At 32.4% G+C, this 71,937-nt stretch overlaps 5 protein-coding genes across 13 annotated transcripts in view; 4 read left to right on the top strand and 1 right to left on the bottom strand.

Annotated features, from left to right (window-relative positions):
- Nucleotides 1–9,326, top strand: part of LOC124842430 (ubiquitin-protein ligase) — a 13,808-nt gene extending 4,482 nt beyond the window's left edge. Inside the window, exons 8-20 of one of the 8 annotated variants that reach the window (XM_088115526.1) lie at nt 1,714–1,750; nt 1,853–2,004; nt 3,611–4,172; nt 4,272–4,379; nt 4,494–4,553; nt 5,122–5,267; nt 5,852–6,199; nt 6,602–6,845; nt 7,217–7,272; nt 7,836–7,916; nt 8,378–8,422; nt 8,520–8,588; nt 8,866–9,326. In XM_088115526.1, the coding sequence (XP_087971652.1) occupies nt 1,714–1,750; nt 1,853–2,004; nt 3,611–4,172; nt 4,272–4,379; nt 4,494–4,553; nt 5,122–5,267; nt 5,852–6,199; nt 6,602–6,845; nt 7,217–7,272; nt 7,836–7,916; nt 8,378–8,422; nt 8,520–8,588; nt 8,866–9,045 (2,088 nt within the window). In that variant the 3' untranslated portion in view covers nt 9,046–9,326. Of the gene's footprint in view, nt 1–1,713; nt 1,751–1,852; nt 2,005–3,610; nt 4,173–4,271; nt 4,554–5,121; nt 5,268–5,851; nt 6,200–6,601; nt 6,846–7,025; nt 7,102–7,216; nt 7,273–7,835; nt 7,918–8,377; nt 8,423–8,519; nt 8,589–8,802 lie in introns of those variants that run through there. The other 7 variants (XM_047318904.2, XM_088115527.1, XR_015786739.1 and 4 more) reach the window with 7 other exon arrangements.
- Nucleotides 9,327–17,787: 8,461 nt separating this feature from the next.
- Nucleotides 17,788–25,253, top strand: LOC124842428 (ABC transporter G family member 39-like). 2 transcript variants are annotated; one of them, XM_047318901.2, is made up of 20 exons: nt 17,788–18,300; nt 18,393–18,513; nt 18,652–18,740; nt 19,161–19,245; nt 19,352–19,642; nt 19,733–19,823; nt 19,994–20,894; nt 21,013–21,173; nt 21,314–21,417; nt 21,550–21,715; nt 21,799–21,882; nt 22,011–22,147; nt 22,474–22,806; nt 22,914–23,204; nt 23,290–23,373; nt 23,512–23,645; nt 23,750–23,977; nt 24,059–24,230; nt 24,380–24,634; nt 24,742–25,253. In XM_047318901.2, the coding sequence occupies exons 1-20, from the start codon at nt 17,936–17,938 to the stop codon at nt 25,009–25,011; spliced, it is 4,362 nt and encodes a 1,453-aa protein (XP_047174857.2). In that variant the 5' UTR covers nt 17,788–17,935; the 3' UTR covers nt 25,012–25,253. The 2 variants fall into 2 exon arrangements, with proteins under 2 accessions (XP_047174857.2, XP_047174856.2); XM_047318900.2 differs by having other exon boundaries at nt 22,008–22,147.
- Nucleotides 25,254–27,102: 1,849 nt separating this feature from the next.
- On the top strand, nt 27,103–35,166 carry LOC124842451 (ABC transporter G family member 39-like). Its single transcript, XM_047318936.2, has 20 exons — nt 27,103–27,461; nt 27,626–27,746; nt 28,044–28,132; nt 28,336–28,420; nt 28,552–28,842; nt 29,734–29,824; nt 29,991–30,891; nt 30,987–31,147; nt 31,256–31,359; nt 31,480–31,645; nt 31,733–31,786; nt 32,041–32,168; nt 32,263–32,595; nt 32,702–32,992; nt 33,104–33,187; nt 33,324–33,457; nt 33,545–33,772; nt 33,894–34,065; nt 34,221–34,475; nt 34,573–35,166. The coding sequence occupies exons 1-20, from the start codon at nt 27,103–27,105 to the stop codon at nt 34,840–34,842; spliced, it is 4,317 nt and encodes a 1,438-aa protein (XP_047174892.2). The 3' UTR covers nt 34,843–35,166.
- Nucleotides 35,167–38,600: 3,434 nt separating this feature from the next.
- On the top strand, nt 38,601–51,846 carry SBE2.1 (starch branching enzyme 2.1). Its single transcript, XM_088114963.1, has 22 exons — nt 38,601–38,847; nt 40,070–40,224; nt 40,951–41,180; nt 41,539–41,637; nt 42,386–42,428; nt 43,295–43,354; nt 43,608–43,688; nt 44,179–44,295; nt 44,675–44,758; nt 46,340–46,461; nt 46,678–46,797; nt 46,966–47,095; nt 47,207–47,317; nt 48,033–48,161; nt 48,397–48,500; nt 48,624–48,768; nt 49,078–49,225; nt 49,339–49,439; nt 50,414–50,491; nt 50,671–50,826; nt 50,954–51,028; nt 51,175–51,846. Exons 1-22 carry the CDS (start codon nt 38,727–38,729, stop codon nt 51,340–51,342), a joined length of 2,577 nt encoding a protein of 858 aa, XP_087971089.1. The 5' UTR covers nt 38,601–38,726; the 3' UTR covers nt 51,343–51,846.
- Nucleotides 51,847–53,093: 1,247 nt separating this feature from the next.
- GRF3 (growth-regulating factor 3) lies at nt 53,094–56,416 on the bottom strand. Its single transcript, XM_047320886.2, has 4 exons — nt 56,005–56,416; nt 55,610–55,789; nt 54,678–54,990; nt 53,094–53,774 (listed from the first exon to the last, which is right to left on the bottom strand). Exons 1-4 carry the CDS (start codon nt 56,207–56,209, stop codon nt 53,330–53,332), a joined length of 1,143 nt encoding a protein of 380 aa, XP_047176842.2. The 5' UTR covers nt 56,210–56,416; the 3' UTR covers nt 53,094–53,329.
- Nucleotides 56,417–71,937: the final 15,521 nt, after the last annotated feature.

The raw sequence follows: 71,937 nt of genomic DNA, 5'->3' as shown, positions 1-71,937 counted from the left end.
TAAACAATGCATGATTTGAGCAAAGAGGAAAAACCCTAACAATTAATGAAAGAAAGCATGTATCTTATAAAAGATCTTGAAGAACAAATTCAATACATGAGAGTTTAAGAAGGTTACATCTTTCCCAACAACAATAAGGTTTAGCCCTCCATCGTCATGGAAGAACTAGATGAATAATGGATGAAAGAATGAAAGAGATAGAAAAACCCGATAAAAAGCAGAGGAGAGCCGTCACCATCCCCAAATCTACTCCCAAAGGGTGAAAAGTGTGTTTTTGTGCTCAAGCCATCAAAAGATACAAACTCTAAGACATCTGGGTCTTTAAATAGGACATAAAAGTAATAGAAAACGGGTCCAGGCCCAAAACAGATCATAAAATCGCAGAAAACTAGCCCAAAACTCGCTCTGGTTGACTTTTTCAGCATTCTGGTTGACTGGTTGACTTTTCTGCATTTTGGTTGATTTTCTGCATTCTGGTTGACTTTTCTGCACTGCAACTCCTTGATACTTCAACCCTTCTTTCAAATCATTCCAAAAACCTACAAAATCAAGGGAATTTAATGATAAAATCATAAAGCATATCCTCAACTCTCTTATTCACAAAACTAAAGCAAAATCATGAGTCCAAGCAAGCTTCTAAGTCAAAAAGGGTGCATTAAGTATCAAAATTAAGTATAAAAATAACGGTTTTTGAACCGTTATCAGCTTTAGAATGGTAAGTTGAGCTAAATTTCAATTTAGTCCTGACCAATTTGAACAACTCTGTCCAGAAAGAATTCATGAAGACCATGTCCTTGTCTGAAACAATTGACTATAGAAATCCATGAAGTTTTACCATTTCCTTCAAGAACAATTCAGCCACTTCTGTAGCACTATAAGGGTATTGGGTGTGTGCAGGTGGACCCCACGAAATAGGTTTCCACTTCTTCCATTCATACACATTATTGAACTTCCCACTTTGCCCTTTTTCCATTAGACTTATATTCATATCAAGTGATAACAGCCATATTTTACTATGAAGGAATACTCATAAAATATGATTGGTACACAATTGTTCAATTCAACTTTCAAAGATATATAGGCTTTGAGTAAATTACACTAGCACTCCCTGTAGTTTCTTGAGATTGCACACAGCTCCCTACTACACTGTGCATTCCTTATACAATATAGTATTTAAAATAATTAAGGGTTATCATTATAATGTTTTTCAAACAATTAAGGGAATTGGTTTAGGGATCCAAAACTGAGGGGTTTCAAATGGTGCAATTGACTCCTTTAACCGCCTCTCACCTTGAATATCAAGCTTTGGCAGAAACTGGGGTTTCAAATGCTGCAACAGACTCCTTCCTCTGCTTCTCACCTCCAGTGCTTACTCTAAAATTATGCTCTAATGTCTCCATACTCCACTTCTAATACCACTTTCATATACGTAGTCATCCCACAATATATATAAATTTATGCTGATTTTTTTATAACATGCTGATTAATTTTTACATTGATCCACATGTAATTATATTCTCATTAGTATGCTTCAAATTTAAGTACTTTATCATCTAATTTATTTTGAGAAATAATTATGAATCAATCAAGGTCTATTTTGTTTGACGTTTTTGCCCCTGAAATCTGGCTTTTCCATTGGTGACAATTTTGGCACATGCTTCCATGTCATCTATGCTTAAATGTCATATAACTTTTTGATCTTGGTTCCTACAGATTCGTGTGGGCCTTTTGCCTTTGTGGTTTGCTCTAGGTATTCCATTTTCTTGAGCTTTTTCATGAAGCACTGAACAATCTTTACTCTTCATGCAGAAATTCCTTGATGTTGTAAGGTAATTTTTTATTTGTTTAACAGGAAAAAGAAACTCTTTTTATTTTAGACAGCTGGCTGAGGAAAACCTTGATTCAATTTTCAGAATACTAAATATTGTTCCTATGGGTTCACTAGATACTTTCAAGTATAGTGACTCGTATCAACTCAGGATTAGGTTGACAGAATATTCAAAGGTACTCCAAATACTTAAAAGCCCTCAATTATTTTGGCTTTGTTAATTATGTTTCTTAGCTTAAGATTATGGGCCTTTAATGCTATGCATTTATGGGGCCAGAAAAAAAGAAAAAAGTAAAGAGAACGCCCTACCATCTTCTTGTATGAATTTTGTTTTATTGATTATTGGCTAATAATTAAGATTGCCTCTATATGATCATGTTTAAGTAGAATTAGAAAAAGAAAAGGTAATTTCCCTCCATAGCCTATACCAAAAGGATATATGCGTAAGATGTTCAATCCAAGATCATCAACATGCAAATTGAGGGGCATGTTGCATGTCGTACACCTCACTCACTAATACGGCACACGCCATTGACATGTGTTGGGCAGAACCTGCACAATGTCTAAATAAAAAAAAAAAACCTAGTTATTTTTTTAGCTTATTTGTCACTTGAACCATGTCACCAACTCTAGACTACATCTTTTACTTTAAAACAACTTAAAGATGCCTCCTATCATAGCATTTTTTTAGGCTCATTATTGTAGGACCTAACTAGTTGTTTTAAGAAATATGTTTCATCTTCTTATCTGGAGATTTTTTTAAATATTACATGGAAAAATGACTTCTCACTCCCTCCTATCTTAGTATTCTTTTTGTGAAGGTTATTTTCGTAAGAAAATTATGAATCTTAATTTTATTTTTATAAGGTGAATTATAATTTTTAATTCAATTCTCAACATGTGTATATATGTGTGTGTGGTGTCACAATGTCCTATATTTTGAAAATTTGTTGTGTCTGTGTTAGTGACATGTTTGGTGTCAGTGTTAAAATAGAAACTATCATTTATTTCTTTTGATGATATGCAAAAAAGTACAAATTGAACATGTTGAGGTCATTATTTGACAAGATAGGCATTTCTTTGACTTAAGTTACCTTTTCCTTTTATCTAGTGTTAAGAGATCCATAAAACATTGTACTGACCAGATAGGCATTTAAGCATTATTGTTGTGTAATTTTTATGTATTTCATGATAGGGATGACGGTATTTGAACCTGCACAATTTGTACCCAAAACAAACGCGCTACCAAGCTGCGCTACATCCCTTTTCCAGTTGTTTATAGTGTTATTGTAAAGAATCTTTGTCTTGTTTTCCACATTTTTCTCTTTTGACTTTGCAAATCCATGTTTTGTTAATTATGATTGGTTCCTTGTGATTTATGGTTTTAGTATTTGCAAGTGTATCCAAATGCATCGTGTTGTCTTGTGCCTGTCTGGATGACTTCTCCATAAGAATTTTAGGAGAGAAAAATATGAAGAAAAAAGAGTTGACATCTTCATAAGTTAAAATTAACTTGTGTATAAGCTAATTTACAGAGGCTCTCTCGTGTAACTTCTCTTGATTTGTATTTTAACTTTTGCATAAGCTAATTTTAGCTTATGGACAAGTCAATTTCATTTTTTTCTTAATATTTTTCTGTTCCAGATGTTCTTATATAAAAGCTTGTCCAAACAGACCTTTAATATCTTAGCCATTTTGTCTTATAGTTGTTTCCCAGGAGTCTGTGATGTTATATTAGGAATGCTATCATACTTTTGTAACATAAGTTTTCATTGCATGCAGAAAGTGAACCTTTCTGGTTGCCCGCAAATAACATCTACAATACTTCGTCTGTCACTCATCCCTCAATCATATTTAACAGATCCCATGCAAAAGAAGATTATAGAAAAGTTATTTATTAGTTGTAAACATCCTGTAAGAGATAGATGGGTGTTTCCACAAAATCTGTCAGAAGAAACCTTGACCTTTGAAGCAGTTCAGGAGGTGGATATCTCTAAGTGTCAAAATTTGCATGTTGAACTTGCTGTTGATTGCTTCCGCAAGTCCTTTCCTTCTTTAAGAACATTGAAAGCAGGTTATCTTTTGAACATTGGGACAACCAGCTTCCTTCAGTTATTGGAGAAATGTCCGCTGGTTTGTGAAATTGACTTGACTGTTGATATTACCCCACTGATTCCAGCATCAGTTACAGTTTTATCCTCTAGTCCCGCTGAGATACAGCCAGTGCCAGAGAAGACCTCTAGTGTTAAATATCAAGCAGTGCAAATCATGTCATTTAATGAATTTGGACCTCCTCTTTCTAATGTTACAAAACTCACATTGGAAGGAAGAACTGATGTCAGTGGTAGGAGGTTTTTCTGGTGAAAAGATTCATTTTGAATCTATTTTTTTTTCTAGTTTATGTTTGTATCCATGTTAACATAATAATTCTTTTTCCTGCCAGATTTGGGTCTCCATTACATCTCCAAATTATGTGTTTCTTTGTGTCACCTGAATATTAAAGGATGCATTTCTGTTACTGATATTGGCATATCAGATCTCATATCAACGAGTAAAAAACTTAATTCAATTGTGGTTTGTGATACTTCGTTTGGGATAAATGGTGTTCAAGCTCTTTGCTCAGCTATTTCTGATAGTGGCAACACCTCCTCTCTACATTCTACAGATAAACGTTTGAATTCTGTGGTTTCTAATTTTGAAACATTGCATATGGGTGGCTGCCAGGGTAAGTTGTATTCCTTTTTCTTAGTTTATTTGAGTAAACGTCCAGAATGAATCTTTGAATGCTTGGCTTGTATAAAATTTCAAGAAGTACCATTTGCTTAATTCTGGCAGCAGATGTTTTTTACATTCGAAAGAAGCTAGGGCATTGTGTGACTTGAATAAAGTTTTATGCGAACAGAACGATGGAGTGATAAATGATAGTGGTTTAACATACCTATATTTGCATGAAAACTTTTGATACAGGCATACATTAGTTAGGTTACAAATATGTTACTATTGCTTTGGTTTGGGTCACCCTTATGACCTCTTCACATACTAGGCGTTCTGTTCATCAAATTTTTGCTTTATTTTCAAGCTTTTGTCTATTTTTTGTGGTAAAAGAAGCCCCTTTAGTGATAACCTCATGAATCGTTTATTGTTTAAATCAAATGTAACAAGGGACCAAATCATGCTTTATAATTGAAAACAGCTTGTACAGCACTTAGTACTGTTGCTTTGAGAGGAGTGTTTTATTTTTTTATAAATTTCAGTTTTACATTAAATTTTTTTGATAAATCATCATTTTGTAGGTGTTTCTAAGTCATCTCTAATGGAGCTTATGTCTCAAACACAAGTTTTGAAGAGTTTATGCCTGAGAGGAACTGACCTGATTGATCAGGCGCTGTATAATTTTGCAGGTTCTTCCTTGGAGATGCTTGATATTTCAAATACCAAGGTTTGTTGTCAATTTTATGGACTTGCGTGTTTTTTCTTTATCTTTGCAGAGTTGGCAATAGAAGTTGTTGATGTTATTTTACTGAAACTTTAATGCTAGTTCAAGTTTAAGGTTGCGTGGTTTGAATGCTTGCTCCGTTATAAGTACAACAGCAAGTTTATTTTGGCTGTAGATGGTAGTTAAGACTTACAGGGCCAGTTTCTACCTAAAATAACTAAGCATGATTTATATGTATACGCCTCCTTTAATTGTATAAGCATTGGCTAATAAACAAGTTATATCCTTCTCATGTTGAATTCTAACTGTTGTTTTGGATGCTTTTATTACATACACATTATAAACCTTTATGCTTGCTTCAAGTGTATAAGTTATTCAAAGTTTCTTGTCTCTTGTTCAGTTTCATCGCCTCTAGTTTAATTATCCTTGTGTTGAAATATTGTGTTCTTATTCTTAACTAATATTTTATGCATGTCATTGTAGAATAAGCTACCATTATGTCATACAACATCCCCAAGAAAATTTAATTGATAGATGCTGGGACATTTTGGGTTGCTGTGACAATTTCTTATTTTGCAAAATTGCAGATCTCTATTGCTGCATTAACTTATGTTATTCAAGGAAATCCAAGTTTAAAGTGTCTGAAAGCAAGAGACTGTCGAAATTTGTTTCCTGTAGACAATTGTACTGAAATAAGAGAATCTGATTTTCCCTCCTTGCATGAAAAACTACATGCTGAGTTAGGAAAAATGAATAGATTGGAAGAGATCGAGTTTGGATGGGGTTTTTCTTCCTTCTCTTTTAATTCTCTGGAACCTGCACTAATGTCATTAAAGGCCATCAATATTGGTTTAGGTGGAATGGTCGGTGAAGATGCTTTGAAACGGTTACCTGCAATCTGTCCCTTGCTAGAAACAATAATCCTTCATTTTCAGGTGATGATCATCTTCCTTGTGATTTGAGGTTCTTTATTTCTCCTTAAAGAATATAGAAAAATTATTTTAATTGATCAAAGTTCTGGAAAACAATGAAGAAACTTTTTCCTTTGGCTAATTTAGTGGTTAAAATTTTCCACTTGGCATTTACACTCCATGAAGTTCCATCATTATTGCCTCCTTCAAGCATTCCACCATACGAGTCCAGGTTTTCACCTTGAATTAGTTTCATCAGTTATAGCTAAAATGTTGTCTTTGTGATTCTTCTTGTATCAATGTGTAGGAGATGCATGTTTCTTACATTAACTACTATATTTTACTCTATTTATAGTCGTGCTTTCAGTTCTTAGATGCTGTATCACATTTCTAAAACTGTTTCCCTTTTTTCTGGTTTTTTCACAGGTAATATCTGATATAATTGTGATGAACTTTGCTGCATCCTTGAAAAACTTGCAAGTATTAGCTATGTGCTATTGTTTTGGTGATATATCCATGTCAAGCTTCAAATTCCCGATGCAAAGTCTTAGAAAGTTGAGGCTTGAAAGAGTAACCCCATGGATGACAAATGATGATTTGATTGTTCTAACTCAAAACTGCAGAAATTTGGCTGAGCTTTCATTGCTAGGGTGTTCTCTTCTTGACTCAGGTTAGAATTAATTAGCCTTTTTATTATTAGGGGGCATGTGACTTAATTCATAGCACATGATTTTGTATCATTATCATATGCCTCTAATTTGATGAAATCGAACCCTCTAGATAATCTTGCAAACAGGAACAGCCTCTGTTTGCCATTTTGCTGATTGTTCTGTTGTCTATTGCTACTTAGAATTCTCTGATGGTCGGTAACAAGAAGAAAAAAAGAATAAGAAAGATTAAAGAAGGGAGGGGACAATAACAATTTGGTGAATTTTGTCTTGTACAACTTAAGTTATAACAGAGTGTTTGGCTACTGCTAATTTAGTCAGCCGGTACTCACTTGTATGTTTGTCAATGACTCAATGCTATTTCTCATTGCAGACTCTCTACCAATAATTTCATGTGGATGGTCAGGTTTGGTCTCTATCCATTTAGAGGTTTGTTAATTTCCCCACTTTAGAAACACTTAGAGTTATCTTTGACATAACTATAACATGTTTATACACAACTTTTTTACGTAATGTGAATATTTTGGCTTAATTAGTGTCTTAGAAACCAAGCAGCTGTCATCTCCTGAGCTAGAGAAATTTTGTAAGAGTGAATAGGTTTTTTTTCTGCTGGGAAGTGAAAGAATAAATCAGTCTCCCTTTATTGGGAACTCATGTTCTGCTGAATTTGGTATAGAGACTAAGTACCAATCCTGTGATTATGGCAATTGTTACTCTTTAATTTGTTTTTATACATCAAATACTTATTGTTTAGAGGATGGATATGATCATAGTTCCCACATTGTTCATGAGCACGAAGAAGAGAGAATTGGCATGGAGAGTCCTTACCTTTGTATTGCATTTAACATGGATGTAGGAAAGAATAACAATAATAGTACAACTGTAGTACAGCTAATCTCTCAACAATGAGATTCTTTGGTTCTAAAACTTTATCACACTACCCTCTAGGTTTGTGTAAGTAAATTTTAATTGCAAGTATGCATGCTTTTTAGGAGTGCGGAGAAGTAACAGCTAATGGAGCGTCCGCTCTTCTTGACTGCAAAGCTCTTGAAGATATCCTGCTGCGTCATAATGTGAGCTTTCTATACATTCAATTTTTGTTTTTTACTAAAATGAAATGGGGCATTTTATACTCCAAGACAAGGGTATTTGAGCCGTCTTGTCAATTTTTTGATTGGTGTGCACATTATTCTTCCAGCAGTATTCTTTATTTATTTCTATTTTGAAGGCCTAAACATTCCGATTGGTGATTATGTGAATCTTGAATCTTTCTGACGATCAAATAAGGACTGCACATATGAGATTATCAGTAAAATTGGAAATAGACGTGCCATTCTTTCTGCTCTTTGAGAAACCTTTTGTTACGCTTCTTAAGTATGAAACGATATACCTATGCGTCTTTCACTGCTAAGATAATACTAAATTATGTTAAAAATTAATTCTCAGCATTTCATCCAGCTTTCTGAAAAGAAGAAGCTAACATTTGCTTTATGAATCCCTATGGAGATCATTGAAATTGTAATCTACTTTGTAGGGCCCTGGGCTATGCAGAAACTTCATTTTTTATGCTGCTTCAGAGGTTGCACTTTGCTTATACTTGTTTATTTATTATTTTGTAGTTTGTAAATGTGGGGAAATTAATATTTAGATGTTATATATTCTTTCATAACTAACAGATGCCAATGCTTCGAAAATTGTCACTGGATATATGCGATGCCAGGGAAGGTGATTTTGACATTCCAAATGTAAGTCATTGCAGCACCGTTCGTATTGTATAATTAGTTGTTTTACCAGTTCTTGAGTTGTCATCACAATCTATGGAGAATTATTATAGATGGGCAAGTCTAGCGGCTGTAATTCATCTTCTCATTTCTCATCCATTCATACTTCCATTGAGATACAATTTATATTGAGTGGTAAATTTGAGGCAGTCATTTTAAGAGTCGGTACATCTTTCAGGGCACCATGGACTAAAGAATATGTTTTAACCAAGGGATATTCCAATTTTTTTACGTGCTGCAGTATGCAGGCAGATACTCTTTGAGTACCTTAAACATAGCTAGATGCAAATCTCAAAGATGTGCATTTAATGTCCCGGCCTCTACCTCAGGGGCTCGCAGTAGATCCGTGCATATGGAAACGCTGGTACTCGTGTGGAACAGCAGAGATCTCATCAGAACAGTGGTGAAGGAAAGACTTTAGTGAATACATGTCTGAGCATTAATTGCGTAATTTGGTGAGGGTATCATCATCCTTCTCTCGAAGATTATTGGTTAGTTTTTAAACAAATTGTTTGGTGGCAGGAATTAACATGCTTAGTGATTAAGATGGTCACTTGCCGCTAAAAAAAAATATCGTCATCTGTTTGTTAAGTAGTAAAACAAGAGGCAAAACGATGGTTATGTTGAGTGAGAGATAACTGTCTTTGTTTATGTTGCTCTCGTTTGTTTTATTTTTTTTTTACCAAAGCGTCTTTAAAATGATTTATTTGCCTGTTTGTTTTTAATTGACTGTTTTTTTTTTGAAGAAATACATTTTCAGTGATTTTTGGTAATCTGTTTTACTGTTTTGAACATAAAACAAGCTAATTCAAACATATACAGCTTATTTGAATCTTTATAGGATTGCGCTTCATAATTATAATATAATGTGGCAATTTCCACATTGAATCTAACCTCTATTTTCATGTTCAACACTTTTGATCGGACTTTAGTTGTTTCTTCATGTTCCTGATTGAAATTGGAATGCGCAGCAAAAGTACTTTAATATTAATATGTAACGTTTACAGGATTCGATGTTAACATTGAGTAAAGCTGTAAGTTAATCACTCAAAGTTGTACTTATCTTAGTTTTCTAGAATTGTTATTAAATTATCATTTTTATAAATATTCCTTCAAATATCTAATACAAGTATGTTATTACTTTTTTACGGTTTCGTTATTAAATAGTTCTTCAACATGTCATTGTTTTAGTCTTTTGTAAGGGTGATGTGGTGATATTTTAGGAATTTGAGGAATTAACGTGCATCACTACATTAACTCAAATTCTTATACTAAGTACAATATAAGCATTTTCTGAGTTTAGTGTTTTATTCCATAATCTTAGATTTGCTCATATTTATGCATTTATTATTTATTGTATCAAGAAGAGGTAGGTTTGTTGATAAGGCTGTCCACAAAATGAAAAACCCAAGAAATTCGTTTTCAATCGGTTATTTTTAGTAAGTTTCTATCTCCTTAGAATAACCTATGGGTTTGGTAAAAGACAGAAAAATTAAAAGTATTACTTTAAAATGTAAATTTTTTCTTACTTTAAGTGTTCAATGGAAAATATTTACGTAAAATGGTAAAATAAAGTTATCTTAAAACACTAATTTATTGTTAGATAAAAACTCTATAGTTCAAACATATTACAAATTTTAAGGTCCATATAATGTGAGCAGTGCAAATTTTGTGGGGGTGTTCCAGGGCCCAAAAGTACCCATCTCAGTTACCAAGAGACTCTACAGAGGCTTGTTCTTCATGTACATCCATAACTTCATCTGCATCCCATACACTTTAAAATTTCAATTTTACTCTTCAGTTTAGGATTTTTATTGAGTTTCGGAATATATAATCCGAAGACGATCTAGGGTATAAAATCTAAAATATAAAATTTATATTTCAGATAATATATTTCGGAGTATAAGAATTATATTTCAGAATATATATTTTGTAATTTTGAATATAAATTAAAAAAAAATCTACTTTGAATTATATAATCTGGAATATAAATTTTATATCATGGATTGTATAATCTAAAATATATTTTTTTTATTTTGTGTTCCCAAAAGGACAAAGGAAAATAGAACCTTGCAAAGGGATTTGTATGTGTTCCCAAAACACACTTTCATGTGTATCAGTTCCCAACTTCTGTAGTCCAACCTAAAAGACATCTTTGACGGAGAGATTCTCTTAGACAAGACAGTTAATTAAGAACTTAACTCAGATTAATAAATGCATTATATGGAGTTGATGGAAAACGTTGTGTATTGTAAATATTGACGATAATGATTGATAAGTTGCAATCCACTTGCTCATATGAACTTTGACTTTTTTGCGTTTTAAATATTTGGTTCAAACTGAAGGAAGGAAATGAAAAATATCGGCATGTGCTTCACAATTGCATCGGAACAAATAAAGTATGAAAATTGTTGCATTTCCATAATTTCTTAGCAAATCTAGACAGTGCATAATTTCAGGTTTCAAGATTTGACGACTGAATACTAGGATACAATGTTTTCTATACCAGTCACATTATTCTTGTTTGATTTAATATATCATTTATTTCTAACTTTTAGGGATTTGGTTGAAAGTGATTTTATCTTTTAAAAAAGTTTAGTAGTAAGATTCCAGATTTCGTTAAAAAATATTCAGTTCAGTCCTTTTCGCTCACACCGTTAAAAACATAACAGTGCAAATACTACAGTGGTAAAATCTGAGTGAGCTGTGCAGTTTGATGAATAGGTGACTGAAAGAATTAAATGCAGAGAGAGAAACGTAAATGATTGTTTATGACTTTATCACCCAATATACTATTCTACCCTATATCACCCAACAATGCATCAATTTTATACACCGACCTCCAGATCTCATCCTATATCATCCTATATACTATTACACTCAATAATAACTCAAAAATAATATAGTTTACGAAACTCATATAATATTTTTCTTCATCTTATCGTGACCCCCACATACATTGAAACTCTTCACTTGCAAAAAGAAAACATGCACTCTGTAGAAATTTTTGAACAATAAATATATGTTCTCATGGTATCAACTCGTAGTATAATATTTGAGAAATATATACTCTTTGTATTTTTTCTGGATTACTTTCCAGAACACACAAATACACAGACAACACTTTAAACTCTCAAACTTACACAACATACAACTCACAAAGTACAACCCATTTTCTCTCTTTCTCTCACGATGATGCACAACTCACAAACAAACACATGACTCAATAATACATGCAGCAACTCCACTCTTTCTCTGGTTTCTCACGGTGGTGAACCTTTCTCTCTTTCTCACACAAATAACTCTCACAAAACACCATGACTTTGTTGCACACACTATCGGAGACCCTCTCCTTTCTTTCTCTCACAAAACCGTGAGACTTCTCTCTTCTTTGCATTCTACTGCCCAATCCCACGGTGCACACACTTACAAGTATGCCACACTTCTTCTCTTGCCACAAGGTGCCCGTTTATCATAAACAAAAGCACAAACATCCAAATATGGTGACTATTTTAGTGCTCACTTTCGGTGCTCACATAATTACATACAAACAAAACATTTCCTAGTGCATGGGTCCAAACAAATATTTAAAGTTTACCTAACACACTCATACCATCATGTGATGATAGTACATTACTCTACATTTATACTACTTCCATACATTTAATACCCATCAAACATTTCATGCAATTACAAAATAATAATTTATTATACCCATAAACCCATGTTGGTATCTCTATTGAGAACACAACTCATCACCAATGCACTCTATTGTCATATTTCACTCATACAGCACGTTAACACTTCCTACTCTTATTTACATTCTTAACCTAGCCAACCTACGACTACCCTCCAAAAATTCACGATATGCACTTTTCCCTTACTACAAAACCACATGCATTGTAATCCTTCAACCCGTGCATTCATATTCTGGGAATAACATCCCAAACCATTTTTTTTTTCCTTAGCAACCCACAACCTTCCAATTGGGTATACTATCTATCCGCATAGTTTCTCAAGATTAACAAGTTTCAAAAGAAACACATCATGTTCAATCAATACATCAAAAAGTTAGCTCCCCTTACCTGGGTTTTCCAGTGAATTCTTTAAAGACCCCTTGGTTGCTAGAAAATCTTGTGACTGCAACAAGGGCCCCTGCACAACTCCTTGGTACTCACAATCTTTTCCCTATTACTCATTACACTCATGGTGGAGGACAAAAAGTGGTGGTTTCTCTCTTGCGCGCTCTCTCAAGTTGTTCTAGAATGTAACTTAGGGTTGCTTCTTATTTCACACATAAGCTGTCGGAGGCTGCGCATTCTTCCTCCCCCGCTGTCGTCGTCGTTGAGGATACCCAGCTAGTGGCTCCCCCACATTCCCGGGTCTCGCCGAATTCTCTCCAGTACTCACCGGATTCTCATTTAAGATTCGTGGAGCTTATAATATGATGACAAAACTTCCCAGGAAGTTGTTGGAAACGAGGGTTATCTGCTCTGTGGTGATTGTTATGTGAAGAGGATTAATCCAAAGGTGAGGATTATTAAGGTGGAGCCCTCTGATGCAAATGCAATGGCGTTGTCTAGGGATGACAATTTTACCTGCGGGCACAAGTATCCGCGACGGGCAGTAACTACCCACGGATATTTACTACCCGCGGGTAACGGGTAGCGGGTACTTTAATACCCGCTTCTAAACGGGTCAGGTACGAGTAGTATATTACCCGCCCCGCGGGTACCCATTACCAACAAAAAATTTTTTAAAAAAATAATTTATATATATTTTAATTAAATTTAGTTAAAAATAAAATAAAATTATATTTTATTAGGTTAAATTTAATTAAAATTAAATTTTAATTTATATTTAATTTAATTTATATTATATTATATATATATATATATATTTTTTTTTGTAATTTTATTTTAAAAATGTATTAAATATTTTTTTTATTTTTTGCGGGTACCCGCGACTATTTTTTAAACGGGTACCCGACGGGTAGCGGGTACAATTTTATCCGACGGGTCAGGTTGCGGGTAGGCACTACCCGTGCTCGACCCGACCCGTTGTCATCCCTAGCGTTGTCATTCCATCATGATCAGAGAGTGATTTTGGACCAGGTTGAAGGATTTGCAGATGGTGTGGCGGTTGAGATTTGCACCTAACATATCATTTTAATTTTTTTTTAAATATTTACACAGTGCAACCTCTTCAAACGTGCCACATATTCATAACTCCATATTGCACCGTTATGTTTTTTACGGCGTGAGCGAAAAGGACCGGTTTGAACATTTTTTAACGAAATATGGGACCTTACTAAACTTTTTTAAAAGGTAGGATCACTTTGAACCAAACCTCTAAAAGTAGGGACCAAATGATGTATTAAACCTTCTTATTTTTCTAATATTCTCTTCATGCTACTCCCCGATTTTCATTTCAAAATTCTCATATTTTATTGTTTAACTTTGGATACCTGTATGCCTTACTTTAAACTTTAATGTAAAAAGACTTGTGGGTTTTAATAAACATAAGGTATAATACCTATTTTGTTCCCAATTTTGGTTGGAAATGTTCGAAATGGTCCCAATTTTTTTTTCTGTTTAATGTTGTCCTAAAGAATGTAATTTGTGTTCAATTTGATCCTTTTTGCAAACGCTGTTTAAATCGTTAACGGCCAGATGTCCAAATGTGCAATTACAAAGTGAAATCGTTGACACATCATCATCATCATCTCCACAGAAATCCTAGTTCCCTAACCTAGCCAATGTCGTCGTCAGCCACGTTGTGCCGCCACCATGAAACTGTGCCGTCACTAAACGACCACCAAACCCCAGCATCGGACCACCACCCATCATCCTCACCAGCATCACCGCTAGTAGCCACCACCGTCACCAATACAGAACGCGAACGCCAAAGTCGCGAGTCCTCCATCATCATCTTCAGCATCTTCCTCGACTTCCATCTCCACCGTGAAACCCTTATCAGGCTGCCATTCTCCACCACCATCAAACTCACCGTCAGCCGCGAGGTCCTCCACCAGATAGCGATTTCATCTTCTCCATCCACAATCACTGAACCTGCAATTAGAAAAACAATAAACCCAACAACCACCGCAAACCCATCTTCTCCATGGTCGTCGCTACTACTACCACTCTCCCTTCTTCAACACGCCGCCGCGGCACACACCTCCACCATCCTCGCCAACCCCAAACCTGCAAACCACAAGAACCAGAAATCCGTCGTAGCACACACCTCCACCGTTGGGTAGTCTCACCCCTTTAGCCGTTCAATTTCTTCTCCCTCACTGCTCGGCCTCTTCCTGCCTTCCAACTCACAACGCCACAAAGGACTCCACGTAAGCCAATACATGGCATTTCACTATGTAATTACACATCTGGACATCTGGCCGTTAACGATTTAAACGGCGTTTGCAAAAAGGACCAAATTGAACACAAATTACATTCTTTAAAACAACATTAAACAACAAAAAAAAATTGAGACCATTTCACACATTTTCAACCAAAATAGGTATTATACCTAAACATAAAAATAAAAACGAGTACTCATTTCGTATAAATTATTCACTATGGTTAATCAATGTGTTTTCTTATCATTACATGGATGTTTAAAGCATGGGAGGAGTTTTGGGTGTGAGGAATCAATTTCCAAATAAAAGAATCATGTATGTTTTAAGAGAATCTATTATACCACACGCAAAGTCAATTCTGCTTTGAAGCCTTCTTGGTTTGCGTGAGGTGGGATCTTCCTATTTTGTTTCTTTATACAATAGGTAAGTAAGTATTTCTTTATACAATAAGAATAATAACAATAATTTACATTTCATTAATTAGATTACTACATTTTTTTTTCCTAAAATCCACTTTCCCAAATCCATTTTGTAATCCAAACACAGCCTGAAGTTTTATATTATTTTAAGTTGGATAATGAATTGATACCTTAGAAAAGAAAACATTTTTTAATTAAATCATTACGACTCCATTGGTGAGCAATGAAATACTTAATTCAAATAAAGTGGAATTTGGTGCCATAACCCATTAAAAGAAATCCTTAACAAGCGGTTTTACATATTATTATGATTTGAAAGAAACTTGATTGCGTGTATTGTAATTTGTCGTTTTGGTACATTGCGTGCATTCCAGTTACAGCGTTGGATAATGTAAAATAGAGCAATGTTCATATATAGAACAAAAGCTAGCTGGTTTTGCAGTGTTGGAGCATCTGGGAGATATTGGTTTGGGGCATCTCTATAAATCTTAAATATATTATATAATGCAACGTAAGGGAATATCTTCTGAAGATACCATGCTTATTACTGTCATAATACATTTAAATTAATGCATGCTTATTAGTGTCATAATACATTTAAATTAATGCTGCTAACGTAACTCTAACTAATAATTAATAAACAATGTTAGTACAGCCTGGGAGAGGGAGCAGGTGAAATCACATCAAATTCTTCAATCTGAGTTCAAAACAATAAAATATTTCATGTATTTTTTTAAAAAAAACATGCAATTTTAATGATTTTAGTCGAATTAATTTAGCTTTAAGCAGTTTTTATAATTCACCCAATTAATCCATCACTCGTTATTTATTGACACAAAAACAATGGTTTGAAGATTGATAATATATATTTTTACTCATGAATGAATGACAAAAGAAACAAAGTGTAAAAAGCAAAAGAAAACGCGTGAAAACTGAACGTTTTTTCTACTTTTTAATTCTAAAAAAGAATATATCTATATATATATATATATATATATATATATATATATATATATATCTTTAATATATCTACCTTTTTCTATTTTGATGTCTACGTTTATTTTCTCATTTTATCATATAAATAACTTTTTTAATTAAAATAAATAGTTTTTAAATTATCGTTTTTCAAAGTTAACTATTTTTAATTAAAAATTACTTATAAAATAAATAAAAAATTATAAAAATTATTTATATTTAATTTTATAGTTATAATAATAAAAATAATAATACCTTTATTATCATAATAAATAATTCATATGTTATAAAAAATATAATGCGATTCAATCCTTTCTATTATTCTCCTTGACTTCTTTTCTCTCTTAATAACGTTAACTTATAAGTTAACGAGTTAGGATTTTAAGTTCAAAAAAATTTCTTTAAAAACTTATTTTAACACTTTTTTTTACAACAAATACGTGATGACATGTAATTAATCAATTTTAAATATTCTTTTGAAAATAAATTCAATCAGATTAATAAAATGATAACACAGGTAGTATTATAAAAAGTTATTAGAACAAGTTCTTAACATATCCGAATCTTTTTGATCAAAATTGTTTAGAGTGAATTTATATAATGTGACAGAATAATTTTTAAAAAATATTTAAAAAATTTAAAATTAATTTTTAAATTTTAATATATATTTAAAAATATAATTTGTAGAATTATTTTTAAACATATATTAATTATAACTGATTGATTATTTTAATATGAAATACATACCAACAAAAATATTTAATTAGTTCTTTAAATTATTCATTTTATAGTAATAAAACATATTTATTAATATTTAATTATTATATGTTACACCTTAATTTATTTGAAGTAATAATAAATAAGAGTAGTTGATTAAATAATAGTAAAGAATTAATTATGTTTGTTTTTATTACACTTTTCTCTGCGCTTTCCTCGCTTGTGATTTGAGAAAGTTTACGGAAAAATGCAATCTTGGTTTTCGTGCCTTTCGACCTTCGTCTTTCCTTATAAAGATCTCTGGATTTCCTGTTGCAGTGTTCCACCTTTTGATAATACTGTCTTCTTCTAGAAAGCTGTGATAATTTTAAAGAGTGATGAGACTTTGACATTCTTATGTTTCCCTTTATAACTTCATAAATTATTTTTATTATAATATTTATTTGCATTTATTTTTATTATATTAATATAATATTTTATATAAAAAAACGGTAAATTTAATGCAGAATTAAATGGGAGGGTCAAACAATCTTTTTCAGTGAAAAAGGACAAGAAAACTAGACAACTAATTAATTGAAAGAGACATTTGTTAACATACAAACTTTTTACTCGTGACCAGATGCTTCCATGGTTGGTCAAGGAAATTTCTCACCACCCACCTTATAAATACAGAAACTTTCTCTCATAACTCAAACTTTTCACCTTTTTCTAGTGTCTGCAAACTCCGGGCATCTCAACAACTCCTCAAAGAACCAATTTGCATGTCATTAAGATCCATGCGATACACACATATTTTTCATAACAACAACCACTGAGATATATAGATACCGTTTAAACGAATGGCATCGGCACTTGCGGGGGATGATTTGGTGGCATCGGTGAGCAGTCGCCGGAGCTGGACGACGGGAAGCTTCCGGGAGGCGTGGATGGCGGCGCCCGACGTGTTTAATGTGAGTGGTCGCCACACGCACGAGGACGACGAGCAAGAGCTCAAATGGGCCGCCATAGAACGCTTGCCAACTTTTGAACGCATGAAAAAAGGCGTGCTCAAGCACGTGCTCGACGATGGAAATGTGGTGCTCGATGAAGTCGATATTTCGAACCTTTGCTTACCCGACAAGAAGCTCTTGGTCGACAGCATACTCAAGATTGTCGAGGAAGATAATGAGAAATTCCTACGCAGACTTCGAGACAGAGTCGATAGGTGCATGGCTAACGTTACTGTTTATTTAGTTATATGTCGTTGTTTCTCTCTGTCATTATCATCTGACCTGGTTTGTGTTTGTTTTATTGTAGAGTGGGGATCGAAATTCCGAAGATTGAAGTTCGGTGCGAGAATTTATCGGTGGAGGGTGATGTGCATGATGGGAATAGAGCACTCCCTTCCCTGCTTAATGTTTCTCTCAATGCTTTTGAGGTACTTGTTTGTTTGTTTCTAATTGAAGACTTTTGTTCTGGGATTCAAAAATAAGCCGATTTCTGCATTGGATTTCAGTGCTATGGCTACTGCTACTATACTAATGCTTTGTCTGATTATCTTGTTTACACACGGCAGAGTGTTCTGGGATTATTTCACCTTGCACCGTCCAAGAAGAGGGAAATTCAGATTCTTAAAGATGTTAGTGGGATCGTTAAACCGTCAAGGTAATTTTATCAAAAGTTTCACCAGAATAACATCGAAAATGTTTTTCAGAAGTTCTTAGAATTCTAATGATTCTTTTTAATATGCCTGTTATCGAGTCTTTATCGATCAGATGCCTACAGAAGTCGAGTTTTACAAACCTCACTCTAAAACTATTCAATAAGAGACAAACCTCACCCTTGAACTAGTTTTGGGGTAGATTTAGACTAAAAAAAAATCTAAATTTGGTTTCAATGATGGATTGATCTTGATTGTGCTGTATTTAGCATTATTTCCTCTGGAAAACCAAGTTCTACAAAGAAGAAAATTACTTTTATGAACTCTTTCATTAATTGAGGGAGGATCTTGACTCCCAGTAGCATCAGACAATTTTTATGATTTTTTTATTACCATATTTGACTTTTATTTGGTGCTTATCTAAGGATGACTCTCCTTTTGGGACCTCCAAGTTCTGGGAAAACAACATTGCTTTTGGCACTTGCAGGGAAACTTAATCGTGATTTAAGGGTTTGTTCTCATTCTTCTGCTTACAAATCAGTTTTCTTCAATCATACATCATATCATGTGTAAGTTTTTTTAACATGAAGTGAGCTTTATGTTGAGATGTGATCAGGTGTCTGGGAAAGTCACTTACTGTGGGCACGAGCTAAATGAATTTGTTCCACAAAAAACCTGTGCTTATATTAGTCAACACGACATTCACTATGGAGAAATGACTGTGAGGGAGACATTAGATTTTTCAGGACGTTGTCTAGGTATTGGCACAAGGTATGAAGCATTGGTGGAACTGTCGAGAAGGGAGAGAGAAGCAGGAATAAAGCCAGACCCTGAGATTGATGGATTCATGAAGGCTATAGCATTATCAGGTCAAAAAACCAATTTGGTAACAGATTATGTTCTCAAGGTTGGTGTCTCCGCTTTAAATTATAAACATTCTCCATATGAATTTATTTTCCCGCTTGTATATAAGCTGTCGTCTATTATATTCTGACAGGTACTTGGGTTGGATATTTGTGCTGAGATTATGATTGGAGATGAAATGAGAAGAGGCATATCTGGTGGACAGAGGAAGCGAGTAACAACAGGTTAACTTTTTGTTAGTAGTTGCACAACCAATAAAACAAAGTTTTAATATCACACGTAATATAATTAAAGATTTAAACTAATTCATGTTATATGTTAGAGGTTCATTCCTTAAAAAATATGTGATTATCTATTAGTTTATAATATCTATTTTAATTGCAAATGGATGCAGGGGAGATGCTGGTAGGACCAGCAAAGGCACTATTTATGGATGAAATATCAACAGGGTTAGACAGTTCCACCACCTTCCAGATATGCAAGTTCTTGAGGCAAATGGTTCACATAATGGATGTAACCATGGTGGTTTCTCTTCTACAACCAGCACCAGAGACCTTTGAACTCTTTGATGACATTATCCTACTTTCAGAAGGTCAAATAGTTTACCAAGGTCCACGTGATAATGTGCTAGAGTTCTTTGAATACACTGGTTTCAAGTGTCCTGAGCGAAAAGGAGTTGCTGATTTTTTACAAGAAGTGACATCCAAGAAAGACCAGCAACAATATTGGTCAAAAACAGATGAACCTTACAGATATGTTTCAGTTCCTGAATTTGTGCAAGCTTTTAATTCCTTTGTCATAGGAGAGGAACTTGCTACTGAGCTTGGGGTTCCCTACGATAAGAGCCGAACCCACCCTGCTGCCTTAGTGAAAGACAAGTACGGTATAACAAACTGGGAGCTATTGAAGGCATGTTTTTCAAGAGAATGGCTACTTATGAAGCGCAGTGCTTTCGTTTACATATTCAAGACATCACAGATAACAATCATGTCTATTATTACATTTACTGTGTTCCTTAAAACAGAAATGCCAGTAGGAACAGTTAGTGATGGACAAAAATTCTATGGAGCATTGTTCTTTAGTCTAGTAAACGTGATGTTTAATGGGATGGCAGAACTATCTATGACTGTTTTTAAGCTTCCTGTCTTTTACAAACAAAGGGATTTCAACTTCTACCCTGGATGGGCATTTGGTTTGCCTATTTGGCTTCTCAAGATCCCTCTGTCCTTTTTGGAATCAGGGATATGGGTTATCCTTACGTATTACACAATTGGATATGCTCCTTCTGCTAGCAGGTAATAAACACGATTTTACAGTTTGGCATTGAAAAGCAACTTCAACCAAATTTTCAAACTTTCCTAAACTAGAATGATAAAAATTTCTTAATCAACACTTTTCCCTTTGTTTCATCAGATTTTTCCGACAATTCTTGGCATTTTTTGGCGTTCATCAGATGGCTCTCTCTCTATTTCGGTTTATTGCCGCAGCTGGTAGAACACTAGTTGTTTCTAATACACTGGGTACCTTGGCCCTACAATTGATATTTGTGCTTGGAGGTTTTATTATTTCCAAAGGTAAGTCGTTGACACTTCTTAATTTTGGATAGATCTCTTAGTTTAGTGAAGCTTTAGTAGGATCAAAATATGTTAAGCTTTTCTTAATTCTTCTTTTTTAGTTAGAACTATTGCAACATGTTTTCTTTTGGTGTTTGTAGATGACATTGAGCCATGGATGATATGGGGCTATTATTTATCTCCTATGATGTATGGTCAGAATGCCATAGTAATGAATGAATTCCTAGACGAAAGATGGAGTAAAGTAAGAATTCATTTTTCTCATAGCTTGGTTACATACTTGCAGACATCAAGATGAATTTGTTTCAGGCGGTGGTTGATTATATTCTATGAACTTTAAGCATTGTTAAACATCGTTTTTCTTTATCTTTTACAGCCGAATACAGACTCTAGAATTGATGCACCTACAGTTGGAAAGGCGCTTCTCAAATCTAGAGGCTTCTTTACAGAAGAATATTGGTTTTGGATCTGCATTGGAGCCTTGCTTGGGTTTTCTATTATCTTCAACCTCTTATTCATTTTGTCTTTGACTTATTTCAATAGTAAGTTACACCCTTTTGATTTCCTGTCTTTAATTTAGTAAACTTTGCACCTCTGATAAATACCTTTAATACCAACCATTCAGGTTTTGGAGATTCAAAAACAGTCATCGCGGATGAAGGTGACGAAAAGAATAAGAAGTCATCCTCTAAACGGCAAATCCTTGAAGGTTCTCAAACCTTTCAACCAAGTGCATCTTATTGTTATTTAGGAAAATGTGTAGTTGCAAGTTGTTCTCGTGCAATTCAGTGACAGACACCTTTCCTTTCGCGTTGCTGATTGTTTTGAAAATAGCAGGTACAGACATGGCAGTGAGAAGTTCTTCAGAAATTGCTACTTCTTCGAACCAAGAACCAAGAAGAGGAATGGTTCTACCTTTCCAACCTCTTTCACTTGCCTTCAACCATATAAGCTACTACGTAGATATGCCTGCAGTAAGTCACTGAATTCCAGAAAGTGCTTTCACTTCCATACATGCTATGATAACAAAAAATTTCCATATCTTTTTGCTCATGTAACATCACTCAATCACGTTACAAACACTTTGAATTAATTAATAGCTTAGCTTTCTTGAATACACAACAGATTAAATATAAAACCTCTTTTTCAAATCTTATGTCATGTTAATTGTTCTTGTAAAATAAATGCTTTTATATGTTGTTCAAAATTGTCATAAATAGTTGAATTTAATTCAAGCCTGTTCATTTTTCTTCATAGTAAATGTTCTGTTTTTGTTTTTATGCTTTCTACATTACATCAGGAAATGAGGAGTCGAGGAATCAAAGGTGATCGACTTCAACTACTACAAGATGTTAGTGGTGTTTTTAGACCTGGCATATTGACAGCACTTGTGGGTGTTAGTGGTGCTGGGAAAACAACCCTTATGGATGTATTAGCTGGAAGAAAAACAGGTGGATACATCGAAGGAAGTATTAGCATCTCAGGATACCCAAAGAACCAAGCAACATTTGCTCGTGTCAGTGGTTATTGTGAACAGAACGATATTCATTCTCCACATGTTACTGTATATGAATCACTAATATTTTCAGCATGGCTTCGCCTCCCTTCAGATGTAAATGCACAAACACGAAAGGTACGTGGGGGATAAACTAAAAGATTATATTTTCTCGGCCATTATGAATAAATTAAATTTTTAATGATAATATTTTTAATTATATTTTATTCTGTTCGGATACACAGATGTTTGTTGAAGAAGTTATGGAATTGGTTGAGCTTAATCTCATAAGAGATGCAATTGTGGGTCTTCCAGGAGTAGATGGTCTATCAACAGAACAAAGGAAAAGGCTTACCATTGCTGTAGAATTGGTTTCCAACCCTTCAATCATCTTCATGGATGAACCAACGTCTGGCCTTGACGCTAGAGCTGCTGCTATTGTTATGCGAACTGTGAGAAACACTGTGGACACTGGCAGAACCGTTGTGTGCACGATTCATCAACCAAGTATAGACATTTTTGAAGCTTTTGATGAGGTAAGTGTGGACTGTATAGGCTATAGAGTGTGTGTGCTATTTCTTTGGAAGAATATTGCATATAACTTTGTTTTTTTTATTGCAGCTTTTGTTGATGAAAAGAGGAGGACGGGTTATCTATGCCGGACCTCTTGGTCGCCACTCACATAAGCTAATAGAATATTTTGAAGTGAGTATTGAAGCATTTCTATGTGTATATTTTCTTTGAGATCAACCTTACCTTGCTTCACACTTTTGCAGCACTGGGTTCTTTTATTTAAATCAGAAAAGGTTTCATATAATTATATCTATTGTGCATATATTTCAGGCTGTCCCAGGTGTTCCAAAAATCAAGGATGGTACTAATCCTGCCACATGGATGCTTGATATCAGCTCTACTTTAGTTGAGGCTAATATTGAGGTAGATTTTGCAGAGATTTATGCTAAGTCTACCCTTTACAGGTATGATTTTTCATGCTTTATTTATGTTACCTTTTTAGTATTTGAGTTCATGTTACAATAATTCTGTCTTAGTAACTATCTGTTTTCTCTGTACTTTTCTTCAGGAGGAACCAAGAGCTAATTGAGGAGCTTAGTACTCCAACACCAGATTCCAAAGATTTGTACTTCCCAACCAAGTATTCCCAATCGTTTTTTGTTCAGTGCAAAGCTAACTTCTGGAAACAATATTGGTCTTACTGGAGATATCCTCAGTATAACGGTGTCCGATTCTTCATGACAATAGTCGAGGGATTCATGTTTGGCGCGATTTTCTGGCATAAAGCCCATAAAACGTATGTTACCAAACTTGTCTATTAAGTCAGTCTTTCACAACAAAATTTGCATTTGAAGTTACTATTCCATTTTGATGGCAGCCATAAACAACAAGATTTAGGAAATCTTTTGGGAGCCATGTACGCGGCTGTGTTGTTTCTGGGAGCCATGAATGCTTCATCAGTACAACCAGTTGTTGACATTGAAAGAACTATCTTCTACCGTGAAAGAGCAGCAGGGATGTACTCTGCATTGCCCTATGCATTTGGCCAGGTACAAAAGCAAAGGAAGAGTGGCATAGAGACACCCTTTTGATAAATTCAACAAAAAACTAATAAATCCATTTTCTTTTAGTTATTGAAGCTAGCTTATGCTGTTCTGGAAACGAAAAATCTTCATGTGACACTTCATTGATTATGTAGGTGGCAATAGAGGCAATTTATAATGCAATTCAAACAGCCATTTATGCTCTTCTGCTTTTCTCAATGATTGGGTTTGATTGGAAGGCAACAAACTTCTGTTGGTTCTACTTCTACATGTTCATGAGCTTTATGTACTTCACATTGTATGGGATGATGATTGTAGCACTGACACCGGGTCACCAAGTGGCTGCCATTTGCATGTCCTTCTTCATGAGTTTCTGGAACTTGTTCTCTGGCTTTGTCATTCCCAGGATGGTAAGCGATTTGTCATTTTGACATGGAATTCATAATTTAATTAGTTCTGGAAATGACTCTCCTTTTTGTATACAAATCTAATTTTGTTTCTGCTAAATGTTACACAGCAAATTCCTGTGTGGTGGAGATGGTATTATTGGGCTTCACCTATTTCTTGGACACTGTATGGCCTAATTACCTCACAACTAGGTGACAAAACTGCAGAATTGGAGATACCAGGTAATGGAAACATGGAACTGAAGGAATTCCTCAAACAAAACTTTGGTTTTGAGTATGACTTCCTTCCGGTTGTTGCTGCTGTTCATGTCGGCTGGGTTCTCCTCTTCCTGTTCGTTTTTTCCTATGGCATCAAATTTCTTAATTTCCAAAAAAGATAGCCTCAGCAAAGTCATATCATATCAGTTTTATTACATTAGTTTGGAATCTGCACTTTGACTAATATTAGTAGAGTATGTAAATAGGCGAGTGCATGAGAAAGTAGTTTCAAATGAGAGTAGTTTTACCTCTGAGAGTACTCAATAGGGGACCTTTAAAATAACATTCCAAAAGCCTACAAGGCATGCATGATGTGGATGGACTATTTTGTTTCGTTTTTATTAATAATTGCTTAACGTCGTCATGGCTCTAGCAACCTGTGCTTCCTTCAATTAATATAAAAATTCCTCCCTGCATAATAATCTGTTCATTTGGTCCTCACTCTATTAATTAATCATTCAGTTATTGAGATCACATAATTATATTATTTTAATCAAGAAAAAATAAATAAACAGCTTAATATTTTAAGATACTTTTCTCTCTATTTGTTTACCTATTTTTATGCTACTAAATATGTAAAAACTTAATTTATTTATTAATATTTCATTTCTATTTTCATCCTTTATTTTTTTCTATAATAAAATACCCTCAATGTTCATTTTCAATCAATAACTTAACATTGATATATATAGATATATAGTATTCATGTGATCGTGATCTGACTAATATACATTTTTCGATTGACATGATTGAGTTTCCTTTTTGCCCAAGTCACTTGGAGTTTTCTTTAGCTAACATAGATTGAGTTAATTTCTCGATCGGTATTGGTTATAATTTTTTACCAATATTGTCATTATTCTTTTTTTAGTCAATGGTAATAAATTTTTTTTTAATTAAGAATGATTCTTGGTTGATATTGTTGAGATCATGTTTCTCTTATTATAATTTCATTTTTTATAGACGTTAGCGAAGGTTTTTCTAATTAACATCCACACATATTTTTTAATTAACATTCGTCGTGATTACTTTTTGATTGATATTTGCGTGAATTATTTTTAAATGAACAAGAACAACGTTATTTTTCATCAAAAGTTGGTCAGTATTTTTTTTAATTGGATAGAGAAAATTTTGGTCAAACTAGACAAGGATTACTCTAATTATTGTAAAGTTTGTTTACATGTATAATTCTCTAACGTACAAAATGTTAAGTTTACATGTGTTGTATGTGAAAAAAATAGTCTTTAAATGTAGATGAATAAATGCCATTGACAATAAAAGTTTGATATTCTAAAAGTTACTGTGAAGGTATTGATGAATTCAATAAACAATTGCATTTATCAATTGAAGTGAAAGTGTTGATCAAGTATGCAATGTTATTAATTGAGGGATTCATAAGATTTTTTTCATTACATGCAAATACATAAGAAAATGAGAAGACATGTATGGATTTTAGAGAGAGAATTGGCTGAAAAACAGCTTTAATTTATTTATTTTATGTACATATAATATAGTAATATATTATGTAATTTGAACTAATTAAACTTCTGGTTGGAAACGATAAATTGCACGTTTTTGATATCTAAAACTTACCAACCTTGTTAAATTATTCTAATGTTGTCTTTGTTGTGATTTATACGGAATTTATGTAAATTTTTAAAATTATAGGAATTGAACAGATTAAATCCACTGAAATCTTGTTAATTAATATTGTGCCGATAACTTTTTTTAATTATTTAGTGGTATTTTATATATATCAATTCCTTCTCTGAATATAACTTTATTTAATCTAAATGAATTTAATAAAGGTTAACTATATTATTATATATGGATTTTTAAAATCGTCATAAAACATTGATTTCGAAAATTAAAAATATTAGCATTTAATCTAATCTCTATTAAAACCTATTATTATTTTCATGATAAAATTATATATAAGGTGTCTCTATCATGTTCAAGCGAGATATATTTAAAGAGTCATCGTTTTTGTCAGTGTAATTATTATCTACTTTTGATCAAGGAGATTCACGCTGTCAGTATTAAAGTTCAAAGAACGGTCAACATTTCTCGTAAGTTAATAGCTATACCTATTTGACACGTGCACACTGTTTGGTCTCTTTTATTCACTTTTATAAAACCATCAAGGTTATAAAACATGCAGTGTGATTTTTGAATCTCTTCTATATATGTAACAGGCTTATCATTCTTGAAAATTAATGGCATCAACATCTGCGAGAAATGGTTTGGTGATGGGAGAAAAGCATCGCCATAGCTGGCCTTCGTTGGGTTACGAACAGAGTTGGACGTCATCTCCATTGTTAAGGAGTGGACGCAGCAAGGAAGAAGACAATGAGGAGGATCTCAAATGGGCTGCGATCGAGCGTTTACCTACGCTAGACCGCATAAGAACAGGGTTGTTGAGGGTAGTGCTTGACAATGGAAAGGTTCTAGATTGTCAAGTTGATGTCGCTCATCTTAGGTTGCAAGACAAAAAGCATCTGTTAGACAGTGTACTCAAATTTGTCGATGATGATAATGAGAAATTTCTTCGTAAACTTCGAGATAGAATTGATAGGTTATTTTTATCTGTCATTACCATCATCATCATCATCATCATATTATTATCAGTGTTATTGTTAATATTCTTTGATGTTTCAGCTTCCAATGTTATTAAGTGGTCAATATTGTTTATAGCCACTTTTTTTTTTCCTGACTTTGTTGAGAATTGTTATCATGCAGAGTGGGGATTAGAATTCCAGAAATTGAAATCAGATACGAGAATCTATCAGTGGAGGGAAATGTTCATGTTGGAAATAGATCACTTCCTACCCTGCTTAATGTTGCTCTCGACACTTTTGAGGTACTTAAGTTTCATTTGTTTTTCTAAAATCTAGAACCGAAATATATTGGAAGAAACAGTTTTTTTTCTCTCCAAATCATAGTTATGATACTTACCTTCTATAATTTTGTTTACAAATATATCACATACATTGTATTACTTTTTTTTCTTTTTATCTTTAAGGAAATCTTTTATATTAGATTAGCTTTAATACCATACATTTTAAAGTTGTTAACGTGCCTAAGCTTTAGTTAAATTCGATTTTGTGATATTTTTTATAATATTTATTTTGGATTTCATTTGTGGTGCTTGATATAGACGATTCTGGGATTGGTTGGCCTTTCACCTTCCAAGAAGAGAAAAATTCGTATTCTAAACGATGTTAGTGGAATTGTGAAACCATCAAGGTACATTCATCATTTTGTGAGAATATATTAAACTAAAAATATATATTAATTGCCAGTTTCTAAAGATGGATGAATATTTTTTATTCCGAAATAAATTATATTTACGAAGTAGATTTTCTATTTTTTATTTACTATTTATTTAATGGAATTTAAGACTTATTCTTGTTTTATATAATAATAACATATGGTAATTTATATATCAGGATGACCCTACTTCTAGGTCCTCCAGGTGCAGGGAAAACAACATTACTTCTAGCCCTTGCAGGGAAGCTTGACCCAGATTTAAAGGTTCACTGTCTGGTTTCATATCTTTGTTTGGTTCTAATGAATTTACTTAAATAATTTCTTCTTCGTTCTAATCATCTCAGGTGTAATTTGTTTTTGTTTTTTTTACTGTAAATTTATATTACGATGATCAGGTTCGTGGGAGAGTAAGTTATTGTGGGCATGAGCTTAATGAATTTGTTGGTAGAAAAACTTGTGCCTACATTGGGCAACATGATATTCACTATGGAGAAATGACAGTGAGAGAAACATTAGATTTTACAGCACGTTGTCTAGGTGTTGGGACGAGGTATGAAATGTTAGAAGAACTTCTACGACGGGAGAAAGAAAAAGGAATCAAACCTGATCCTGACATTGATGCATTTATGAAGGCTACCGTCATATCTGGTCAAAAAACCAATTTGCAAACAGATTATGTTCTGAAGGTTTGTAATTTTGTTGCCTAACTTCATATTTTCTCCACTTATCTTTCGCATAAAAAAATTACTTCAACTAGTGTATTGAATGAGAGGTTTTATAAGTTACTTATTGATAAAAGTAATATTTTAATATGGATGCTTCAAAATAAAATAAAAAAAACTATTTATGTAATAACTCTCTTTATAAGTTGAATACAGATATATTCATGTTAAATTTATTGGTGACAAATTTATGTAAGCAATTCCGTATTCTAACATCATCGTTAAAATCAATAAAATAATTGTTAAATTAAAAAAATCATTCTGACGAACCAAATTAATTGTCATTTATTAATGATTTAAAGGGCTGTACTCACTATTCATTAAAAAAACATAAATACGTGTAATATTTAATATTTAATAGAATACATAAGCAAAATAAATCTAAATTGCATAAAAGTTATAACTTTTTTATTATGAAAATCAACAATTTATTCTAAAACGTGTTTTATTTATAATAAAGAAAGCAAAAAGTAATAAGTAAACTTAAATACATTTTTAATTTATTAAATTTGAGTTAATTTTTCAACTATTTAATACAAAATAGATTTTTTTTTTAATTTTCTGTAATTCGAAAAGAAAAGTTAGTTTTAGTTCAGATAGCTCATAAATAAACATGATTAAAATGGATGGTAAAAAAAAAACAAACACACAGATTTGGGTATTTGATAATAAGAATTGAAATCCAAAGTAGATACTCATATTATTGGTCAGAAATCCTTAATTGTATTTAATCTTAGAAAACAATTATTCTTTATTTTCTTTTGATTAAAAAATGAATAAATTTACGTAAGGAACAAAAGTTATATATATATATTTTTTTTTGTTTTTACACGTACTTCTCTGGTGCTCTAACAGATACTTGGATTGGATATATGTGCTGAAACCATGGTTGGTAATAACATGAGAAGGGGCATCTCAGGTGGACAAAAGAAGCGTGTCACAGCAGGTCAATTACATCACATACTTATTCTTCACAAAATGATAGAATCAAAAGTAAAATACATAAAAATTATTAAATTAAAAATGATTTAGTTCAATTAGTGTAAAAAATAGTGCTGTTAACAGCTTGTATATTTACTATTACCTACTGCTTCAATTGTAACTGGGTGCAGGGGAGATGCTAGTAGGACCGGCAAAAGCACTTTTAATGGATGAAATATCAACAGGACTGGACAGTTCCACCACCTTTCAGATATGCAAGTTCATGAGCCAAATGGTTCATATAATGGATGAAACCATGGTCATATCTCTTCTCCAACCACCACCAGAGACATACGAACTATTTGATGACATCATCCTACTTTCAGAAGGTTACATTGTGTACCAAGGTCCACGTCAACATGTGCTACAGTTCTTTCAAAACATGGGTTTCAAATGTCCTCCTAGAAAGGGAGTTGCTGACTTTCTACAAGAAGTAACGTCTAAGAAAGATCAGCAACAGTATTGGTTTAGAAAGGATGAACCATATAGGTATGTTTCAGTTCCAGAATTTGCCGAGTCTTTCCATTTGTTTCACGTAGGAGAACAGCTTGATACTGAGTTTAAGGTTCCTTATGATAAGAGGCAAACCCACCGAGCAGCCTTAGTTAAAGACAAGTATGGTATATCAAGTTGGGAACTATTGAAGGCTTGTTTCTCAAGAGAATGGTTGCTTATGAAACGTGACATGTTTGTGTACGTATTCAGGATAATACAGTTAGTTGTGTTGTCTATTCTAGGCTTTACTCTGTTCCTTAGAGTTGAAATGCCAGTGGGCACAGTTGAAGATGGGGGAAAGTTCTTTGGAGCACTGTTCTTTTCTCTGGTGAACATAATGTTCAATGGGTTCTCAGAACAAGCCATGATTGTTTCAAGGCTTCCTGTCTTTTTCAAACAAAGGGATTTCATGTTTTACCCTGCATGGGCTTTTGCCTTACCTATATGGGTTCTCAGGATCCCCATTTCCTTCGTGGAATCAACAGTATGGATTGTTCTCACATACTACACAATTGGATTTGCTCCTTCAGCTAGCAGGTCCTGTGGGTTTGCTTCCTTCCTTTTCCTGCTTTGGCTATTATTTTTCAAAATGAAAAATTCTAAAACTCACACCAATCATTCTGTTTCATCAGATTTTTCAAACAACTATTGGCACTGTTTGGCGTCCATCAGATGGCTATCTCTCTATTCCGGCTGGTTGGTGTAATCGGAAGAACATACGTTACTTCTAACATACTGAGTGGTTTGATATATCAACTAGTCTTTGTGCTTGGAGGATTTGTTGTCTCAAAAAGTGAGACATCGTCATTCATTTCTTAATCTTTTAGATATATGTATGTCAGTAAAATAAAAACATTGAGATTGAATTGTTTTGTTTCCTACTCATCTTTCATGCCTGCAGATAATATCAAACCATGGTTGAAATGGGGTTACTATGTTTCTCCCATGAGTTATGGTCAGAATGCTTTGGTACTAAATGAATTTTTAGATGAAAGATGGAGTAAAGTAAGAAATGTTTTCTTTTTTCTCATTGCCCATGTTACATACTTTCAAATACAAAAACAAATTCGGAGTCTAAATTAATTCCATTAACTCCAAGAGTTGTCAAATATGTTTTATTTTCAGCCAAATACAGACTCTAGATTTGATGCACCTACAGTTGGAGAAGTGCTTCTCAAGTCTCGAGGCTTTTACACTGAAGATTACTGGTTTTGGATATGCATCGGAGCGTTGTTTGGTTTTATTCTTCTTTTCAACCTTCTCTGCATTGTTGCATTGACCTATTTGAATGGTAACATATATCTGTAGATTTTAATACACTATAAATGAATGGAATTTTCAACACTGCCGAACCATTTTAATCAAACAAAATTTTCAGCTATTGGTGATTCAAAAGCATTCATCACGGATGAAGATGACAAGAAGAATGAAGGTATTTCTTGCTCATTCAAGTGTATTTCATTGCTACTTAAAAATTGTCTGGGTTTCGTTCTTACATATTGTATTTCATTGACATTCATGTTTTTGGTCGCACTATTCTGTTAAATAGTTTGAGTTTTTAAACTGAGTATAACTTTTTTCATGACCTTGCATCAATTTTTGAAAAGAATAATGGATTGCTATTCTCAAGCAATTCAAATTATTGATTGATTCAATTATTCAATACTCTGTCCTTTTGATAAACAGGAGGTCAGGGAATAGACATGGCAGTAAGAAATGCTTCTCATCGAGAAAGAAGAAAAGGAATGGTCATGCCGTTTCAACCTCTTTCACTTGCGTTCAATCATGTTAACTACTATGTAGACATGCCAGCCGTAAGTGAATGAATATCTTCAAATAATATTGTAATATCACTTTCATGTGATTAATTCTTCCCTCATACTTTTGGTTTTGCTTTATGTTTATCAGGAAATGAAAAGTGAAGGAATCGATGAAGATAGACTTCAACTACTGCATGATGCAAGTGGTGCTTTTAGACCAGGAGTATTGACAGCACTTATAGGTGTTAGTGGTGCTGGAAAGACAACCCTTATGGATGTACTAGCTGGAAGAAAAACAGGTGGATACATCGAAGGAAGTATTAGCATATCAGGTTACCCAAAGAACCAAGCAACATTTGCTCGTGTCAGTGGTTATTGTGAGCAGAATGACATTCATTCTCCGAATGTTACTGTCTATGAATCACTATTATTTTCTGCATGGCTTCGCCTTCCTTCAGATGTCAATACACAGACGCGAAAGGTGTGTGAAGACAACCTTAAATTGTTATATTTTTCTTGGCCATTATGAATTTAGTAAATAGTAAGGCTAATACTTGTAATTATTTCAATTTTTTCTGATGATACAGATGTTTGTTGAAGAAATTATGGAGTTGGTTGAGCTTAAATCAATCAAAGATGCTCTTGTGGGGCTTCCAGGCATAAACGGTCTATCAATTGAACAGAGGAAGAGACTTACAATTGCGGTAGAATTGGTTGCCAACCCTTCAATTATCTTCATGGATGAGCCAACATCTGGTCTTGATGCTAGAGCCGCAGCTATTGTTATTCGAACTGTGAGAAACACAGTGGACACTGGCAGAACCGTTGTGTGCACAATTCATCAACCAAGCATAGACATTTTTGAAGCTTTTGATGAGGTAAATTGGTAATATGAAATTATTAGAGTTCATATGTAAATTTGATCGCTTTAGGTGATTGTTTTTCTGACATAATTAACATGTTCAAATTTTATTTATTCTTTATTGCAGTTATTTTTAATGAAAAGGGGAGGACAAGTTATCTATGCTGGACCTCTTGGTTATCATTCACAGCAGCTCATAGAATATTTTGAAGTATTGAAATTTTTTGTCTGTCATTTTAATGGAGCTATGATATCAATATACCTTTGCTTTATTCTCTGAATGGGCAGCTTATAATTTCAGTGGCAATATTTTCTTACTTAAATATATAAATGAATGTTTTCTGTAGGCTATTCCAGGGGTTCCAAGAATCAACGATGGCTGTAATCCTGCAACGTGGATGCTTGAAATTAGCACTCCTTCATATGAAGCTCAACTTGGCATAGATTTTTCGGAGATTTACGCTAACTCTACTCTTTACCTGTAAGCCTTTTCCTATGATTTATTACTATAGTTACGAAAACTCTAGCTTTACAAATAGTAACTTTATTTTCTTTATACTTTCTACAGAAATAATCAAGAGCTTATCAAAGAACTCAGTACTCCACCATCAGGTTCCAATGACTTGCACTTCCCAACCAAATATTCCCAGTCATTCTTTGTGCAGTGCAAGGCTTGTTTTTGGAAACAGTATTGGTCTTATTGGAGAAATCCTTCCTACAATAGCACTCGATTCTTCTTCACAATATCCATTGCGTTACTCTTTGGTCTAATTTTCCTGAATAAAGCCAAAAATATGTAAGTTAATTAATAGTTTATTACAAGTGTATTTGATATTCTTATGGCCTTGGAAAGATAAACTGAAGTTCAAGTTCATATTAACTATTTATGTTGCAAAACTAATTAAATTGATGGCCAGAAAAAAGCAACAAGATGTATGGGATCTTCTAGGAGCCATGTATACAGCTGTGATGTTCCTTGGAACCCAGAACACTATGGGAGTGCAGCCAATTGTTGACATAGAAAGAACCGTATTGTATCGTGAAAGAGCAGCAGGGATGTATTCAACATTGACCTATGCAATTAGTCAGGTAGAAATTCACAAGACAAGGCATAACTCTGTTGATTTTAAAGAGAAAGTTACAAATCCAAATTGTGTTTTGTTAGTAAGTTTATGTATCTTTGTGAGACACAGATTCCCTTCGTAGATTTCTTATGTAAGCTATTGCACTAACTGATTTCGTAGGTGGCAGTGGAGACAATTTACAACGCTATTCAAACTACACTCTTCAGTGTCATAATCTACTCCCTGATTGGGTTTGAATGGAGAGCGGCCAAAGTTTTTTCATTTTACTACTTCATGCTCGTTTGTTTGATCTACTACACACTATATGGGATGATGATTGTTGCCCTAACACCGAGTTTCCAAGTTGCAGCCATTTGCAATACCTTCTTCTTATCCATCTGGAACACGTTCTCTGGCTTTGTCATTCCTAGGACGGTACGATAGCTACTATTTTCATATATTAATTCATAATATATAATGTTGGAAACTAGGTTTGTTTATATCGAAACTATGTTTCTCCTAAATGTTACAGCAAATTCCTATATGGTGGAGATGGTACTATTGGCTTACTCCTAATGCTTGGACACTGTATGGCATTGTTACCTCTCAACTTGGTGATGAAAATGCAGAAGTGGAAATCCCAGGAGCTGAAAACATGGCGCTGAAGGAACTGCTTAAGAAAACCTTTGGTTATGACCATCACTTCCTCCCAGTGGTTGTTATTGTTCACGTAGCCTGGGTTCTCCTTTTCTTGTTTGTTTTTTCCTATGGCATCAAATTCTTGAACTTCCAAAAAAGATGAGATGGATTGTCTTGTTCCCTCCAACCTTTCGGCTTCAAATTTATGGATTAGTCATTAATATATTTGATGACTATTTCACTAAGTAGGGTCGAGAACCACACTTTCACAAACGATTCAAATCCGAGGAGGGGTAGATACCTGGTAAAGTACTCTCTCAAATTAGTTTTGTATTATCCACCGGTTAGTTAAGTTTTAAATGTCCAATAAATACAATCACTTACCTTCTTATCTTATTTTTGTATTTATAAATTCTGTAATGGGTCTTTGAATAGGATTGACCCAATTGCGATCCAATATCATCTAAACATGTTTTTACTTTGTTAATATGTGAATAATACGTTTAGACCGGTGATGGAAGTGAGTATTTCGACCATTCGATCAATTGAGTCGTGATTTTTGTTGGGGTTAATTTCCTATATGGTTGATGGATCGGTAGACATGTACTAGTCTCATACAGTACAATGACTAATTTAAGGATCAACTACAATTAATTCCAATAATCTTGGTTACTGCTATTAAATGACTAATGCAATGATTGAAATAAGGGATTGAAATTGTAATCAATATACAAATTAGCATCCGATTTTCAAAATAAAACCTGAAATATCCTTTTACATTCTAAATTAATTTGATTTTCAAAAAAGTTACAACCTGCAACATATATTGATATATCACATTTTAAAAAATTCATTAAAATAATAATATTTTAAAATCAAGACTATTTTGAAAATAAGATTATTGTACATGGATAAGAGTAGTTTAAATTAGTTGATAAAGAGCAGGAATGCTTAATGTTGGAAGATTAATTTGGAGTTTCATTTTATTTCTAAACTTATGATAAAAATACGGAGAAAAAATGTACAAGTCAACTTATAGACCTATACTAAAAAGTGTTTATAGATCTATAATAAAAAGTAGTATAAGGTGTCCTGAGTATTTTAGCCTGCTTAGGCCCGTCCCGCATAACTTATATGAGTCAATAAAGAGATGATCTATATCTAGTCTGTATTAAATTACTAAAATCTAGTAACACCAAGAGCACATTGTGTATGTTTCTTCTAAGCAACTCCTTATTCACGTTTCTTTTCTAATCCATCCAAAAATAGTCTCTCGTTGCATTTATTTCCTTATTTTTAGTTTAGTTCAAAGTCATTTATGTCATTAATCTGTTGTGGTAAACGAAAAGCTACAAAAAAGATGATGGAACACAAGAAGCAGATGCATCATGCTACATGAGTTTAATTGGAAGTCTCTTATATCTCACACCCACACGACCAGACAATATGTATGCTACAAGTCTTCTATCAAGATTCATGCACAAGCCAAGTCAGATTCATTATGGAGTAGGAAAAATAATTACAAGGCACAAATGAGTTTAGTATATGGTACAAAACCATGACTAACTCAAGGATGATTGGTTACACAGATAGTGATTGGGCATGATCGATGGAAAACATGAAGAGTATGTCAGGATACATTTTCTCACTAAGATCAACTATTTTATCTTAGACATTAAAGAAGCAAGCAATTGTGACACAATCAACAGCAAAAGCAGAGTATGTAGATGCTGCTGAAACCACGAGTCAAGCATATGGCTACGAAGAATACTTGAAGAAATGGGTGAAGCACAAGATGAACTGATTATTATCTTTTATGACAACAAATCAACAATAGCAATAGCACAAAATATAGTCCATCATCAAAGAACAAAACACATAACCATTAAATATCATTTCATTGGAGATGAAGAGACAATTAAACAAATTTGATTCAAGATTGCAGATACTTTTATGGAGGCACTATCACGACCAAGATTTGAACTACTAAGCACTATGCTTGGAGTTACCAAATTTGTATTAAGGAAAAGTATTAAAGTCTAATGCAAATTCTAGAAGAATATAAAAAATCCTAAGATAAAAGTACTAAAATGTAATAAAAGTTCTAGAATATTCTAGAAAAGCCTAAGATAGGAAAAATAAAATCAAGAACATTCTACATGAGTAAAAATCTAAAACATTTGACATAAGTTGTGGCTAGCATGTTCTAGAATAATTTATGGGTCTATAAATACCCATAAATTTTACCATTTTAAGAAGCCAACATCTACCACAACAAAGACAACTGCAACACTTCTTCCAACTACTATTTTCACATTCTATTATCTTTACATTTTCTCTACATTCCACTATCTTTACATTTTCTCCACCACATCAATTATTCTTTTAACAACTTCAAAATACTAACACATATCTTAACCATCAATCAAATTATCAACATTTTTATGTATTATAAAAGTTACTATGTTAATTTAATTTATAAAAATGGAATTTCAAATAGTTTTAAGGTAATATAGTTCTTTTATAAACATGGTTTAATTTAAAGATATTTTCTGTAAATTTTGATAAAACAATTTTTCAATTAAAAGTTACTAAAGGATGTAATAGTTAATATAAATTATATCATTATAGTTTCACATATGTATTAGATAGTATAGATAGATATATGTATATATGAAATTTATTAAGGAATAACTTTCAATTATTGTGGAAAAAAATTTAACAACAGTTATTAAATTGAAATTTTGAATAATGTATTTAATTAAAATATTTCTTATATTTTTAATTAAAAATTATGTAACATCTTCAGAAAAGGGTTAGATTTTAAATTAAATACATCTGAACTATTAAATAATTATAATTATTTTCATTTTACTTATAATAATAACCAAAAATCTCATTTTACTTTTAATAATCCTTCTTCTTATTCAACTGCTGTAATGGTATTTTTATTATAATTTTTTACAGTATCTCTCATAACTGACAGTATTTAAGCTGCCAATAAAATAAACAATAAGATAAAGCGTCAAATATCATAGCAGAATGAGCAGACTATTGCATATTTTAGCCTTGCTGCATCTCAGACAGGAAGGGACTACCGAACAAGATAACCATTATTATATTTTCGAAGAAGAAACTGTGATCATCACGAGATACTTTCCAATTCCTAATAATTCAGGTTTTTGTCTCTTATCCTTTGTTGTTGTACTATATCTATTAGTTGATTCAGAAGTCACCTGTCGTATTATAATACATACATAAATAACAGATGATCTCCAGAATCTAACTTAAAATTTATTTTAATTACGGGGCTCACTCCACGAGAACCCTTAAAATAATTTGAGGAATTTACAGACTGCCATTTCTTAGTAATAATATTTGATTTCCTAATAATTTTGGTATAAGTATTTATGATATATTATCTAAGATGCACTTTTGGAACATTTTTTTTGTTAGGAGTAGTGAAAAGTATTTAATTTTATGATTTGAAAAAGGGGACGCAAGGCAAGGCATATACTTGCCACAAAGCAAAAGATCCTTTAACATTTCATTCATGAAACTTTTCCCTTTTCCTAAACTATAGAAAGGAGGACAACATACAAGAGAAAAGAGAAAAACAAAAAGGAAAATATCTGTGAAGCGCGTCCATAGCCAAGCATTTCATATCCAAGTGCTATTCGTTTGGCGAAGACGATGGACGATCAGAATTCAAGAGCAGTGGGCCCCATAAGTTTCATTACCATGCTGTTTGGACTGTAAACAAGCACACGTAGCAGCATCACTCGCAGTCTTGTTGTCACCTCCACGCAGATAGCGCCACCCTTCACCGTACAATTTCATTTTCTTTATTATTTGTTTAAATAAATTTCAGAATTTAACTCATACATTATTACTATATATAATATCACTCCTTCTCAGAGTGTCACGCTTCTCTCGACACCTCGAACTCAGCACACTCTCACTTTTGGATCTGTTCTTCTGCTTCTGAGAGAACATTCACTTCTTCTCTCCTAAATATCAAAGACTAAACCCTAAGTGCAGGCAAAGATGGTTTACACCATCTCGGGAATTCGATTTCCGGTTGTTCCTTCGCTGCACGTCTCCAGCCTCCGTGACGATCGCAGGGCAGCGTCTCTTCCTGTTTTTCTCAGAAAGAACAACTTCTCTCGTAATAAACCTTCCTCATTTTAGCCTTATGCTTTTACGATTCCGTTACATTCCTCTCTTGTGGAGTTATGTGAGTAGTACTTGCTAATTCTGGATTTCACTGTTTCTTATTATTTCTTTTTGTTGTTATCTTCTTCATCATTATGGTTGTTCTTATAACTAATGATAATAATAGTAATAATATATTTATCATTGTTGTTTGCTTTCTTGAATGTTAAAACACATGCAAAGGCGGAAACTTGTTTGTTTGGTTTTGATTTCGTGTTAGAAGCGAGTGTTAACCTGGTGAAGCTGAAACGACAGATTCTGCTGATACTCTTTACTTCGTGGTTAGACTTGGATAACGTGTTCAATCTCGGGGCATTTTTAGATTAAAGATGTTAGTGTGTAGCTCTGTTTTCTGACCTCTGTTCTCTGACCGTGGATGCATGTGTTAGTAACTGAGATAATCGAGTTTTTTACGACTTTTATGACTATTACTCTATTGGGAGAATTTTAAGGTATATGTGCGTTTTCACGATTCGTTGGTCGTATGTTGATAAAGGAAAGAATATAAACTTTGGTTGTCTTAAATTGTAAATCAAAATCATAATTTGTGTGCTTGCATGTGAAATTTCAACTGTTATTGTAATAATTGTATCCATTAGACTCTGCATTCTTTGAATTCTATAATATGAGAAGCCACTGTGGGTTGGTATAACTGATAAACCGAACATTTGAAAGTATGCATGGCATTTTAGTAACTACAGAAAGAAATATTAGCTATTGTAATAAGGTCGGGCTTTTAGATTCACTCTAGACAAAATATGTTTCCTTGGGTTGCAATTTGGGTGAAAGTATTTCAACTTTTGCAAAATTTAGAGTTGAATCCCGTTACTAAACTCTTTGTTTTCAGAATATGAATTGAATGATTGAAGCAACTGTATAAGGTTTGATGGTGAAAGAGAAATGATCTGTAATTTGAATGGCTATGATTGGGCAAACCGTATGCAGCGCAAAATTGGCTTCATTTGATTTGTGAAACTGATTTAATGTTGATATGTGATTTTTTAAATTACTGATATATCATAGTGATACCAATAAAAATAGGAAAGGGAAATAATGTTGTACATCTATTTTACTTTGGATGAACACAAAGTTCAATCTAGTTTGTGCATGGCACTGATAAATCTACAATATTGGATTTAAAACATCTCAGTGATATAATTTGTGGGTACTTTCAGGGAAAATCCTTGCCGTAAAATCTTCTCATGATTCTGATTCCCCGTCTTCTGCAATTGCTGAATCTGATAAGGTTCTTATTCCTCAAGATCAAGATAACTCTGCATCCTTGACAGAGCAACTTGAAACTCCTGTTATAACCTCAGAGGATGCACATGTACTTTTCTCTTACTCCATATCAAATATGTTTATATAATTATTTTTGTGTTTTGTTGTCACATGCCATTCTTTGTATTTGGATTGTGGTTTTCTTTCCAAATGCATCTGGAGAATGTATGAAAACTTTGTGCATTTTTGGTTGCAAAACCAGTGCTTTTTTAGGTAAGTTTCTGCCATATGGTTCATAGCTGATTGTAATTATGAGCAAGAAAGAATATGAGGGATGGAGGGAAAAAAGATATAAAAACTCTACTAATGTGAATGAAAAAGAAAGGAAAATGCTATTGTACAAATGTTGTTTTTCGGGTCATCATTGCTGATTAGTATGTGCAGTGTGCTTATGATCTTTAGACTGTAGCTAAAACTGCTCTTAGAAGATTTCTGAGATGTGAAGTCTATTTTAGGAGTCTTATTGTCTCAGATTAGACAAATACATGTTCGACCTCATTTGAAACCCTAACCATAGTGCATTAGGAAATTCTATCAGCGTGACTTCAAATCTTCTAATGAACATATTTTATCATGCTTTTGTCCCAAATCATGCAAAACACCACTTATATTGTGGTGTGGATTTTATCTTATTCAATGTGACTTAAGACCTATTTGATGATTTTTTTAGATGTAGTCCTCTAGATTGTCCATTTATTTTAACTCAACCAAGTTTTCATATGGATCTTCAGCCTTCAACCAAGTCTTTGCTGAATATATGTTTTAATTTTTTCAGAATTTAGAGGATTTAACAATGGAAGATGAGGATAAATACAGCATTAGTGAAGCAGATACCAGTTACAGACAGATTGAAGGTGGGCTAGGTTCGGTGGTATCTGTTGGCAAGAAAGTAAAGATACCAAGTGATGAAGCTAAACCTAAGACCATTCCCCGACCTGGTGCTGGACAGAAAATATATGAGATTGATCCATCTTTGCTAGCCCACCGTGAGCATCTTGATTTCCGGTAAGTTAACCCCAATGAGCATCTTTTGCATCAAACAATGTGAGTACAATAGGGGGAGTCTCTAAGTAGACTGTTACAAAGTTCTCTCTACTATAACTGCCTATCAAATCTTAATGGGTTGTCAGCTTTCAGCTGTACAATTGTCAGTTGACAACAATTGTTCAAAACTGAAACCAACAAATTACAATACTAGGCATCAATGTTCAATTTTATGCTTGTATAGGTTGTTTATCAACAAAGTTCCGTAGATTACCCTCTGGTTTTCAAAACTCTAACATCTCTTCTTTAACACTTTTTTACCTACTGTGCTGTAACTAAATTGACGTGGTTGTTTTAAATGTTGTTTCAAAATTCACAGTTTCCGACAATACAAAAGATTGCACGATGAAATTAACAAGTATGAAGGTGGTCTGGATACATTTTCTCGTGGCTATGAAAAATTTGGCTTCATACGCAGGTACATACACATAACATTGTTTGATAAATTATTGATGTCATTATTGAGATGATAAATAGATACATCAATCCAATATATCTATTGCTGATCAATAAACAATATAGACTAGATTGAATACCCTAAGAGGACTTGTATAATTGATTAATGCTACAAATCGAAGAACCTTGAATTGAAGTCATCTGGCAAGTGGCAGCTAGAGTTGTTAAAACCTTAATAGGCAATCCAACTAATAATAAATATTAGTAACTGGAAATTGTAAGAGGCCAACATCTGGGAAGGGGCTAGATTGAAATGGCAAACAAGAATTGCATGGTGAGGATCATACTTAAGATCTTCAAAACAGAGATTGTGGCGGTGAGAGGAGAGAGAAAGTAATAGACTCAGTGAATCACACCTTTAGTGTGAAATTTCTTACACTAAGTAATGGTGGTTTTTTTTGCTAAGCAAAAAAGGACACTTATATACTTAAATAAGTCATTCAAGGTAAACCAAGACCTGATACAGTATTAAGTCAATGATATTACAATAAACCGACACACAATGTCCTTACCATACAGACCTCCCACCACAGCCAACAAATCATAGAAATACACTACTGAATTACACCCAGACTAAGTAATGATTGTCGTAGTACAGATCTTAATGGTGCAACAATAAATGTACATAAAAAGGGAAATTATGCCCATATTTCTACACCCTAACTAGTTGATCAATGTGGTCCTTAATGACTATAAGCTTTTATTTGCAGTGCAACAGGTGTTACTTACAGAGAGTGGGCACCTGGAGCTAAGGTATGTTTCTAGTCAATTATTGGTATTAGCAGTGCTTCTTGTTTTTTTGGTTGAAATTATTTTGCAGTGTCATTCATTGTTTATATGATTATTTCTGTAATTATGTAATGACTGTGGTATTCGTATCTGTATTAGTATGAAAGTTAAAAAAATAAAAGAAAGATATAAATACTCCTAGAGGCATCTATAGTGTTTGATCTGATGTGTACGATTACTATTTTGGAGCACGTTTGCCTCTTTGGTAGAGTCTCTTTGAAGTTAAATTTTAATATATCTCTGCTTAATTATGCATTTGGTAAGAGTGTTATAGTAGTTCTTCATTGCACTCGATCACACGTATTGCATTGACTGTTAGCCTACTTGAATATGTAAGAATTAAGAAAAAAACATGTTCATATATGTTAGAGTTAATTTAGGACTTGTTGGACTTCTCTATATTGCTTGATTGAATTATGCTCTGAGACTTTCTCGTTCATAATGTGGTTAAATTTGAACAGAATCTACTTGTGGTAACTGATTGTCAGTGTAATGATAAGCACTAGCTACCTGAAGGTGAAAATGCAGTTATTTGGTTAAATTGGAAAGACCTAATTAATAATCTACCATTAATTTATGATTTAAGCAGCTTCTGACTCTTTCCATTCTAAATGATTCTGTATTTTCTTATTAAGTTTGGAGAAAATCCATTTTGGATCAATGTTATCAAATGGTGGTGCCAGCATGGTTGTTTTGTCCGTCATTGCCATCTGACATCTGCTAACAATTGGATGTTGTATGTGTAGTGTGTCTCTACTTGAAGACACAATATATAGCTGTCTTTTAATTTCCTCTCCAAAACATTATGGATGGTATTGATTGCTTTTCAGTCAGCAGCATTAATTGGAGACTTCAACAATTGGAATTCAAATGCTGATGTAATGACTCGGGTATGTTATCTTTCATTGGTCTTCAAAGTTCATACATGTGAACTTTAATGTACTTTTTTTTTTATTTCATTAATAAGCCCTTATGTGTAAATAAGAAGTTGAACGTCTTGCGGTCTCAACTTTGTATTCTTTCCTCTGTTTGACCTAGAATCTAACCTTCTTTCCCCCTGGTTGTAGATAGTGTTATTTGAACTTAGTTGACAATTGTATTTGCTATTAGCAACCTTTAAATGTTGTAATTTTTACTTTACAGAATGAGTTTGGTGTTTGGGAGATTTTTTTGCCAAACAATGTGGATGGTTCACCACCAATTCCTCATGGTTCTCGGGTCAAGGTAAATTTTTTCCTAAACAATTTGATGGATCTAGATAGTCTTCATTTGATTGTCTTTATTTTTATTTCTTTATCTAATAAATAACTTATATTTTAGTTGTTTGAGTATTCATATAGGCAGGGAATTTTATATCATAACTAATGAGTATTTTTTCAAATGTATGTTCTGGTTCCTCATATTTGGTGCTTAAACAATTTTTCAATTAGTGCTTTTCTTTTTAAGAAGAATTACACTCTGAAAGGAGATAAAATTTGTCAGAAGTATGAAGAAGAATGCTCTTGGTTTTATCACAACTCACTAACAAGTGACATGGGATGTCTAAAAAGTTCTCCTCTATAATTTTCAAACTTGCAGATTCTTTTTTTGCTAGAGAACCTTTTTACTTGGATAATCATACATGTAAACAATTTCTAGATGTCTTGAATTAAGTCTCTTAGTATTCTCTCTGTGAAGTGTGAGAGCTAGCTAAATATCTCAATCATATTTGTAGATCCGCATGGATACTCCCTCTGGAGTCAAGGACTCGATTCCTGCTTGGATCAAGTTTTCTGTACAGGCTCCTGGTGAAATTCCATATAGCGGAATATACTATGATCCCCCAGAAGAGGTAAGCTTCTAGATATCTTACATGTTAGTTTACACTTAGACAGAAATGACAAATCTAGATATTTCTTTTCCCTTACATTTGTTATGAGTTAGGATTGTATCTTTAGCTTGAATTGATCTACCACAACGATGTCGGCAGTTTTGTAGTATTTTTAAGTCATTGCAATTTTTTCTTACATTAGGAGGAATGATGTAAGTAATTTCTCTTTTTAATTATTAAAAAATATAAATAGAGAATAGGTGGCAAAATGCAGGATAATGTTGAAGATAGTTTAGTTAGTATATCAAATAAAAATATTTGTTGATAACAATAATTTCAGTTATGTTTAATTCTTTTACCATGCACTTCTGCATTAAGTTTTTCTTTTTAATATTTACAGGAAAAATATGTATTCAAACATCCACAGCCAAAGAGACCAAAATCACTTAGAATATACGAGTCACATGTTGGAATGAGTAGTCCGGTAAGATCATGTTTTTCTTTTTTTTTTTGTATGTAAATCAGTAAGTCATCTATTTCCTTTTCCTATATGTATTGTCTTTTTTTGAAAGTCAATTATCTATAACAACTTAAATTTGTCATTTTTTAATCATGATTGACCAAAGATCATATGACATAACTCACTTTCCCAACATGTTTGATAGCAGCCTCCCTCTTCCTCCTAGCATATTACTAATTCTGTTTTTTGTTTATTTTTCATGTCTACTTCTGAAAAGACAAGTGGTTACCATTAGAGGCTTGTCAAGTGCATCCTATTAATGACTGGGTATTGGATTGTGATTATGCAAAAGAAACCAAATAGGATTGCACTATCAAGTAGATACCACCCAAAACTAAATTTGCTATTGTTAGAAGTTTAGGAAATGGGAGGGAATTTTCTTAGCAACTGACAACAGGGTTAGCTAAATCCCTGATTTATTTCCATCTTATCTATTCCCTTATAATTTCTCTACAATATTTACTTGAACAGATCTGCATAGTAGCTGATTTACTTGCTGTTTTATTTCGTGTATTGACATATTTGAACAGGTTAGACTAGTCACATACTAACCAAAAGTTTCCTTGTATAACTATAGGCTAAGCTTTTTGGTAGTGTTAAAGTTCTTATTTCATGATTTCCTCTATGATGGCTCATTTTCTTGACCTAATTAGACAAGACCAACCTTGTCAAAAGGGAGGTGAGACATTACAAATCTACCAACTGGGGTCAACTTTTCAAGTAAGGGGACATGTTCAAATAGGCAAACAAATCACTGTTTAAAAGTAGGACAGGATCTCTATTTGGTTGGTCCTCAAGCAAATTTAGGCACTTACCATCCAGGACCTCATCCTAAAACACATCCACATTTATGGTGTTTTTCAGCTCTCCCAACCAAGAAAGGTAATAGGAAAAACTGGGATTGAATTTCAGAACTTCAACCTTATGATCATGGTTGAATTTCAACCGGTTGGTGTTGCAAGGAGCTAAAATAAAGTGAATATTAGTTAGAAACTGTTAGAGAAGATAATTTGTTGGTTAGAGGGTTTGAAGAAGGGTGAAAGAATTCATTCAGAGATTTGGAAGATTTGTAACAAAGGAAGGACCATTTGAGATTAAAACTGTTCAATGATCTGTTTTGTTTTTATCAATTTCTTATATTTCTTTCCAGAGTTCACAATAGTAGATGTCGACTAGGCTTACATAAAGACATTCACAAGATCCCTCTCTAATTTGATTATCATACTTCAAACAAAATATAACCTATCTAGAAATGTCAAAACTGCAAATGGTTATTTGTGTCCTAATTCTTTTAATGTTTGTCAATATGAAATTATCTTATTATTCACAGAAGTAGCATTAGTAACTGCTATGTTTATCATAAAAGCTAAGCTCAATGAATTAGTGGTTATGTGCAACAACATTTCAAATCTTGTAAAAGAAAACTTAGTTCTTTACTGAACATTTTTAGGATTAGAGATAAATCTGTAAAGTTCAAGAAAAGTGTCTATTTGGAGTTTCAGTTTTTTTTCTACCATCAACAATATTGTGAACCATGTGGTGCAGGAGCCAATGATCAACACATATGCCAATTTTAGAGATGATGTACTACCTCGCATTAAAAAGCTTGGCTATAATGCTGTCCAGATTATGGCCATTCAAGAACATTCTTATTATGCCAGCTTTGGGTAACTTTTCAGTTTTCTTTCTTATTATGCCAGCTTTTTGCAACTCTTCTGTTGTCATTTTTCCTTTGCTCCCAAATTGTTGATTGTCCCAATGAGATTCATAATATAACAACCAGCCGGCAGTTTTTGTGTGCTATATTTCTGGTTTCTCAATAAGTTAGTGTTTTTCTTAGTTTTGATGGTTTGATTGTACTAATAGTGTTGTGCATGGTGCAGGTACCATGTCACAAATTTCTTTGCACCTAGCAGCCGATTTGGAACTCCAGAGGAACTTAAATCTCTAATAGACAAAGCCCACGAACTAGGTCTGCTTGTTCTGATGGATATTGTACACAGGTAAAGACTATTCCTCATACATATTATTCTTTTCCTTATTTTGTTGATATCTCTATTTCTTTCCTTTTAACCTTATTCTCAATTTTCATTACATCAATGATACTATTTTTAAGGTTTTATTCCTACAACCTTAGATCTGATTGTGAAAATAATATATTGTGAATGTAGCCATTCATCAAATAATACTTTGGATGGCCTAAACATGTTTGATGGAACTGATAGTCATTACTTCCATCCTGGGTCACGAGGTTATCATTGGATGTGGGATTCTCGCCTTTTCAATTATGGAAGCTGGGAAGTAAGTGCTGGCTCCACAGAATTCACTGGCTTAGTTATGATAATATTTTCATCATGATTCTTCTCTACCTTTTGGAGAATAGTAAGTGACTGACTTTAATTCTTATTTTAGGTACTAAGGTATCTACTTTCAAATGCAAGATGGTGGCTGGATGAATACAAGTTTGACGGATTTCGATTTGATGGTGTTACATCAATGATGTACACTCATCATGGGTTGCAGGTACACTCTAATTGGATTTTGTGTTTGGCCTTTAAGTTTCTTGGTATTTTAAGATTAGTTTTGCTACTTTTGTTATTGGTTAAGTGTTCAAGGATTATTATTAGAATGCCAATTGAATTAGAAAAGGGAGAAATTATCAATACCATTAGATTTTTATCAGAAAGTTGCATATGATTGGACAGATTTATTGCTTTGGTGAGCTTGTTTGTTTTCTTATTCTTACTCTGGATATTTGAATTTGTCAAATATTCTGAAAATGGAATTAAGCCAAACTTATAAAATTAGGAAAAACAGTTCCAGGTTATTTTTGTTTGTGTGACAAGCCCATTCCTTGCATCCTTGGTGGCCTTGCAAGGTCTGGTTTTAGACGCAAACAATGCAAAAGCCATGTAACTTGTACAATTTGATGGATGCACGAGAAGTGTTGTATCATGAGAATGAATATGACCTGCTTAACTGAAATGGTTTGATTGTACAGTTAGATAATGATGTAGATCTTCACCTATCATCTACTCCCACTAAAAACATTGAACTTTGAATTGAGAAGTCTCCTTTGGTGTTAGCAATTTCAACAAAGTTGATTTTTACCATTTTAACAACTAATGAAATATATTCTACCCGTGGTTAGACTTTGAAGCAGAGGATTCTGTTTCACTTAGATATTCTTTCTCAATCATTTTTTTCTTTTTCTTTTGTATTATTGATCTTGCTGTAGGTAGCATTCACTGGAAATTACAGTGAGTACTTTGGTATGGCAACTGATGTTGATGCTGTGGTTTACCTGATGCTGGCTAATGATCTCATTCATGGCCTCTTCCCCGAGGCTGTTACCATTGGTGAAGATGTATGTTATCCTCTTGAAAGTTTTAAATAAATGTACAACTTCAACATTTTATTCAAACTGCTTTTAGGAGTTGAGTAGTTGTCAACTCTTGAACTTGATTTGACTTTCATTGGTCAAGTATAAATGGTTGTGTAACTGTTGTAAAGAAAAAAGACAGTATGATGATTGAACTCGAACCCTCTATATGACTCAATGAAATTGGCAGTTGACAATTCAAATTTTATTCCATTTCCAGGTGAGTGGAATGCCAACATTCTGCCTTCCTACACAAGATGGTGGGGTTGGTTTTGATTATCGCCTGCAAATGGCCATTGCAGACAAGTGGATTGAGATTCTCAAGTAACCTTTACTTTTGAGCACAGATACAGCATATTGTGTTATAAACCCATTTGGATGAGCTTCATTGTATCTTAGTGTGAAAAGAAATCCATGTTTGATTTCAGTGCTGTCCTTTGTGTGTAGGAAGCAAGATGAGGACTGGAAAATGGGTGATATTGTCCACACACTAACAAACAGAAGATGGCTGGAAAAATGTGTAGCTTATGCTGAGAGTCATGATCAGGCCTTGGTTGGTGACAAGACAATTGCATTTTGGTTGATGGACAAGGTGTTTGTTTCTTCTATATATTGTTTCTCACCTATTTGAAACTGCATGATGAATTGAAGTGCTTATTTACATTACTTGACTATTATAAATCTTATGGAAATTTCTCGTATGCATTTGCAATCAGCTTCTGATGTTGAGTATCAGTTTAGAGATATAACATGGCCCAACTCTCTGGCTGTTTCTTGAATTCTTTTGGTTCTTTGCTTCTGTTGAATCATTTAAGGACACTTGTTTCTGCTGTATAAAGTGTATGAATGCAGTTTGCAACTGAACATTTATATTTTACTAATATTATGTTGCCTTCTTCAGGATATGTATGACTTCATGGCGTTAGACAGGCCATCTACACCTCGTATAGATCGTGGTATTGCATTACACAAAATGATTAGGCTTATTACCATGGGACTTGGTGGTGAAGGGTATTTGAATTTTATGGGGAATGAGTTTGGCCATCCTGGTAAGCATATTTGATTACCAAAACATTATTCTGTAGAGATTCAATAATTACATGACTAGTTGGATTTGAAGTTTTCAAATTAAGTTTTTCTCACTCGTTATTGCTCTGTTCAGAGTGGATTGATTTTCCAAGGGGTGAACAACAACTTCCTAATGGCTCAGTAATTCCAGGGAACAACTATAGTTATGATAAATGCAGGCGAAGATTTGACTTGGTAAGTTCTTGGACCTGTGCAATTACTAATTTATATTACCACTATTTAGTATTTATTTATTATAAGATTTCAGTTAGATGAGCACTGCGTTGATGCAAAATGTGTTCATCATATTATTGATGAATTATAAACTATACTGATCTTTTTCTATACATGTTTGAATATTAGAGGAATGAGTACCATGCAACTTTTTCTTTCTTCATCCCTATTCTTTCTTTTAGGCTTAATGTATTTTTTACAGGACAATTTTTGTTCAAATATTCTGAGTTCCAAGTATTTTATTTGTTGGTGGCAGTTAGATTAAGTTATGTAATGATTCGTATTTTTCATTAGCTTTTTGTCTTCCCATCTTGTCATCTTGGTTGATTAGTCTTTATTTTATTTGTTTTGCTTTTATTGTCTTCATGAGTATAAGCAGTGGTTATGGAAAAGTTGTTCTCTTTCTGCATCTTTGCTATTGTTGATTGTTTGCATCTTTGCTATTGTAGATTGTTTCCGTCTTTTTACAAACTGTTATCGAACAGTATGGATCCCTCTTCATCGAAATGTAGACCATGTTTCTTTCTTCCTGAAAATCACCAAACTGATTTAGTGACAGTTACTGAATATAATATATTTGAACCTTTGAAATACATGGAGTAATGGAGGAACTAATATGAATTGGCTGTGATGTGAACATCTCTAACATTGCATGCTACGAAAATCAAATGAAGTTGTTAACAGTTAAACACATGGACATGGAGTAAGAAAATGAAACTAGTTTCCTGAAATATCCAATAAAGATTATGATGAATCATTGCCTGATAGAATCTTAGTTTTGTAGGCAAAACATCAAAATATATGTTTTGTTTTGTTTTCTATCATGCATTACCTTGACATCAAACAAAACTTCCATATACTTATTAACGGAATAGAGAAGAAAAAATAATTCATTGTTCAAAAGTTACAAAATTAATCTTGTATTGCTTAATCAGGGAGATGCGGATTATTTAAGATATCAAGGAATGCAAGAATTTGATCGAGCCATGCAGCTTTTAGAAGAAAAGTTTGGTGTAAGCATTCGTATCTTTATGTCTCTTATTTCCTAGTCAATGAATTATCCTAATGAAATCTTTTACGGCAATTGCTCATCATTAGAGATAACAAACATAAGTTTGTAGTACCTCATAATCATAATAACAATAATATACTTAACCTATGTTCGTTAACTGTACTTAATTTTTTGTCTCAGTTCATGACTGCTGAACACCAATATATTTCACGGAAAAATGAAGGTGACAAAGTTATAATCTTTGAAAGGGGAAACCTCGTCTTTGTCTTCAATTTTCATTGGCATAACAGCTATTCAGATTACAGAGTTGGCTGCTCAACCCCTGGGAAATATAAGGTATGACATCTGCATGTAGTGGATACTATCATACATAGTTTATGACCAACATTAATTTTATTTTCTCCTTTTCTTTTCCGATGTTAGAGAATTTGTTTCATAATGGATTATGTTTTCCTTTGTCCAGATTGTTTTGGATTCAGATGATGCCTTGTTTGGTGGCTTCAATAGGCTCAACCACTCTGCTGAGTACTTCACTAATGTATGAGACTTCTCTAAACTTGTGTCTGAGACTTCTCTAGTTGTGTTGTGTCTAGTTTGTATTTTCCTATGCTTGTTCTTTCACACTCTTGCAGACCTGATTTTAGTGTTTTGACTATCCCGGTAAATTTTCTTGTGATTTTACAGGAAGGATGGTATGATGACCGACCTCGATCCTTTCTTGTCTATGCACCTTCTAGAACAGCAGCAGTTTATGCCCTTGCAGACGACGACGATGATCTTGAACCAGCCCTTTCAGATGAAGCTGAACCAGCCCTTGCAGATGAAGCTGAACCAGAGCCAGTTGATCCTTGATAAGAAGATTCTGGGACAAATGTTACAAGTACACGATGGCAGCAGTAAATCCCCAGTGAAACTAGCCAACCAATATCTGGTTGTTTAACCGACACTGAAACACCAAAGAAGCATATTTGAAGTGGAATAAGTGGGAGCGCTAGTTAATCTTTAGTGAGGCAGGACACTGACTCGAAATCTTGTACATGTGCCTTGCTAGGTAATAATTGCATATCACACCCATCTTTCTGTTTTTTCTTTTTAGGATTCAATGTCAGTCACCTGAGTCTCAAATGTCAATCTCCATAGTGTATACTCTCCTAAGAGTTAGAGGCTTCAAAGGGACTTTTATAGTGGAAAATTTTGCAGGAGGCTGACTTTTGCTTTGGGGTCTTTTTTCGGTAGCTGTCTCCTTTATATTTAAAAGTTGAGTTGTAGCAATTCCTATCCGTGTAATAAAGACATCATAAGTGGTGGAAAAAAGAAAATAAAATAATTACCTTACTTTAAGAAGGGTTGGTTGGACATTCAATTCCTTTCAACTTCTATTTTTTAAAATTAGAATAGTTTATATTCACGACCAACAGCAAATCATTTCCGGTCTAATGTTCCAGAAGGAAATATCAATGGCCAATGGGTTCAGTGCTTAGACTTTCCATCCCAAGAGTTCAGGCTTCTGCATCCATGTGCAAAATTTTTATGGATTTCAGTAATTTTAAGCAAATTGTAAGTCCGCATCGTCATTTAAATCATGATTTCTGTTTTTTTATTTTATATTTATAAAGTTGTATTTTTGATGATGACTTTGGTTTCCTTTTTTGTTTTAAATAGAAATTGTGATTAAGAAAACTTTATTTTCTAAAAACAAAAGTTTTTACTTAATATCATTTTAATTTTTTCTAGGGAAGTCTCCTGATTTCAACTTATCTTTGGTTCCTGATATATGTAATGGTTTTTTTTTATATTGAACGAGTCTTCCACATATTTAGTAATTATAGTTATAAGAATTAAATTTAATAATTATAGTTGCGTTTTCCTATATTTTAAAAATAAGATTTAAGTATTTATTTTCTTAAGTGGTTAAGTCTTTTTAAATGATAAATTTTAAATACAACTTTTGTAACTTAAACTAAATTAGGTTTTTGTTCATCAAAACATAAAATAAAAGTGGAAAATTAATTATAATAAATAGATAAAATAAAGTTAGAAGTTATTTAATACAGCTAAAGTGTGTTATGACTTAGAATATTCATTATTTTTCTAAAATATACAAATTAATTATTAATACATAGATAAAAATTATTTAATTAATAATTGCAATTCCACAAGATGAAAAATCATTTCACCGTTTAAGATAAAAGACTGAATAAAGTAATTAAATTCCTATAACTGTTTTTAGTGAACTAAAGGACAAAATAATTAGTTCATTAAATTAAAGGTGAAACAAAGAACTAAGGTTAAACAAATGACAAAAATACAATTGCAGTTGCTGATATAATTCCTTTTGGAGTCAGCTTCCTAAGATCCCAAGTGTTATTTTTGGTTTCTTTTCCTCCCATCACTAAAAGGAGAACGACTTGGTCAAACAGTTTTGGTCAAACATTTTAGGGGTATCGGAGCAAGTAAAGCTGTTCTCATTGTTTCAAATTTTGAGCATAAGAAGCAAATAATAATATAAGTTGCTTTCACTGTATTTGAATCATCTTACTTACATGAGCTTCAATTTTTTCTGTTTATTACTTAGTGGGAAATTTAGGAGCTGAAATAGTTTTTGTGTAGACAAAGGCATATGAAGATGAATCGAGTGTTATATGCAATCCAGTGTGAGTTATTATAGGAAAGGTGACGCAACCAGGAACCGACCATATCCTTTCATTTCACACAAAGAAAGAAAAGCACTCCATAGGAAGGATACCAACATATAACACCTTTGTCCAATAATGCTCCAAAATTGAAACTTAATCCAAAAGAAAAGCAGAAAACTAATTGGGCTAGGAAGAAAGTAACTTCAGGTGGTAACGAAGCTGGTCTCAGATCCAGAAGCAGGAGGCAAGTGATGCAAAACGCTAGTAGGAGATGAAGTTGAAGTAGATGATCTGAGTGCCTCAGCAAGTGGCCCACCCATTGAAGCCACTTGACTACCTCCGGCCCATCCTCCGGCCCAATTCAACTGCAGTTGGTCCGACTGGAGATTGACATTCTCATTTGTTGGGCCAGTGGACAATTTCAAAGAGACATCTGAGGAAGCATTTCCGGGCATAGAAATAGAAAGACATGTGGAAGAGTTTATCCGGGCAGGGGCAGCATTGTTTTCAACGTTGTCAGAGTGTTGCATTGATCTTGGCCAATCATCGAAAAAATGCCTCAGCATATGCCCACCTGCTCTGCCATCCCCACCCACATTATCTTCATTTTCAAACAAGCTCTTGTCTTCATTCTTGGTCCCAGAAGAGCTACATGTGGCCCAGTAACAAGACAGCAAAAATATCAACTTGAGCCTTTCTATCAAAACGGTCACAAAATTATAAATTGTGGTCGTCCAACACAGCTACACAAACATTACTAAATTTAGTTTAGAAAAGAACGGTTGGGGATTATTTCTGCCAAATCTAAACTAGTGTCTTTGGCATGCACTTAATGAATTATAACATCTTTTGTCCTTTCACTCTTTTAAAAAGCCAAATTAGATGCATACCAGTTAAGGAACAAAATCGAAAACTAGTGTTCTGTTTCCTTCATTATTTTCAATAAAAAGTTGGTTAGTTATTTATTACCCTAATCATTGAGTTTTAGAGACACCCGTTTTCAAGACAGTAATAGAAACAAAATGTATGACCTTTTTTCCTTTGTTTCCTGATGTGTTTTACATTGGAGATACATTAAATAGCATATAGATCCCACTTGGCATCTTGTTCTAATAACCTGCTTTATTTCCCAAGTACGAGACATTGTGGCCATACCCTCACTGGGGTCCCTATCCGAGTTAGGCAGTAGTACAATAAGTCACAAGCATATATCTCCTTCCTTAGATTACTTGTTCAAATCCGAATGCATCAAATTCAAACTTACTTTTTCAACGTCAATGAATTCATCTCAGAAACGACACTGACAGAAAAGGAAATAAAATAAACCACACAAGTAAAGTGTACCCCACCATATTTCAGATCAAAAGCTCACATACAACTAACCTTTTTCCAAAACAAACCTCACTCGCTAGTTGCCTTTTATTATTACACACTCATATCATAATTATTAAGTCCAAACTAAAATCTTAACACAACCCTTAGGCTGTCATCTTGTTAACAAACCACATACATAAACAAAGACATACCAAGCCATTAAGGAATTAAGATTACCGTTCACTAAGATGAAGAAGATCAAAAGGGGATTTCAGAGAAGCAGTAGCTAGCGGAGGTGAAGAAATGGAAGATGAAGCACCTAGTCCTAGAGTTCCACCACCACCACCACTACCACCGCAATTAGCACTACTTGGTGTGGGTAGTTCCACAGGCTTTCTTGAACGGTTTCTTCCACGATGCATGTGGCGCTCACAGTACTTTTGTCCAGCCACCACGTCCCTCGAGCACCGCCACTTTTTCCCGTCAGTTCTCCGGCACCGCCCTGGCTCTGGATCCATCGCTCCTCTACCCCAATACCCAGATTGCAGCACTGATCCAACAAACAAAACATGTTCACACAACTCTTCCCTTCACTTTTAAACCAATAGTTAACACTGACGATGATGCAATAAGTTATAACATAAAAAAAACCTTATTCCGCTCATAAGATAACCATACAGATTAGGTGATGTCATTGGCCTTTGTCTCAAGTGATCCACATTCTATACATTTAAAGATTTTGAAATTTACTGTTGGGCTTATCAGTGTCATTGTATTTTAGGTCTTGGATGTGTTTTGAACAGGTTCCTAGTTATAGCTTTTGGTTGTCTTACATCATTCTTTACTTCCTATTGGGTTTCCAAGGTCGCTGTAACACAACCATCTTCCTTATTCCACACGAGAGGTCGGCTATGAAACCACCACCGATGCAACAAGTATGTCTTGTCCAAAATGTAAACTATTTTTTCCTTTAATCAAGTAAATCAATGTCTTGGGGGAAGTTGATTTAAAAACAAACTAAAAAGAAGGTCTTTGGGGAAGTTGAATGGTCACAAAGCACGAGAAAAATGTCGTAATGTATTGGAGAACGGTGTATGACAGTAGAGAATATAAAAAGAGAGAGGTAATAAAGATGGGGGAGAGAGAGAGAGAGAGAGAGAGAGACTTACAAGCAGGTTGGTAATGTTGGAGAGGGTGATGGAGGAAATAGTGAGGGGAATGAAGAAGGCTTTTCTTGATTGGTTGAAGGAGTTCAGGAGGAACAGCAGCACCAGCTAACATGTACCTGAAGATCAAAGCCTGCAACTCAAGTTCCTGCCACTGAGACAAGCTGAAGTAGCTCCCCATCCCTGAACAGGTGTAATAAAGAGGAGACCACCCCAGAAAGGGAAAAAAAAGAGAGAAAACGTAAGAGCCAAAGAAGGGGGGAGTGGGGTGAAGAAAAGAAAGGTGGGTAAGGTTGTAGTGGAAGAAGCAAATGTGAAAAGTAAGCAGCAACTAATGCCTGAAGCTAATCAAACTTTCTTTCTGCCAAAAGGAAGAAAAGAGATAATAAAAATCTTACTGGGAAATCTGTTAGTAGCTGGTAATGTTGAATCTGACAGGGTGCTGACTTTGCTGTTGGGTTCAGGTACAAACAAAGGGAGTGCAGAGGCAGATGATTGTGTTTGTGGCTGTTGATGGGATTCAGGGAGAAGTTTTGGCATCTTTGTAGAATGTTGTTCCTCTGACTCATGCTGGTTTCTCCATTGCTTCAGATGCAAGTCCATGGAGAGAGAGATAAAGAAAGAACCCACCACTATTAATTCTGGCTTAATATTAGCGTGTGACCACTATGTGGCTAATTAACTTCGTTAGGTGTGATGGATGTGTAAAGACCAAGTTTTTAAAAAAGCTTTTGCAGTGTCCTCTCCTGCTTCCTTTATATCTTTGGCAGATATACCTGTGTGTGAGAGAGAGAGAGAGATAGAGAGAGAGAGAAGGCTCTCTCTGACAACAAGCCTGCAAAGTTTGTTTTGAAGACAGTGGGGAAGGGTTAGAGCACTTGAGAAAAAGACAGTGAGACAAGACAGTTGAGAGGAAAAAGAAGAGCTGAAAATAATAAAATAATGGATATGTAGAGAGATGAAAGAAAGAACCTGCGGTTTTTGTCTTTCTGCTTTGCTTTGGAAATACCACTCGAGGGAAGAAGCAGTAGCAGCATAGCATAGGGCTTGGCTTGTAAGTGGAAAAACAAGCTTTTTACTATATTTTATTATCATCACCTACTTGGACTCTATAACAGTAGAGTGGCATACAATCATACTATATTCATCTGCTTTATGCATTTTTTATGAGTTGGTTTTGGACCAATGCGGTGTTTGAACCATTGCAAAGAGAGAAGAGAGAGAGAGAGAGATAAACACACACTTCAATGAAGACTGACATAGGGAGGTTTGATCCGACAGTGCAGTTCTATTGCAGCTGCATGAGATGATGAGTTTTCGTTATTCACTTTTTCTTGAGCCTCTGAAGGAACTCACCATAACCACTAAACATCAAGGTTTATTGTAAACTCGGCATATTTAGGAACTAACATCTCGATTTACGTCTAATCACATAGGTCTTTGCATGTAGCATCTCGAGGGATTTTCACTTCTAATCTAATCTCTTTCTCTCTTTTCTATCATGCCCTACATCACATTTTATATAAAAACTGCTTTTTTTAAGTTATCAGTTCTTAGTTTTATTTAAAAACTGTTGTCGTGTTTTACGAGTAAATTTAAGATCTAATTTTACTATTAATTAAAGTACGGAAAAAGAATATTGCATTACCAACATTTGGTTTTAACAATATTATTAAAATATAAGTGTTTGTTAAAGTAACAAAAACAAGGATGCTTCAGTTGTTAGAAATTTAAGCAAGGATGCTTCAGTTCAAATGTATATTTATTAACTCGTCTTTTTGGCATTTATTTCAATTCTTAAACATTAAAAAAATAATGATGATATATTTAATGATATACATTAGTTTCTTTTACACATCCAAAAATGTTTTTATTGCTGTGGAAATTCAGGAGATTAATTGGTTGCATGTAGGTATTTGATTTTTCTCTGACATATTTATGAATATTAGAATGTTAAATTTGTACTCAGAGAAAGACAAGGTTCCAGATTTGCAAGGAGGAGTTCGCTTATACTCAAATAATTAATGATGTTGGAAATTATGTCCAAATTATATTCAACAAAAAAAACTGTGAACAAATGTACCACTGGACATTTCTTTTTATTTCTTATCTTCACGCATAATTTCAAAGTATAATAATGTACATTTCGTTTTATTTTGTTTTGAAATTACTAAAATTCATGAAGACATTTTTTCCATTACATCCGCTGATATATTTTTTTTTTTTAAACATGTTGAAAGTGTTTAATTAGACTTAAAGTTCACTTCTTAACACTTAACATAGTATTAGAATCATTTTACAGTCCATCTTAACGATATTTATTATTTGTTTGACACATTACTCCACTCGTTATCGGACAGTTATCAGACCATCTATTAATATATAATTTCATGTTCGATATGTATATACCTCAGTGTGAGGGAGTGTGTTGAAAATTCTACCTTGACTTGAGATAAGGTCAATTTATAACATATAAGTAGGTGCAAACCTCACTTTACAAACCGATTTTGTCGATTGAGTTAAGCTTAAAGTTTACTTCTTAACATAACAATAGTTTCATATTTAATTAGAAAATTAGAATACACAAAGTCATTTCCTTTTTAAATTTATTTACTTAGTGAATTAAAATGTAAATTACATTATTTGAATTAAAGAAATTCAATATAACTAAAATAAAATGAATTTTACATTACGAGAGAAGTACCAACATGATAATCTGTAATGCATTCTTTCTAATATATTCTTTTCATTATAGACCTTTTAAATCCTCTGATTTTCTGTCACAGTTGAAATACTTTTTCTGTCTCAGTTCATTTGTTACCTTGGAATAAGAAAATATTAATTGCTTTTTCTTAATAGTATATTTAGTTATTAATATTGTAGTTTACAATATATTAGTTAGTTCTTATTTGCACTATCTGTGTTTAACTACTGCTGTAATAAGTAAGACTATTTTAATAAAAAAAAAATACAGTTTTATTCGCAAGAATTAGTAATAGAATAATAGATTTTTGAAAGTAAATATAGTTATTATTTATAACAAATAAAAAATACAACTATATGCTCAAAATCATCAATGCTAACATAAAAATGCATAGTCCTAGTTATTGGGAGTGTGAATCTAAGTCTCACAATGGACAAAAATGAGAAAGTAGAGCAGTATATAAAGGTGAAAGACACATTAGCTCATTATCTTAAGGTTTTGGATAAATAGTGGTGTCGATCCCTTATATAGTTGGCTCAAATGTTATTGATTTTTATGTAACTCACAAAAAACGTCATCCTCAATAAACCCAACACTAGTAAGAATAAGGAACTTGGTTTACTTCTCATTAAACTGAATACATAACGAATCATTATTTTTATGCATGTAAAATTAAAGGTTAGAATAACATAATATGTAATGAAGAAAATCAATTATTATAAAAGTGCAATAATGATATTTTAACTCTTTAAATAAATGGATGATTAACCGCAACACCTAAACATTTTTTTGATGATCAGAAATCAAAAATTGTTCGTGAAATAGTTTATTTGTAAGACCTTCTTTTAATTTCTCATCACTTTGATATTTTAATTTATATATAGTTTAAACTATAGGTGAAACCAAATCTTATTAATGGATTTCAATACCCAACAACATAAAAGATATTCAAATAAAAATAACATCCTAGATATAAATCATTTCTCTAATCAATCCCAAAATATATTTATATAATAAGTCGATTTCATATATATGCATAATTAGTTTCACTTATTCATTTTACTTTTAATTCAAATATAAAGCTTTCTAGAAATTCAATATCCAATGAAATTTATATGATTTATAACACATTATTTTTATATCTTGTGAAATATGAGAATATATGCATCAATAAACTTTTCTCTTTTACTTGTTTACCACCAAATAAACCTAATATATGTATCTATTCATTCATATTTATAATAGTTAATTTTGCATGCAAAGAAATTGAGAATTTAGAAAAAGCAATACTCATATCTTAAAGTGATGTTTATTTAGAATACATTTGTTTTGATGCATATGAAAACTAACTGCCACTCATTCTTGAAAGGTCTGTTTCACATTCTGCCACCTCGTTAGCATTTCCCTTATAACCGAAGCAAACATATAAATGAAGCAAGACAAAAAACACGTAGTGTTTCCCACCATTATTCACTCACGGACTCGGATGTAAAAAATCTGTGTACTTCAAATTTAATATCCCATACTATTTTTAAAAACTTCCATCGTTTTTATTTTAAAATACTAATTCATGTAATTCATCTTAATTGTTGTAATATCAAAATGTTAAGAATGATGGATTATATTGTCCATAATAAAACTAATTACACTGTTATGAATATATAAATCACCTCCGCAATTTTTTTTTACTATTATATAGATTGATGTGTGATGTCATTTAAATTGCTAATTCATGTATTTTAATCTTGTAATATCAAAATATTGATATAAACATTGTGACAACGATCGATTATATTGCCCATTAAACTAATTTATTATGTATGTATCATGATAAAATTACCTCCACCATTATTTTTCCTTTTTTACTTTTGTATAGGTTGATGTTTTATACTATTTACATATCAAGTATTCAAAATAACATGTACCAACGAATTAGAAAATGATAAAATATGAAAGATATAGTAATATTTAATTAATAAATTTTAAAATAAATTAAATATGACTTCTTATTTTTAAATTCATTATAAAATCTTTAGTATAAGAAAAAAATTCTTTGTAATTATAAAAGAAGTTTTGACCGTGTATTTTTTTAAAATCAGAGTTTTGAAGAGCTTGTGGAATAGAGCAAAATGAACTTAGATATTGATTTTAATAAGGAGAAGTTTTGATTATTTTCTTCTCCTCGAATGTTGGTTTAAAAAGGAATTACTGTTAATGTAGGAATGAATTTTTAGGTGCTTATTTGGATTGTTTGGAGTGATTTTTAAGTATTGTTAGATAAAACACACTTCAACCTAAACAATGGGAGTTGATATTACATATAATAAATTTAAATATTGATTTAATGAATATTCTACATGAAACTTGATGATACGAGAATCATAGCACTTCTATAATGGTACTGTTGGTTTGTATGGATGTTTTTGGTATGTATTTGTTAAAGCAATAGTGATTTTAAAACTTGAAAGTATAAATGAACAATAACACTTTGAAAAATGTTGTGTTCTCGTTATTGGGTTTACTTTTTAGTTGAATATCAACGATGTATTGTCATTAAAGTGATACTCAAATAGTGTGCTTTAATTGTACTAAGTGTCTTATGTCACTCAATTGATGTATTAGTCACTCAATTATATATAATAATTTAAAACAAAAATAAAAAACTAAGCGAAAGCTTGCAATGTTGCCTAAGAGTGAAACACTCATGAGAGGAAGATCTCTTAAACTTAAATAAGAAACCAAAGTTATGTAATGATTTTGCATTTGTATATTGGTATTTTGAATGAATACCATTTAATACATGAGCAATCCCTTAAGATTTGATATGAGTTCTTGAGTCAACTAATGTAAAAGCTATTTCGAACCATTGTCTACAAATTGATTTTGTGATTTGTTTAAGGACTAACATAGATCTAAAGTAGGATGTAGTGATAAGTTCCTAAACTAAGTGAATTTTGAGATAATTTTAGTTCTTATCTTATTTTTATTTTGTTTAAAGCTTACTTAATTCATTCTTATTTAGCTTATTTTTGCAGCTTTAAGCATCGAAAGAGAGTTTAGGTAGAAAATTAGAGAAATTGGATTATAATCATGCAATTCTAGACAAATTGTGATTAATGAGGTGGTAGAAACGGTGTTGAGCGTCACAAAGACAATTAAGAAAACTCTGATGAGGAGGAAACCTTAAGCACCCACCTTTGGAAAGATCTAGAATGAAACATTTGCGACTAAGCGCCAAAGTTGGAATTGGGCATCGCCATGAACAGTTTATTAATGCGGACCTCATGTCTCATTTTAGGCATTGAGTGGAGGATTAGATATGTAGTAGTAGAGTAGAATACAATGTTGGGGGATCAAGAGATATACTTTCATTGTAAATATTATGTTTAGATGTTGTTGAATTTGCATTGCAATATTTTATTAATAGGTGAATTCTCTCGTGTCGAGGTTGAATGGAATCAATTACAATTATTTACACTTATACTTCTTAGATATTTAATTATGCTTTCATTCAATCTATTTCTGAATTAGTTTGTGTTTGTTGTTGAATGAACCGGTCACTCGTCTTATTTCACTAGCATAGGATTGAGTGGAAATTGGTTCTAAGTTGTGATCTAACTAATTCTCGTCATGCTTCTAGATGTTAGGAATAGATATAAGACTTTAGTTGGTTATAGAGTCCCGATCTTATTGTAAGTGATTCATTCAAGCAGTTAGGTTGGGGTCATACTAAGTTTGATAATCTTAGGTTCTATGTGCCAAAATGAACATAAAGTTACATTTAAATAACACTTTGAGGATAATAAATGATTTGTATACATAGACAAGATTAGTAATGGTGCGGGTGAGATTAAATTCACTATAGACTTTATTTCACTCAATCTATATAATATATACTTCTATCAATATTTTTTAAATCCAAAAACTCAAAAACAAACTATCAATATACTTGTTGAATCCTTGTGGACACAGTAACACTCATTTGATTATACTATAACCGACATCGTGCACTAACCAATAGGTCACACAAACTGAATAAATACTTTAAAACTTGATAGTGTGTGATGCTTGAGATTTTGGGGCTTAAGTCATATGGATATAAAATCTCAACCCAAGTTTACCCTCATTAGTCACTTAAGTGATGTGATGTTAATAGCTTAAGCAATGACTTGCAACTTGAGAAAAATAGAGCCTAAGACGATTCACTGTCCTTTAGAAACATTCAAAAGGATGCTCAAGTGACATGACTTTGTCTCAAGCTAGATGTTAAGGTGGTGAACATGTATTGTGAATGTGTGAGACTACATGACATGCGACCTAGTGTTCAAAAGTCCCATGATTATGGAAGGGCTTTTTGGAACTTCTTGGATTTCTTATAATGAAGTTGATGTTTTTAAGTATTGACATTGACACTCATGTGATAAATGCTCAAGTGACAAGACCATCATTGGAGTCAGGAGAGTTTTACACGTGCATTGCTTTCATATTGCATTTCATTCAAGCGACAAGTATATTACTCAATTAGAATAAGTGTTGTTGTGTTTGTTATGATAAGGCCTCTTAAGAAATAATATATAAAAATGATGATAATATTATGTTATGTTGAACGTTTATGTATGTTTATGATATTATATAAAAGCTAAACCTAATTATATATGTTGTGATTGGATATTTATATAATTGATGATGACACTAGTACAAAAACAACGTATAACGTCACACGTTCAATGTCCAACCACTGAATAGGCAACGTTAAAAATGAGCGGTGACATTTTTGTAAATAAATACAATTATCAAACGTTGCTTGGAATTGTAATTCGACGTAAAAGATATAAAACATTGAATGCCCTTTAAATTTGACATCAAAAGGTTAGTGAATTCAATAAAAATTTGAGCAGGAGATTGAAAATTCATTCACTTTATCTTAATGCCTGATACCCTCTTTTCTTCTCAAACTTTTCTCGAACGAAATTTGACAAGCATCGCATGTAATATTTCTTTCATTTGATATAATGAATGTTAATTAACTACTTTATTTATGATTTTTGTTTGTTTTAACCGATTATTTTCATGCTCTTGTCCTTCATAGGCGCATTCTATTTTCTCTCTCACTAGTGATGAAACTTTATTCCGATGAACCTACATTTTGAAGGTTAGTTTTCGTTTTCGGTTTAAAGAACTTATGTGTTGAACTTGTTTGTTGTTGTTGTTGTTTGGTTAAACTTTTTTGTTGTTGTTTAATTGAACTTGTTTCTTGTTAGATATTATAATACTACAATAAAATAAATAATTAAAATAGCATTATTGAATAAAAAATATTTGTCTTCAGTTATATCAATTACATTTACTATAAATTAATTATTAGAATCTGTTAACTCTATTTTAATTTGAATAACCTCAAATTTTCCTCTCTGTTCTTTTCTTCTGAGTTATTAGACTTCTCATCTCCACCTCAATCTAAAGAAAGTATATATCACTCCTTTCTGCTTGACTTTTAACTTTTAATGTATTTTTTAAAAATCCTTATTAAAAAAATTTGAAACAGGTCTTATATGTTTTTTCTTGAGGTGATCCAAGCCAACAAAAGAATATATTAAAATTAGTGTATTTATTTTTTTAAGAAAATATTATGTGAGTATTGAAGCATTTTAATGTTTAATATTTTAAATCACAGTGAATTAGAAGAATAGAGTTTTATTTTAGCATCTGATATCAAATAATTATTGAAAATCTCATGGTCACTCTTTTGTGTTTATTTTTGTGAAACTTTGTTGAAAGAATTTGATTGAGTATACAGGAATCTAGAGAGGGTCCCTTGAACAGAGCAGTCACGGAACCTAATTTGTCGTTTTGTGAAAGTTGAATATGAATAAAAAGAATGTAATAAAAGAAAAAAAAAAGTAATAAGATTGATTCACATGTCTCAAAACTCAGACTGAAATATGTGACAGTAGATGAGAGTTCTGGCACATGGGTCCCATTTTCTATTAACTCTCTTTCTCTCTTTTTTAACATTTTTTTGTTGGATAAAGAGAGGCACGCCGGCACGCGAGCCTCACCATCAATCTCACGTGACTTCTTATATCGAGATCAGCTTCTTTTTTTCTTCTAATATCAATTATTTTTTATTTACTGCACCTTTTTTTTTTCTTTTCATATCTTCTCAGTTTATGCAATTTGTTACGGGTTAATGTAAGAATATTTGTTAATTTTTAATTTTTAAATTTTTTATTAGTTATAATTATTTTAATATTAAAATTTTAAAATTAATTAATAAAGTTAAAATGACAAAAAAAATTCAAATTAAAATAATTACATTTTATAGATAATTATAAAAATATCACTTTTTTACATAAATAGTGATAAATGAAAATATATTTTTAGAAATTATTCTATGTTAGCTTTAAATTATATAAAGAATAAAATAAAGTGAATAATAGTGGTTTTTTTAATATTACATAACATGTACTTCTAATATATTTAAAGAAGAATTCATAAAAATCTAAAAGAGAATGAATTAATAAATTTGATTTTATTTGATAGTAAAAGTGAATAGATTTATGCATAAAATTTATGAATTAAAATAAATAAAAATAAGTTTTAATAAATTAAATACAAAATTATTATTTTATCTTTAAAGTAAAAAATAATATTTTATTATTATTATATATTATTATTATAAATGTAATGTATAAGTCCATTGTAAATGTAAACTCGCACATTAATCATCCTCACTCATATACAACCAAAAAAAACTGAATACAGAAAAATAATAATAGTAAATTAATAATTTATCTTTTCAAATCTCCTCTAAAATAATGTGATGAAATGAATAACATATTTCCTAAATCAATTTTTTCCTCTCACATATTCATCAAACAAACAGAAAAAAAAAATCATATCCATTTATTCTAGTCAGTTCAAAGAAAAGATAAAGATAATTAACACACCCTTCAAAAAAAGAAAATGATACTTGAATAACCATTTTTGACAACATTTAGACACGCACACACGTATCAAAATCTGAGTGGTCCAGTTGGAAAAATTAAATGAAAATGGACCACTCAGATTTTGACACGTGTGCACGTGTCTAAATGTTATGAAAAATAGTTGTTCAAGTGTCATTTTTCTAAAAAAAAAATAGTACATACTAAATATGTGAGAGGGTCGTACTTTGGCATTATTCGTCATCATCTTCTGCAGTGATATTATAATGATATGATGATTCCTGCACATTGTTTGAAGAAAAATAAATAATAATAACACTAATGATGACTATTCTTTCTTTTGGATTATATGTGTATATATATCATATTCATTCATCAACACTAAAAAGCAGAATCCCATCCCCCCGAATCTAACTTATTTGGTGAAGTATCTTGCGCAATCCTATAAATAAATAAATTTTTTTTTTCATTAAGAAAAATGAAAAAAAGAAGGTGCAAAAGATATCATCTTTATATTATATATCTATATAATATTTTTATTTAGTATACACAATTGATAATATAGTAAATCTTTTATTAATATATTTTAAAATAATAATAATCAAATATAATATTAAAATAAAAATTAAAAAGAAACAAGTTTATCTTATATTTTAATTATTTTCATATATGTAACGTAATTCAAATAATTTATATTTGTTTTTCTCTTTATCTGTTTCATCTCTTAACTCTAACCAAGTATAATTTAGAAAAGAAAATAATTGGTAAATATAATTTTGTTGCTATGTCTAAAGTGAAAATAAGAAGAGAAAATAGAGTAGTGGTATAAAAAGAAAATAAAAGTAAAGATAAAGAATGCCTAATAAGAAAAAAACTTTATATTGTCAGGAATTAATTAAGTATTTAATAAAAAAATGATAGTTATCTTGTAATTGATGGTCTTTATTTTCTTGTTCAAAATTGTTAAGTATTAAGTTAACATATTTATATAATAATAATAATAATATCTGCGGATGTACTTATGAAATTTCAGAATTATATTATCAAATAAAAATAGTTGTAAGTAAATGTCAGCACTAAAACAAACCAGAATTGATGTCTTGTTTATGCTAAAATTTAACAGATCATCTTTTTATTTTTAATTTCTCAACAAATATCCAAATGCCACTCTAATTATTTATAATTTTGAAATATTAAAACATTATATATATATATATATATATATATATATATATATATATATATTGTAGAATGATATTATATATTAAGAAAGCATATCAAGCTTAGTAAAACAAAAAGCTGAAATATAATAAATTTGTTTTGACAAGTTTTGTATTTAATTTCTACTTTTGAATACAAAACTTCCTATTGAGTCTGTAACAAAACCAAACACTCCCTATTTTTTCTTTGGAAACAGCAGAGAGCAACCACCAAAGTTGTCGTCTTTATTACGGGAGGAGCAATGTCATCAAGTTACCACTCTTAAAAAATTATTTTGAAAATATTAAGATAAATATATAAAAAATTATAAGATATTAAATATATAAAATTATTTAAATTTTAAAAAACAAATATTTATATACTAATTTACATATATAAAAAGAAATTAAAAGGAATATCATTTATAATTCTAAAATCCGTCATTGTGAAGCCCAACAATCCATCAGTTATCTCAAGGAGGCTATTCTTTTTACTTTCACTGTCTTTTTTATGCACCTTCAAACTTTTTCATTTTCTCATTTTATCTTTCTCATAGTAACAAATCAAATAATAATGTGAGAAATAACTGAATAAAAAATTTGAAAGACGTGACACGAACTAAAATAAGAAATTTGATTAATTCCTTTTTAGGAACATAGTTGTTGAATATCAGAATACAATATACAGCTAAACATACTAAATTTTTAAATTTGATGAACACTTACAAAAATCATATTTTACAATTTGGTAAAAAAAATTACACACATGATCAAATTTTGAAATTTGGTTAACAAAAAAATTTATATCAGATTTTAAAGTCTTAGAAAAGAAAAAATTGACACTTAACTAAATTTTAAAATTCCACAAACAAAATACATAATAAGTTTCAAAAATCTAATTAATAAAAATATTTACACATAACGGATTTTGAAATCCAATAAAAAAAATCCACCCTTTGGATTTTGAAAAAAGAAGAAGCAAAAGTGAATCATGAAGTGAGTTGTTCTCCAGAACATGGTAGTTGTAGCTTTTTTTCTCTTTTAAATCTTGATTTTTCACATACACGTGGGCTCAAGAATCAGACTCTGAAAGCACGTTCAAGAGACCTAGTTTACTTATATGCTAACCATAGCATCCCATGCATGTCTCCATGGTTGTTCTTTCCTGCATTCACAATATATAGCCTCGTTTTCTTTGGTTCGAATCTCCAGATTTCGAAATCCAATTCCGTTTTCTAGATGGTGTTAACTGGATTTTTGAATCCGATAAAATCCGATTTTGCTAAGCTTCAAATTGAATCAAGCTTTAAATATGACAAAGAAAATGAGGAAAAAGGCTTTATCTGTGAATAAGTGAGCCTTCATATAAGAAAGCTAGCATTAACTTATCTTATTCGTTTTATTTTCAATCATGCAGTGGTATAGTTAGGGTTGAGATAAATTTAAATTTTACGGATTTATTATGATTTTATTTTAAGTTTTAGTTTGGGTTTAGTAATATTTGTTTTGATTTTCATAGAGATAAAATAAGAATTGGTAGTTTTGATTTTTTTATTTATTGTTACGTAGAGTATTATTTTATTTTGTTGATATAAAATAGAGATAGATTAAGTAGTTATTTTTATTTTGAGTGAATTAATATTTTATTTTTAGTTTTTATTATTTGTACTTGGTTCAAGACCTTATTTGCATCCATTTAAAGGTTGGTAAGTTTTGTATAAAGAAACATGGTGAATATAAGCTCTCATAGGAGAGTTTGATGAGTGAAAGATGGGTCCAAAGAGCAAGTAACCGAGTACATAACTCAGGTGGAAAATGTAGTCAACCAACTCGACAGGAACAGAGATCAAATGCCACCTAACCGGGTTGTGGGAAAAATCTTGAGATCACTCAAAAAAGATATTGATAGTATTGAAAATCGAAGGACTTCGGGTCATTAGAAGCCCACGAACAAAGGAGAAGGAGTTGGGATGAACGGCTTAAACTTATCGACCAAGCCTTACAAACACAATTTGACTCGAATGAAACTCGGAATACTTAGAGACGAGGACGAGGAAGCCGAGGACGTGGTCGAGGTAATTTTAAGGATGATAGTGAAGAGAAAACTGGTCAGCATGATTGGCATGGTCAAGGACAAGGGAAAGCTCGAAGTGATCAGTTAAAAGTGGAGTATTTTAAGTGTAGCAGGAACACTCATTATGTAAACGAGTGCAAATCGAGGAAGTGCTACAATTGTGGTAAATCTAGTCATATTGCTAAATTTTGTCAATCGAAGAAGAAAAGTAAGAGAAACCTTCTTACATATGGGGATTTTATTGTCGTCAAAGATCTTAGAGTCGAAGGTGGAGAACTCAAATGTTGGACCATGCTTGAAATCAAAGACTAAGGAGACTTATACCAACTCAGTATGGTATCTAAATACTGGAGCTAGCAACCATATGTGTGAAGATGAGAACTTCTTTGATAAACTCACCAAGGTGGAGGCGGGATTTGTGTCTTTTGGAGATGACTCCAAAGTGGCTGTGAAAGGGCGAGGAACAATTCGACATATGGAGAAGGATGGACGAGTTGGAGAAAAGGGTAATGCGGTTTTTATAAAGGACCAAGTATTGTATTTAAAGGATAAGCATGATCATCTAGCGGCCAAGGTAAAAGGGAAGAAAAATCGATTGTATGAACAAGAGCTAAAGATCTTGCAGAAAAGGTGCTTGAAAAAAGATATGACTAGCAAGATAAGGAGTTAACAGATTTACCTATAAGAGCTCGACCAATTGGTGATACAAGAAGAAAATCAAAAGATTGGTCAACCAATGTAACATACAAAAGGATCATAAGGAAAAAAAAATTAAAAGAAACAAGCCTAACGTGGGATGATTTACATGGAAAGTCGAATAAAAGATGAAAAATTTAAGTTTACGAAAGAATTTTGTTGGAATAAACTTAAAATTTAAAAGTTTATTAGTAATTTTGTTTGTGTCTTATTTTATTAATTTATGTTTAGTAATATTTATTTTAAATTTTGAGAGACATAAAATTGGAATGAATATTTTAATTTTTCATTTATTTTGTTTTATTGATATAAAATAGAGATAGATTAAGATGTTATTTTTATTTTGAATAAGTTAATATTTGGTTTTTATTATTTATACTTAGTACTAAATTCTATTTACACTTATTTAAAAATTGTTAAGATTTAATAAAAATAATTACACTAAAATTGAATTATTATAATGTGTGTCATCTTTATTTTTCTACAGTGAGGCCAACGTGACAATATAACAATACACTTTTCTATAAACTAAAGAAAAAAATGAAGCGTATTTGAACTAATTAGCCATTGATTTAGAAAAAATCTCTAATTCAAAGACCTTTTGCTAGTTCTGTACTGGGCCACAATACCTGCACTTCCCGCAAGGTCATTCAAAGACCACACTTCTTTTGGAAGCTGAACCAAGGATTTGCATCTGACGACTAAACGACAAACACGTGGCATTGTATAAATCCGTTTAAGGTTGAAATCCGAAAGAGTGTGAACTGGATTATGATATTCGATATTGTGTTTCTAAGTGCCAGATTTTGATACGTGATATTTAATGAAAGATTTAAGAATCCGGTAGTTTAATAAATCGGATTTCATTAAATAATCCAATTTAGAAATTTAGTTATCATCCTGAATTCGGGAAACAGAATCAGATTTTGATATCTAGTTCACATAAATTATCGGATTTTAAAATTCAATTAATTCAATCATATCAGAGATTAAAATGGAAATAACGACAAAAATAGGAAGTGTAGGAAAAAAAACTATAGGATACAATAAGAAGCCTCGTCTCACACGGTGAGTCAGTTTGGTAATATGGACTGATATTTCAAAAAGTAAAAATATTTTTTTTCAAGTGTTAATGTTTCTATTATATTATTTAAAATATTGTAATATAAGTTCTCCATACTCATAAATTAATTTCTAATAATAAATAATAATTTTTACTAATTTTTCCTTTAAAGCATTAACTAACAAATTAAAATTTTACAAAAGATTTAATTAAGTGTGTTTATTTTAAATAACTATAACAAAGAAATAAAATTATTAAAAAAAATTATTCATCCTCTAATGGGGTGAGTTGGAGCTTTTTCAACATTGTATAAGTTCTAAATATCTTTTATAACAAATAAAATTATAAAAATAAAAACTAAGATTTGTATTTATTTCACCTCTTCTTATTACATTTTTTTCAATAAGAGAATAATCAATAAAGTAATATTAATAGTATGACCGTGCCTCAATCCATGTCTACCTACCACCATCAGCACGGCTATTTAGTGTAATTATCATAATGTGTAACACTAATATCTCAGGCAATTTTTAAGTGTATGACCTCCCTTTTTTTTAGCATATCTTTTCAACTCAATTAAATAATATTATCAATTCTTATTTTGACTTTTTAAATTTCTGGAATTAGGATTTAGACGTTGGTTCCCCAATAAACAGATGTCTAAAGTTCTTTAGAAGTCAGAGTGGCGGGATCAGACGTCTAAATGGAGTCAAAAAGTGACTTTTTAAATTTCTTGGAATTAGGGTTTATACATCGGTTTCCCAATTAACAGACGTCTAAAGTGCTTTAGAAGTCGGAGTGGCGGGATTGGACGTCTAAATGGAGTCAAAAAGTGACTTTTTAAATTTCTGGATTTAGGGTTTAGACATCGAGTCCCCCAATTAAAGACGTCTAAAGTGCTTTAGAAGTCGGAGTGGTGGGATCAAACGTCTAAATGGAGTCAAAAAGTGACTTTTTAAACATCTGGGTTTAGGGTTTAGACGTCGGTTCCCTCAATAACATATGTCTAAATAGAATAAAAAATTATTTTTTATTAACTTTTTCGTTTAGTTTTGGCGTCTATTCGGGGGAATCGACGTATATGAGTATTTAGACGTCGGGCCCCTCCATAGCTGACGTCTAAATAGTTGTTTTATTTACGAAAAATGCTACCGGTAATCTTTTACGTTGATATTTGAGGGTCAGACGTCTAAAAGGTGACGTTAAATGTCTTTTCTGCACTAGTGTAACTCATATGATCAAGTTTTTATTGATTTTTTATTAATAATTTTGCTATCGATAAATTTTATTACTCATTTTATTTCAATTTTATCTCATTTTTAACCTTTAAATATTTACAATCAAGGTTTTTAATAATTTAGGGATACCCTATTGCAATATAAACAAAATGAAAGGTATAGTTTCAATAATATATAAGAGATAATCAAAAGTCAGAACCTTTATAAATAATTAAAGTTTATAAAATTTTAATATACGTAAAAAATAAATAAATTAAAGTTTAAAGAATAGAAAAACTGTTGCATAAGACTTACATCTTTTAAGGCATAGATATACATATACCCATAGATAGACCCACTCAAGGTCATCCAAATTTTGATGTTCAACCAAATCAGATCAATTTATATATAAGTGCGTTTTTCTAATAAAT

The sequence above is a fragment of the Vigna umbellata genome, chromosome 5, assembly GCF_029865625.1.
Source record: "Vigna umbellata cultivar VRB3 chromosome 5, Vumbellata_1.0, whole genome shotgun sequence".
Lineage (NCBI taxonomy): Eukaryota > Viridiplantae > Streptophyta > Magnoliopsida > Fabales > Fabaceae > Vigna > Vigna umbellata.
Note: the sequence above shows the minus strand (reverse complement) of the source record. Positions and strands in the feature narration are given on the sequence as shown.

Bases quoted from the DNA above. Each gene is read 5' to 3' on its own strand.
- GRF3 (XM_047320886.2), bottom strand. From the start codon at position 56,209: ATGGACTTGCATCTGAAGCAATGGAGAAACCAGCATGAGTCAGAGGAA. The intron at 55,790-56,004 runs GTAAGATTTTTA...ACACCTGTTCAG, and splicing joins AGCTACTAACAGATTTCCCA to GGATGGGGAGCTACTTCAGC. The intron at 53,775-54,677 runs GTAATCTTAATT...GGCCACATGTAG, and splicing joins CTTCTTCATCTTAGTGAACG to CTCTTCTGGGACCAAGAATG.
- LOC124842451 (XM_047318936.2), top strand. From the start codon at position 27,103: ATGGCATCAACATCTGCGAGAAATGGTTTGGTGATGGGAGAAAAGCAT. The intron at 28,421-28,551 runs GTTCACTGTCTG...TACGATGATCAG, and splicing joins AGCTTGACCCAGATTTAAAG to GTTCGTGGGAGAGTAAGTTA. The intron at 33,458-33,544 runs GTAAGCCTTTTC...TACTTTCTACAG, and splicing joins GCTAACTCTACTCTTTACCT to AAATAATCAAGAGCTTATCA.
- SBE2.1 (XM_088114963.1), top strand. From the start codon at position 38,727: ATGGTTTACACCATCTCGGGAATTCGATTTCCGGTTGTTCCTTCGCTG. The intron at 49,440-50,413 runs GTAAGTTCTTGG...TTGCTTAATCAG, and splicing joins GCAGGCGAAGATTTGACTTG to GGAGATGCGGATTATTTAAG. The intron at 50,492-50,670 runs GTAAGCATTCGT...TTTTTGTCTCAG, and splicing joins TTTTAGAAGAAAAGTTTGGT to TTCATGACTGCTGAACACCA.
- LOC124842428 (XM_047318900.2), top strand. From the start codon at position 17,936: ATGGCATCGGCACTTGCGGGGGATGATTTGGTGGCATCGGTGAGCAGT. The intron at 21,716-21,798 runs GTAAGTTACACC...CCAACCATTCAG, and splicing joins GTCTTTGACTTATTTCAATA to GTTTTGGAGATTCAAAAACA. The intron at 22,807-22,913 runs GTACGTGGGGGA...TCGGATACACAG, and splicing joins TAAATGCACAAACACGAAAG to ATGTTTGTTGAAGAAGTTAT.